Genomic DNA, 72089 nt, shown 5'->3' with positions numbered 1-72089 from the left:
ACTCCCGAAGCCAACGAGAGCGTCGTGTTCATCCCCCACTTCCTCCAAGGACTAGGCCTCGCTCTGGACTCCTTTGTTAGGGGTCTTATGTTCTATTATGGGCTGGATTTTTATGATCTGGCCCCGGATTCCCTTCTTCACATCTCATCATTTATTGTCGTATGTGAGGTCGTCCTCCGCATTACCCCTCACTTCGGCCTGTGGCTCAAGACCTTCGATGTGAGGCCGAAGATGATCGAGGGGCGGCACGCAGCGTGCGGAAGTGCTTTAATAAGCAAAATCGCTGACGCTCCATGGCCAGAGTGTTCCTTCCTAGAGGTGTCCGGATTATGGCAGCGGGAGTGGTTTTACATCACAGCTCTCCGAAGTGCCAAGTGGGTAGCTGCCCCCACCTTTCGCTCGGGCCCCCCACCACAACTGATGTCATGGGTCAGCCGGGGGCTGAGCTGGGGTCCAGCAAAGGATGTGCAAATACTGAAGAGCCGTATCCGAGATCTCTTTGAGAGAGATTTCAATCTAGTTATGGTAATGCAAGTTATGCTAGTTCATCGAGTCCATCCTTGCAAACGCCGGCCCCTCCGCATGTGGGAATTCAACTCGGAAGGACCGCGAGCTATTCAGCATGTCCTCAGCATAACACTCGAAGAGATGTACAAATCGTTCTTCGGACCCCAAATAGAGTGTCCGTACACCACCGAGGACGTGGGTCTGAGCTGCAACCGCCCCGCTGCCCAAGTAAGTAATCCCATGTCGAACCTACTGTCCTTTTATTTATCATGGCATCATTCTAAAGAGACGCGCTTTGACCAGGACTGGATAACAAAGGTGATGATGATCAGGTGTTCGGCCCCCTTTCCCGAGGGCTTGGACAATCCGGTACTGGACAAGATGCTCGAGCCGGCGCCTTATCTAGTGCCCTCAAAGGAAGATGATGGGGGGAATAGAGAGGGCGAAAGCAGGCCTCACTCGCTACTTATTCCAGCCGGGGGAATGAGCGCCTCCGCGAGGGAGGACAACCAAAGGGAAGAATCTAACATTGTCTCTCCCTGGGGAAGGAAGAGGACTACCTCTGAAGATCGGGAAACTAAGGTTTCCAAACGGGAGAAGAAATCTTCATCAGAGGGTCTTGCCATGGAGGGTATTCTTGCCGCACAATGTCCGCACAGGGATCAGCCCTCTACCAAGCTGTAAGTAGTCGAAAAGTACTTAATAGTGGAAACATCCTACCTTACTTCCGAAGACAATAACCGATGCTTGTAAATTGTAGTCCAGATCGTAGCCCTTCTCGACAGAGTTCGTCTTCGAGGGATCTTCTTCCGGAGATGATGGAGAGCGAAACACCTCCCCCTGACACCCCGCCTCATGAAGCAGGTGACCTTGAAGTGTCGTCACGAAGGGTATCTCCGGATCCACTAAAGCCAGAGGATAACCCTTTGGCTACCCGGAATCCCCAGTATCCGGCTCCTAAGGAGAGCGACAGCAAGGGTCGGTACAGTGTGCGGTCGGACGGGCTGAAGGATCTTCTGGCGCAAGTGGCCGTCTGGGAAGCGCACCATACGCTAATGGGTACGGTAATTGAAAGGATTTCATCTGCTGAAAGCGGTTTGCATGAAGCCTTTATGAGTCTGCTGAAAGGCTTTGAGGTACGTGAAATAGTGTATGTTTTTATAGTACCGCATATGTTAGGTGTGCCCTATGCAGATAGTAGCCCCTGAGACTTTGGTTGTCGTCGAGAACAGCGGCAACCCAAGGATCATATACCCAGGTAATAATTTGACTGCCTTTATGTGCAGGTGGCTGAGGCTACGGTGGCTAGTCGAACTGATGGATTTACCGAGCTAAAGTGGCAACTTGATGCGGCCGATGCCGATATTGTGCTTGTCAACCAGCGGCTTGATGAGGCACAGGGTGAGTGATTTCTCTGGTGATCGTCACATAATAAGAGTAGCATGATGCCAGTATCTTTAATATGTTGTGACTGCAGATGGAGCTGCCACCGTGGAGACCCTTCGGGCGGAGGTTGCCCGAGCCAAGGAGCAAGCAAGGAGTAGCAATGCGGCCGCTCTAAAGGCGGCCGAAGAGTTAAGGGCCGAACATGCCGCGCATTGTGAGAGCAAGGAAAAAATAGCTAAGATGGTTGTAGAGTTAAAAGATGTCGCTGACCGTTACCAGCTTCTTGAAGAAGAAAACCGGGCGATGGCGACAGACCTGGAGAAGGCCTTGGTGGCTGCCAAGGAAGCCCGCTCCAAAATTAGAGCGATGAAGGAGGAGCTAAATCAAGCTGCAGATATCGTGTCTGGGAAGCCCTTCTTGTTGTGGACCTAGTTCGGAGATCCAAGGTATGCTCCTCTGGACCGGCTATGGAGTTCTGCGGACGCCTACATGGATTTGGCTGCAAGTGTTGCTGATGCGGCCGAGTACTTCAAGGATCAGAAAGGTCCGGAAGTGGAAAAGATGTTCTGGTCACAGTTTCACGCTCCAGTCCGTCCGCTGCTGTTGAATGAGTGAATGGCCGAGTGGGCCGAGCTCCATAGGTTGTTCGGACTTCCCATGAGGTCCGTTGTGGATCACCTGTGGCCGGGAGGGCTAAGGCCGAATTGCTACTTTAGTTTAGTGCAACAATTCCTTGGTGCTGTGCCATGCATCGATGCTGTAAAGAGATTGGCGTGCATAGAGGGTGCGCGGATGGCCTTTGCCCATGTCAAGACATACTGGGTGGAGATGGAGGCCACCACTATTGCGACACAGGGTTCGGCCGTAGGCCGAGTGGCTGCCGAGAACTACTTTGAAGAAGTTCTTGAAGGCGCTCGTTCGATGGAGGCTCAGTGCTCGAAGAATATTATGTTCTAGTGACATGTATTCCCATTGTAAAAACAATGTTTTATTGAATTATCAAGGCTGTATTTATACTTTTGCACGAAAGTACTATGATGCCTCATGTGTGGCCGTTTATGTATATATGTATATAACCTGAAAGTTTGCAGTCGTCGGCTTCCGCCCCCATGCATAAAATGCGGGGTGTTCGCAGAAAATGCATATCCACACTTGATCCAACATCTTGGTCCGTTAAGGAGGTGATAGCACAGTGAACGAGGCAATCGGACTATATTGCTTTAACACTTTCACTTAGCCATAGGAGTTTGACGGTGGGGCTACTATATATCCCCTGGTACTTCTGCGCTCGTGCGAATATAGGGCGCGTACATACATGACCGGGAAACGGCCCTTCCTTAATACGGAGGAATCCCGAAGATTCCGATGAGTCATCGAGTGGTTGACTAGTATCTCGCTATATCATGACAGTCAGTTTTCGGCTTTCTCTACTGAGGTGCTCATCCGGATGAACCAGGGCACAATCGCAGTAGTTCTCCCAGTGCTACCTTAGCCGATATAACGGAACATAAGGTAACAAAAGGTGGGAGCCGGGCAAACCCAACATGTGACCGAAGACATGATTCAGAGATGATGCATATAGGGCCAAACTCGCGATGCCGAACACTCCCTAAGGTGTTCGGTCTTTATAACATATACCGGGCTAAAAATGCCATGAATAAGAAACCCCATGTGTCCAGGTACATGCAAAATCCTGACGTGGCCACATGCCAATAACGCCAGCATCCTTCTCGGTTGTGTGGAGTATCGGAGGATGTGAGCAACAAGAGACAGTAAAAAAGGTTTACGCAGGGTCTTAATCTAAAAAGAAACCTTTGGGCGGGTCCCTGCTGCACGTCTGCGCCTGTGTCTCCGTTGTGCCATGTCCTGGATGGTTGTAGCATGATTGTCATCTGTAAAAGAAAGAACTTAGGTGAGAGTTACGTGCCAAAAAGAAGAATTGGTTATTATCAATGAACTATCAAGATTCAAGAGAAGCCAAGTTGAGCCGGGCTGGCCTTGATTACACGCGGGAAGCCCCTGGTATCGTTTATGAGGGTTTGATTATCAAACCAATCTCATGTATATATGATGGAACGCCGGATTCGTTTAACCTTGTCCGTGGTCTTGACAACCTGCCATTTTTTCTGGTTGGTGAGGCCGTCTAGTTTGCGGCTGTTAGAGCCGCCGCATCCTCTTCCATATGTAAGAAACGTTTGGTATTTCTGCTAACTGAGATGATGCCACATGGACCAGGCATCTTAAGCTTGAGAAAAGCATAATGCAGTATTGCATTAAAACGAGCGAAAGCCGTTCTTCCGGGTAGTGCTTGATAACCACTTCAGAATGGGGCAATGTGAAAAGTTAACCTTTCGCTTTGGAAGTTAGCGGGAGAACCGAATACCACCTCTAGTAGTAGAGAGCCCGTACAGTGGGCCTCTTGGCCTGGTATTACTCCCTTGAAGGTAGTATTACTATGGCTTATTTGTGTCGGGTCTATCCCTATTTTGCGGACTGTGTCCTGATATATCAGATTTAGATCACTGCCGCCGTCCATGAGGACTCATGTGAAATGGTACCCATTTATTATTGGGTCTAACACCAAGGCTGTCAGTCCTTTGTGCCGGATATTTGTCTCGTGATCCCTACGATCAGAAGTGATCGGGCAGGCCAAGCAGGAGTTGAACCTAGGGTGACAGGCTCTATGGAGCGTGTGCCTCGGAGTGCATGCTTGCTTCTCCTCTTTGTCACATGGATCATGTTTACTGTTTTAACCTCTGGTGGGAACTTTTTCTGTCCTCCGGCGCTTTGCTGGCGAGGTTCATCCTCGTATTCGCTTGGTGTCTCTTCCCCTTTGTGTTCAGCGTTTAGCTTACCAGCCTGCTTGAAGACCCAACATTCTCTGTGGGTATGATTTGCAGGTTTGTCTGGGGTGCCGTGAATCTGATAGAGTTTGTCAAGAATTTTGTTTAGGCCAGATTGTCCTTCTCTGCTGCCTTTGAAAGGCTTTTTCTGCCGACCTGGTCGGGAGCCCCTGAATCTGGTGTTTACCGTCGTGTTATCTAGGCTACCTTCTTTATTTCGACACTTGTTTTTGTTGCGTCGTGGTTTACCATTGCCATCCCTGACTTCGGATGTGCTTGGGTCGCTGGTGCTGCTACGGGCCAACAGCGGGTCATGAGGCTTGTTATGGCTTCAATTGTTCTCGGTTTTTCTTGATCGAGGTGTCTGGCGAGCCATTCGTCTGAGACGCTTTGTTTACAAGTTGCTTAGGCTTCAGCATCTGGACAGTCGACGACTTGGTTCTTCTTGGTGAGGAACTTGTTCCAAAGCTTTCAGGCAGACTCTCTGGACTGTTGGATTATATGACTTAAATTGTCCGCATCCGGAGGTCGGACATAAGTCCCTTGAAAATTGGCCCGAAAAGCGTCTTCGAGCTCCTCCCAACTTCCAATTGAGTTTTCGGGGAGGCTTTTCAACCAGTGTCAAGCTGGCCCTTTAAGCTTGAGGGGAAAGTTTTTAATGGCATGGAGATAGTCTCCACGAGCCATATGAATATGGAGGATAAAGTCGTCTATCCAGACTCCAGGGTCTGTGGTCCCGTCGTACGCCTCTATGTTCGCTGGTTTGAATCCCTCTGGGAATTCGTGATCCAGCACCTCATCAGTGAATCATAAGGGGTGTGCGGCACCCCTGTATTGGGATGTGCCATGGTGTTCAGACGGTTGTAGTATTCGGTGTTGGCTTTGTACCATAGCGCGCTTCCTAGATCCATAGATGGATCTGGTCGTGCCGGATTTTTGACGCAAGTTCTCACATAGGTCGTGTGTTGACTTATGCGTGACTTTGTTAGCTGCTCTATCGCGTTCACAAGGTGGTGGATCCGGCCGGTTGGTCGTATCATTCTTCATTGTATGGGCTCTAAGGCCTCATCGTCGAATTCTGGTAATAGCTTGTGCTTTGGATAGCTATTTTTGTGGTAACTTTCACCATACTTTGTTACTTTGTTCCACCTTCTGTTGAACGTATCTTGTGCGACCTTGAGCCTTTGCTTCTGTTTCTTCAGGCTCCTCGTTGTGGAAATAAGCCTTCTGCGAAGGTTCTCTTGCTCCAAGTGCGTTTCCGGGATGATGTGTACATCTTCGTCCGGACTGTTTTCTTCCCTAGACGGGGTTTGATGAGGCTTATCCTTGGCATCGTCGTGTTCGGACGTCAGATCCGTACTATGTTTGCAGTTTTCATCTTGATCATGCTCTGCCACCAGGGTGGTGCAGTCGTCGTTTCTTTTAGAGTCGACTGGACTGTTATTTCCTCTTGCGCTGTTATCGCTGTTTTTGCTATGGAGGGACTTAGAGCGGCGCCGCTGACGTCGGCGCTTGGGTTGCTTGGAGGGGGCATCCTCCACTATCTCTTGGTCATTGCCCTCTCTGGGTGTATCCACCATGTATACGTCATGTGATGAAGTGGCGGTCCAGCGCCTTGTGGGCGGTGGTTCCTGTTCGTCTCCTGCATCGTCGTCCATACCGTCGATGTCTTCGAAGTCGAAGTCGAGCATGTTGGTTAAGTCGTCGACAGTGGCTACTAAGTGGGTGGTGGGTGGGCAGTGAATTTCTTCGTCGTCCGCATCCCATTCTAGCCGGACATAGTTCGGCCAAGGTTCTCCTGACAGGGAGAGAGACCTTAGTGAATTTAGCACATCTCCGAAAGGTGAGTGCTGAAATATATCCGCGGAGGTGAACTCCGTGATCGGCGCCCCGTCGAATTCGACGAGCATGGGTGAAGGAGGCTCGAAGTCCGTGGCCGGAGGTAAATCCCGTGGTTCGGCGACGCGGCTCACGAAAGTGGTGAAGTCAGTATCTGAATCTATCGCCACTGAGAGTGCGGCCTACATGGCGGGGTCTATCCCTCCGCTCTCGGATGGCGTGATTTGCTCCGAATTAACGGCCGGAGTAGTTGCGGATGTGATCTCCCGAACACTGTCCGACGGCAGAGTTACGTCATGCTCATCGCGATTGTGCGGCGCGTCCGACATGGGCTCGAATCCGTCGAAGATCAAGTCTCCGCGGATGTCGGCCGTATAGTTCAAGTTTCCAAATCTAACCTGATGGCCAGGGGCATAGCTCTTGATCTGCTTCAGATGGCCAAGCGAATTGGCCCACAGTGCGAAGCCTTCGAATATGAAGATTTGTCCGGGGAGGAAAGCCTCGCCCTGGACCACATCGCTAGCGATGATCGAAGGATCCATCAAGCCTGATGGTGACGAAACAGTGGAACTCTCAATGAAAGCGCCAATGTCGGTGTCAAAACCGGCGGATCTCGGTAGGGGGTCCCGAACTGTGCGTCTAAGGCGGATGGTAAGAGGAGGCAGGGGACATGATGTTTACCCAGGTTTGAGCCCTCTTGATGGAGGTAATACCCTACGTCCTTCTTGATTGTTCTTGATGATATGAGTATTACAAGAGTTGATCTACCACGAGATCAAAGAGGCTAAACACTAGAAGCTAGCCTATGGTATGATTGTATGTTGTCCTACGGACTAAACCCTCCGGTTTATATAGACACCGGAGGGGGCTAGGGTTACACATGGTCGGTTACAAAGGAGGAGATATACATATCCGTATTGCCTAGCTTTCCTTCCACACCAAGTAGAGTCCCATCCGGACACAGGATGAATTATTGAATCTCGTATCTTCATAGTCCAACAGTCCGGCCAAAGGATATTGTCCGGCTGTCCGAAGACCCCCTAATCCAGGACTCCCTCAGTCCCATTTATGATGATGCGCCGATCCTCGACGATTTTGTCCATCCTATGGACAAGATGATGGCCATGGTGGAACACAATGCACCCCCCACATGGTTCCATCATGACGAAGATGACCACGACTCGATCTTCAACACCTCACCTACACCACATGAGCGATGCTCCAAAGGTAACATAGGTGATGGTGCTTCTCTTATTCCACTAGTGTACTATCTTTCAAATGATTGCTTGCATGATGATGATCACCTTATGGATTCATCGCATACTATATTATGTTTCGGTATGTCACCCATTTATGATGAATATGATGATGAGCATGTTGAATTGCCTAGTTGTGATGCTATGCTCCATAGGATATCATGTGAAAATTCTTTTGGTCACATCATGTTTGACAAACCATTGAACTTGTCATATGCTATGCATGAGATCAATCATATGTCATATTTGGAATCTCTTCATAGTGACTATGCATATGCTATTAAAATAAATCCTATTTGCACATATGCCATAGATGACGAGATGATGGTCATTGGCTTTTGTTTCTCTTGTGATGACATTGCCTTGCTTCCTTTACATGATTTGCACAATTCCTCCACTATGCCATGCCATGATCACATTATTGCGCATATGCATTGTCTTGGATGTTGTTAATATTCTCCATGTGATGTTTCCACTAATGATCATGAGGAGACCCCAATAGTTTCCTCATACATATTAGGAGATTTTGATGCATTCCGTACCTTGCATGATTCCCATGATTGTGTGCACAATATGCATTCCATGAATAATAATGCTCTACATATTGCTCGCATTGCATTACATCCGTTGAGTCTACATTATGCTATACATAGCAACAAACCTCTCATGATGGATGACATGTTTCTATATCATGCAACTCATCTATTTGAGCATTGGATATTTTGAGCTAACTAACACAAGCACGTGCACACCATGATGGATGATGTGTACATCTACCACGCACACACAATTTTTCCTTTGCCTTTGCTTTCTGTAGGTACTCACATATATTCGTCAACCTCTCAATCCCAAGAGTTGACGAAACGATCTCTTGAGAGAATCAATGACATGGGATCACGTGGACTATCCTTACCATCGTTCCCATCGCACAATGACTACGCGCATCTCTTCTACTTGGCTCTCACACGGCTTTGGGTTATATATCACTTGTTACGTTATGCCCATTTTTCTCGTGTTCACTTTGCATGCTATGCCTCTTTCCATGCCTTTGCCATGCAATTGTGACCCTTGCTTGCATCTACCCATGATTCATCTTTATACTACTTCTATGTGTATTTGCATGCTTGGTGGAGATCCTAGTAGCTATTGCCATGATTTCTTTGTGCCCAATGCTTTTCATGCTTGTTGTGTTGGGAGAGTCATTATGCCCCATTGCCATTTACATATGCCCTCTCGACAATACATTGATGATGTTTTGCCCATATCTTGCTTTCATGCTTGTGCTATGTCATGTGAATTATTCATGCCTACTATTTGTACACATGACGTGCTAGCCATGATTCCTGCTAGTATGTTGCATCTTCACACTACTAGCTTGAACTACTTGATCACTATGATTGCCTCGCACATGATGAACAATTGCTCTTTCTATTCTGTTGAGTGCCACTCTATATTCACTACACCCCGTGCACATTATGCTTGGATTGTCTTGCACTTGCCCCATGTGTTTAGACATGTCATTATATTTGGTGTTGTGAATGCTTCATATGCATACCATAGACCATTTGTTGAGCGCCTTATGCATTCTTTCTATGAGTTTGAGGTAGATGCTAATTCTCTTGACACACATATTTGCATCGCTACCTCACATTTACATGCTTGTTTCCATGATGTCCTTGATTTCGCTCAATTTATGTGCTTTCATGCCATGTCACAATCCTTTGTTACACCATATGCTATGCGTGATGACAACACTTGTTGGGTGAATCACCTCTCCAATGCTTGGTTTTGCTCTAATGCCAACCACATTTGTTTTTCCAAGTGCTTGTTATCTTTGCTCCTTTTGAAGGAATTTCAAGACGGTGCAACATTGGAGAGTTCCCATTTCAAGCTACAAGAGGACGAATGCTTGGCGATCATCAACTTATACACGGCGACATCATCTCTTTCCCATGGTGATATGGTTTATGATCCGAGGTCAGATCTTTCCCAAGGTGGAGGGGATGATGCGGAGCATCCTATGGACATCACCATGTTCACCTTCATTGCACCTCAAGCCCCAAGTGAACCTAACGAACCTAAGGTGAGCCCGCTCCTCTTCAAGATTTACATGAATATCTTTTGGACTTGGTCACTACCTCACCATGGAACATTGTGCATCATTAGGTACAAGGATGACCGCCACCCAGCAGCTATAGAGCATCCCGGAGGCCAAGGAGAAGGACCCCAAGACCACGAGGGGGAAGGAGAAGCACAACCGCAGATGGACATGAAGTCCTGGGCGACCCCATGCGCACGGGCCCTCGAGACCCCGTGTCCACGGGCTACACGGGGAGCTGCCACTAGAGCACCCCGTGCGCACGGGCTTGTACCGTGCCATAGGGCCCGCGTGTGCACGGGGCCGACTTACCCCGTGCGCACGGGCCCTACTAGATGGACGGATGTGATTGCTGTTTGGGCCTCCTCTTCATCCACCTTGTCCCTCACCTCCAGCCACCTATATATTCTGTACCTAGACCATTTGTTAGGGATAGCAAAGTATATGAGATGATTATGTGAGCTTTGCTCCTTGTACCCACTCCTCTAGGAGATCATGTCCTCCTAAGGGAGAAGATCCACTTGTGGATATAAGGACCCCCACATGTGGGAAGGATCTCCATCATAGGATCATCAAGACCTCTCTCCTCATAGGATTGGGATGAACTAGTATCTTGTATCTTTCCTTTGTTGTTCTTGAATCATTGTGGCCTCTTGTATGTTCCTGGATCTAGCATATTTGTGATTGGATCTAGTCAGTTGAGTGTTTCCTCTTGTTTTCCCTCTTGTGTTCATCTTGTTCTTAGGGATTCCCCCTCCAATTCGTGAAAGATACCAACTTAGGGTTCCACCCTACAACAGCAGGGCCGGCGGATGGCAAACCAGAGCTCCCCCCGGCAGGGCCTGGTGCCGGTAAGGCAAGGCCCCGGCAGAGTCTGACGCTAGCGAAGCAGAAGTAATGCAACCAAATGAAATAGTGCAGAAGAAGAAGATGATGCAACACCCGGTTTACTTTGTCAGCTCCCTCTTGCAGGGGGCTAGGTCAAGGTACTCCAGTGTGCAAAAATTGCTCTTCGGCCTCCTTATGGCCTCGAGGAAGGTACATCATTACTTCCAAGCACACAAAATCGCTGTCGTCACCCGCTTCCGTAGCAAAGGATATTGCATAACCCAGATGCAACTGGGAGGATTGTCGAATGGGCTATGGAACTGTCGAGCTTTGGTTGGAAGTTTGAAAGCACTTCAACAATTCAGAGTAGATTCTTCGCGTTGTTCATTGAGGAATGGACCTCAACGCCCGACGAAGAGATTCAGGAGACCGCTCTCCCCGGCAAGGAAACAAGTCGCGACTGGATTATGTACATTCACGGGGCTTTCTTGCTGCAAGGCGCCGGTGCTGGTGTGCTGCTCGTCGCACCCACCGGAGAGCACCTCAAGTATGTAGTCCAGATGCACTTTCCCAGGGAGATGTCGTCAACAAACAACACAACTAAATACGAGGGGTTGCTTGCCGGTCTCAGGATCGCGGCAGACCTCAGGATCAAGATGATGATCGTCAGGGGTGATTCACAGCTTGTCGTTAAGCAAGTTAACAAAGATTATCAAAGCCCATTGATGGATGCCTACGTAGATGAAGTGAGCAAGCTGGAAGAGTGTTTTGATGTTATACAAGCAGAGCATGTTCCCCGAGTGGAGAACGACATCGCTGACTAGTCGAAACGCGCAGCCTTTAAATTGCATGTGGAACGAGGTACTTTTGTGCTTTGATTAACTCAACCATGCATTGAACCATCGATAGGGCAGAACAAGCGGAGGAAATCGGGACCCGACAAGTACTTTCCCGCCGAGCTCCCAGGAGCCGTCGACAAAGATGTTGCCATGGACACTAGGCCTAGCATGGGGCAACAGACTCCGGCAGGGTGTTAAGCCCTGGCCGTAGAGACAGTCGCTCCCATGGCAGAGGAAACAGCTTTAGCCCTTGTCGTTGAGCCTCAGGCTCCGGCATGGGCACAACATACCATCCGATTCCTCCAAACAGGGGAACTTCCTGAGGAGCAGGAAGAGGCGGAGAAAGTAGCCCGTCGATCTTCCATGTATCACTTCGTCGACGACGTTTTGTACAGAAAAAGGCTGAATGGTGTGAAATTGCAGTGCTTTCCCCGGGAGGAAGGACTGGAGCTGTTGGCAGAGATCCATGGAGGCATATGTGGCTCCCAAATAGGGTCAAGGGCCCTTGCCGGCAAGGCATTCCGGCAAGGTTTCTTCTGGCCCACTGCCCTCCAGGATGCAACGACCTTAGTAACCAAGTGTGAAGCGTGCCAATTCCATTAAAAGAAGCATCGTTAACGAACTCAAGCTCTCCAGACAATCCCTATTTCCTGGCCATTCTCGGTCTGGGGGCTCGACATACTGGGCCCCTTTCCCCGTGTTGTAGGGGGCTTTGAGCACTTGTACATCGCAATCAACAAGTTCACAAAGTGGACAGAGGTGGAGGTAGTGAGAAAGGTGACATCACAGTCGGCCGTCAAATTCTTCAAGGGACTAGTCTGCCATTTTGGTGTGCCAAATAGAGTCATCATCGACAACGGCACACAGTTCACGAACCGCACCTTCATGCAGTACATCCAGGACCTCGGCAGCAAGGTCCGTTTTGCTTCTGTTGCACACCCACAAAGCAATGGCTAGGCTGAGAGGGCGAATCCTGAAGTATTGCGAGGCCTCCGGATAAGAACTTTTGATAGGCTACACAAGTGCGGACGGTGCCGGATTGATGGATTGCCAGCAGTTCTTTGGTCAATCAGAACAACACCAAATCGAGCCATCGTCCACACCCCTTTCTCCCTCGTTTATGGGGCAGAAGCAGTTCTCCGCACGGAACTCACGCACGGGTCACCTTGAGTGCTCGCTTATGATGAGCTTGAGCAAGAGCAGTTGCAGCAAGATGACACAACACTCCTTGAGGAAGATCGTCTTCGGGCGGCTATGCGAGCAGCACGCTACCAGCAAGCCTTGCGCCACTACCATAGCTGCAAGGTTCATGCCCGAAGCTTTGAGGAAGGCGACCTTGTCCTTTGGCACGTTCAGTCGGCCAAGAATTCCAACAAGTTGATGCCAAAGTGGGAAGGCCCTTATCGGGTAATATGAGTCACCAGGCCCGGCGCAGTCCGCCTGGAGACCGAAGATGGTATTCCAGTGAGCATCTCCTGGAACATCAAACATCTTGGCAAGTTTTACCCATAAGGCGTGGTTGTCGGGCTCCCCAGGAAACCACCTTTTGTGCAAGCCTTGCCGGCAAGGCACGTAACCCTTTGTACAAAGCCAGGTGCAGACCCTTAGCATAAATAAATGAAGCGCTAGCGCCCTAAGTTTTAGCATGCATGCTAGGTTGAGTCTCTATGTGTGTGGTTGATAGTGCTTGGCGGCGATTAACCCTTAGCATAGAGGTCGAGTATGCATCTCTCTGTTCCTTCTCGTCCTTTTTGGTTCGCAGTGTGTGTGGACATTTCTGCTGAGCTATTTTGTAAGAAAGAGAACAGGCCGACGCCCCAACCCCGACAAGCCAAGGTTGCCGGGGGCTGCAGGTCTAAGGATCCGATCACGGCAAGCCAAGGTTGCCGAGGGTTGCGACATCAGATAAGTTTTTTCCCCACTCCGTGCCTCCGTATGAAACTTGAACGTACGAGACTTCACTTGCTCTCATACCATCTTGCTCCCTCTGTCCCGTGTCCGAAAACCTTACTTTGGGCTGGAACTTGGTTGTAGTGCGATGGGAAGGGGACGAGCGAAGGGCCTAATCCTACTCGGCCCCTACTGATACGTCTCCAACATATCTATAATTTTTTATTGTTATGTGCTATTATATTATCAACCTTGGATGTTTTATATGCATTTATATGCTATTTTACATGATTTTTGGGACTAACCTATTAACCTAGAGCCAAGTGCCAGTTTCTGTTTTTCCTTGTTTTTGAGTATCATAGAAAAGGAAAACCAAACGGAGTCCAATTTACCTGAAATTTCACGGGGATCGTTTTTTGACCAGAAAAAGCCCACGGAGTACCGAAGATGGGCCAGAAGAGTACCGAGACCACCACGAGGGTGGGGGCGCGCCCTGTCCCCTGGGCGCGCCCCCTATCTCGTGGCCGCCTTGGGGACCCCCTTGAATTATTCCCGACTCCAACACCTCTTATATATACCCAAACTTCCATAAAGAAGCCTAGATCGGGAGTTCCGCCGCCGCAAGCCTCTCTAGCCTGAAAAAACCAATCTAGACCCGTTCCGGCACCCAGCCGAAGGGGGGAATCCCTCTTTGGTGGCCATCTTCATCATCCCGGCGCTCTCCATGATGAGGAGGGAGTAGTTCACCCTCGGGGCTGACGGTATGTACCAGTAGCTATGTGTTTGATCTCTCTCTCTCTCTCTCTCTCTCTCTCTCTCTCTCTCTCGTGTTCTTGATTTGGCACGATCTTGATGTATCACGAGCTTTGCTATTATACTTGGATCTTATGATTTTTCTCCCCCTCTACTCTCTTGTAATGGATTGCGTTTTCCCTTTGAAGTTATCTTATCAGATTGAGTCTTTAAAGATTTGAGAACACTTGATGTATGTCTTGCGTAGGATACCCGTGGTGACAATGGGGTATTCCATTGGTTCACTTCATGTATGTTTTGGTGATCAACTTGTGGGTTCGTGACCTTGGGAATCTATGTATAGGGGTTGGCACACGTTTTCGTCTTGACTCTCCGGTAGAAACTTTGGGGCACTCTTTGAAGTTCTTTGTGTTGGTTGAATAGATGGATCCGAGATTGTGTGATGCATATTGTATAATCTTACCCACGGATACTTGAGTTGACATTGGAGTATCGAGGTAACATTAGGGTTTTGGTTGATTTGTGTCTTAAGGTGTTATTCTAGTACGGACTCTAGGATAGATCGAATGGAAAGAATATCTTCATGTTATTTTACTACGGACTGTTGAATAGATCGATCAGAAAGGATAACTTTGAGGTGGTTTCATACCCTACCATAATCTCTTCGTTTGTTCTCCGCTATTAGTGACTTTGGAGTGACTCTTTGTTGCATGTTGAGGGATAGTTATATGATCCAGTTATGTTATTATTGTTGGGAGAACTTGCACTAGTGAAAGTATGAACCCTAGGCCTTGTTTCAACACATTGCAATACCGTTTTCGCTCACTTTTATCGCTTGCTACCTTGCTGTTTTTATATTTTCAGATTACAAATACCCATATCTACCATCCATATTGCACTTGTATCACCCTCTATTCGCTGAACTAGTGCACCTATACAATTTACCATTGTATTGGGTGTGTTGGGGACACAAGAGACTCTTTGTTATTTGGTTGCAGGGTTGTTTGAGAGAGACAATCTTAATCCTACGCCTCCGACGGATTGATAAACCTTAGGTCATCCACTTGAGGGAAGTTCTCTACTGTCCTACAAACCTCTGCACTTGGAGGACCAACAACGTCTACAATAAGAAGCATGTGTAGTAGACATCAAGCTCTTTTCTGGCGCCATTGCCGGGGAGGTGAGTGCTTGAAGGTATATCTTTAGATCTTGCAATTGAATCTTTTAGTTTGTTGTTTTATCACTAGTTTATTTTATAAAAGAAAATTACAAAAAAATGGAACTAAGGTTGCCTCATATGCTTCATATTTTTAATGTCTTTCGTGAAAATGATGGGAAGGAATAATGTCTTTCTGCATTCTAGGAATGGGGGTCCCCAGACTTGCCTGCCTGCGGCCCACGGTGTGGCTCCACCAGCGGCCCTGTACGGCCCATCAACACCAGCAAACACTCAAGACCCTCACGAGGGGCCAAGCGTCGTGAGGCGGACGATGCAAGACCTCCTCAGGCGCGGCCTCACCAGGCTGGCTCATGAGCGGCGGAGAGATCAAGGCAAGGGACACGTCGCGAGGTTTCTGTGATGCAAGCCATGACGATTGCAGCCAGGCAGACGCCAGGCAGGCACCGGTGCGTAGTGTCCTCGTTTCCTCTTTGGTGCTAAAGGGGCAAGCGCAGGCGAGGAGTCCCGAGGCATCAGGCAAAGGTCTCCATATCGGTGCAACAAGACCAAGACCAGCAGGACGGCAAGATGGAGATCACTGTGGAGCCCAAGACGGCATCACCGCCAGAGCCTTTGGCAGGCGAAGACTACTTTTGTCAGGATAGCTTGTACTAGTTGTCTCCCTTTGAATTTGGCCGTTGTGGGATCCCTTCCCACTCAATATTTGGGAAGAGGACCAGGGCCTCTATATATAGGACTACCCACCACCATAGGGAGGCATCCAATTCTGATCCTCAACCACACAAGCACACCAAGCACAAGAACACCTCATCTCGCGAGGCTGTTCTTCCCTTGTAACTATTCATCCTCAGCCCAAGAGGCAATCCACCACACCACACTAGAGTAGGGTATTACACCACAACGGTGGCCTGAACTAGTATAAATCTTGTGTCTCGTGTTCTTTGGGTTCATCGAGCTAGGCCGTGAAATCATACAAAGTGCGAGCTAGAGAGGGGGGAGATCTTAGGCGCACCCCAGTATTAGAACCGCAAGGGTTTTGCCGGAACCTGAAATCTGACATATGGCGCGCCAGGTAGGGGTGCGCCGAAGCCTTTCTCCCCTCGACGACCCCGTCTCTCCGACCAACTCTCATGGATGCCGCCTCTTCTCCGACTGGATCGACGGGCGCCTTCCGCAACGCTGGGGGGCTCTGGGCCTTCACCCCCGCCTTGCGGTGGGTGCAGTGGCCACACAAGTTCAAGCTGGAGATGTCGCCCCGTTACGATGGTGCAGCAGACCCAGCGGCCTTTCTGCTGGCATATGAGGAGGCCGTCTTGGAGGCCGGGGGTGACGTTACAGTCATGGCCAACTAGCTCCCAATGGCCCTGGCTGGTGTGCCGCGTGCCTGGCTCCTCCATCTGCTGGAATCTTAAGTGGCCTCCTCGGAGGAGCTGCGCGACCTCTTCATCGCGTGCTTCGGAGGACCAGCACCCCCATCGTCGCGGTTCTCCTTGTTGGCTCACAGGCACCGCCCTTGGATCGTCACACCAAGCCGTTCTTTCGCCACATCAGTGCTGTCTCCACGCGGCAGTGGGCTCCCCCAGGTTGGGCGGCGCCCAAGGCCGACCTGACCTTCAACTCGGGGGATCACCCAGTCACCACCGTCGGCTCAGGCGTGCTTCCGATGCTTTTCATGCCCACCATCTGCGGCGTAGCCGTCACCAAGACCCTCATCGACGGCGGCGCCGACCTCAATGTGCTCTCCGTGGAGGCTTTCAACCTCCTTAACGTACCACTTGAGCGGCTCCGCCCCAGCAAGACTTTCTCCGGGGTTGGCAGCGGCTCCTCCGACCCCCTAGGGCAGATCCGTCCCCCCGTGACTTTCGGCACACACGACAAGTACCGCACTGAGCTGATCGACTTCGACATCGCCCGCATTGACTTGCCGTACAACACCATCCTAGGGTACCCGGCTCTGGCCCAGTTCATGGCAGCCACTCATCCTGCCTACAACCTCATGAAGATGCCCGGAAGCAAGGACGTCCTGACTGTGGCCGGAGACACCAAGGAAGCCGTGGCGGCCCTCAAGCTCGCCTTCAGGGCCACGGCGGTAGCTTGCCCGGCCAACAAGGCAGTGTCCAGAACCAAGGGGGCTGCGCTGCCCAAGAAGAAGCAGCTATTCACTCAAGGACAAACCAAGAAGAAGCTAATACCGGTCGACACGGATGGGGCCTTCGACGCCACCTTTACTATAGGTGCTTACCTCGCCCCGAATCAAGAAGTGAGTTGGTGGACTTCTTGCGGGCGAACAAGGAAGTGTTCACCTGGGAACCCAAGCAGCTGGTTGGGGTCCCGCGAAGAGTGATCGAGCATCATCTGAGGGTATGTCCCAATGTGCTCCCCGTGAAGCAGAAAGCGAGGCGACAATCCATAGAGAAGCAATCCTTCATCGTTCAGGAAACCCACAAGCTGGAGGCAGCGGGTGTCATTCGCGAGGTCCGGTATCCAGAGTGGCTGGAGAACCCGGTCAACGTGCCGAAGAAAGGAGGGAAGTAGTGCATGTGCGTCGACTTCACCAACCTCAACAAGGCTTGCCCTCAAGACCCATGCCCGCTGCCGCGCATCGACCAGATTGTCGACTCCACCGCCGAGTGCGATATGCTATGCTTTCTGGATGCATTCTCAGGCTACCACCAGATCAAGATGTCGGTGGAAGATGTGGATAAAACGACTTTCTTGATCCCGTGCGGGGTATACTGCTACACTTGCATGCCATTTGGACTGCACAACGTAGGAGCGACCTTCCAGCGACTGATGCACATCGCCTTGGGGCAGCAGCACGGGAGAAACGCTAAGGCCTATGTCGGTGACATTGGGGTGAACTCTCGGGAGGCAAGAACTCTGAATCAGGACCTGGAGGAAACCTTCGCGAGCCTAAGCCAGGTGGACCTGCAGCTCAACCCAGAGACGTGCGTGTTTGGTGTCCCTTCGTGCAAGATGTTGGGCTTCCTCGTGTTCCACAGGGGGGTCGAGGCCAACCCGGAGAAGGTCAAGGCAATCGAAGACATGAGCCCACCGCAAAACCTCAAGGAGATGTAGAAGCTCGCAGGCTACATGACTTCATTAGGGCGCTTCATCTCCAAGTTAGGGGAGCGCGCCTTGCCGTTCTTCAAGCTGATGAAGAAGAAGGGTATGTTCGAGTGGACCCCCGAGGCTGACCTAGCATTTCAAGACCTCAAGAGATACTTGACCAGCCCGCCAGTGATGGTGGCACCTCGTCCTCGCGAGCCCTTGGTACTCTACTTGTCTGCCACACCCCACTCCGCCAGCGCGGCGCGCGTGGCCCTCATGGAGGGGCCCGAGGTCAAGGGCCTGCCAAGTGGAGTCGCCAAGCCGAATGAGGAAGCTCAGCACCAAGGCGATGCTACTGAGACAGCGGCTGCCTTAGCCAGTCATCTAGCCCCGGGAGTTGGAGACCCACAGGAAGCACCTCAGTCCCCGGGAGCCAAAAACTCCGTTAGATCTCCCACCCTTGTCGAGCACCCAATGTACTTCGTCAGCACGGTCCAGCGAGATGCGAGGGCGCGATACCCCATGCCTCAAAAGCTCTTGCTCGCGCTCCTGGTGGCCTTGTGCAAGCTACGCCACTACTTCCAAGGTCACCCAATCAAGGTCGTTTCAGCTTACCCATTGGAGAGAGTGCTCATAAGCCCTAATGCTGCGGGAAGGGTCGCCAAATGGAACATTGAGCTACAAGCATTTGACCTGGAGTTCAATGCAACCAAAGTCATCAAGGGGGCTCCACTCACCGACTTTGTAGCAGAATGGACTGACACCCCGGAGCATGAAGCAGGCGAGAACCGATCCCTCTCACCGGGAAGTGAAGTGCCAGATGGTTGGGCCATGTACTTCGATGGCGCGTTTGCATGTCAGGGCGCGGGGGCTGAGGACAAGCTCTACTACGTTGTGCAGCTCTGCTTCCAGCGGGGCCAGAAGGTCTCCAACAATATCGCAGAGTACGAGGGTCTATTCCCGGCCTCAAAGCGGCGGTGCCCCTGGGGGTGAAACGCCTCACCATCAAGGGAGACTCACAGCTCCTCGTCAACTTCTCCAACAAGGTGTACGAGCCAAAGGATGAGCACATGGAGGCATACCTCGTGGAGGTACGCAAGATGGAGAAGAAGTTCCTGGGACTGTAGCTACATCATGTGCCCCGTGGCACCAACAAAGAGGCCGACGACATCGGCAAAAGAGCATCCAAGCAGCAACCCCAAGAGCCTGGCGTCTTCAAGGAGGATCTCTTCAAGCCTTTGGCAGCACTCCCGCCTGCGCAGCTGACGCCGTCTCAGGAGGAGCTCCCCCAGTCGCCAGCCTCAGGAGCTCCCGCCTGCGGCCCAACTTCAGGAGCACGCCTCCTCTTAGCGCTCGAGCCTCAGGAAGGGTGCTGGATCAAAGAGTTCAGGACGTACCTGACACGAGGCACGCTGCCAGAGAAGGAGGAAGATGCAGAGCGTGTGGCCCGGTAGGCAACGACGTACTGCATTCAGGACGGTGAGCATTTCCAGGGAACAGGGGAAAGAGTTGCTGACTGACATACATGGCAGAGACTGCGGGCACCACTTGTCGTCATGCACCCTCGACGGCAAAGCTTTCCGCAGCGGGTTCTACTGGCCCACGACACTCAACGACGCGACCGAGCTGGTGAAATCCTGCAAGGCCTGCCAATTCCATGCCAAGCCGATCCACCAGCCGGCTCAGGGCCTCCAGACTATCCCGCTCTCATGGACGTTTGCGTTCTGGAGGCTGGATATCCTGGGCCCATTCCCTCGAGCGCCTGGAGGTTACCACTACCTCTACACCGCCATCGAAAAATTCACCAAGTGGGCAGAAGTGGAAGCCGTCTGCACCATCCCAGCTGGATCAGCAGTCAAGTTCATCAAGGGCCTCGTAAGCCGATTTGGGGTACCTAATCACATCATCACCAACAACGGCTCACAGTTCACTAGCAATCTCTTGAAAACATATTGTGCTAACCTTAGGACACAGATCTACTACGCCTCCGTGGTGCACCCCAGGAGCAACGGCCAGGCCGAACGCGCCAACGCGGAGGTCCTGAGGGGTCTCCAGACTAGGACCTTCAAGAAGAAGCTCGAGGCCTGCGGCAGGGGTTGGCACGACTAGCTCCAGTCCGTGGTGTGGTCCATCCGCACCACCGCTATCAAGCCGACAGGCAAGACCCCGTTCTTCCTCGTCTACGGAGCAGAAGTGGTTCTCCCACACTAGGTCAGGCATCGCTCCACGCGGGTCCTAGCATTTGATGAAACACAGCAGGACGCCATGAGGGGGATGGATCTCGTGCTGGGGGAGGAACGCCACCGGGAAGCCTCGCTCCGAGCTACGAGGTACCAGCAGGCGCTGCGGTGGTACCACTGCCGCAGCGTCTGCTCTAGCACGCTCGAGGTGGGTGATCTTGTCCTGAGGCAGGTGCTCTCCAGGGAAGGGCTGCACAAGCTCTCGCCCATGTGGGAGGGCCCGTTTCGGGTCGCCCACGTCTCCAGGCCTGGCGCCGCATGCCTGGAGATGTAGGACGGGATCCCCATCCAGAATGCCTAGAACATCCAGCACCTTTGGAGGTTCTACCCATGAAGCAAAGCCCGGTGCCCATGAAGCAAGGCCCAGTGCTTGTGAAGAATCTCCACTCGTGACACTCTCACGTTATAATGAGTGGGGTTGTACACTCGCCGGTGTCTCAGGAGTGCCGCCCTCGGGCCTCGGGAGCTCCCTCCCATGCCTAGTGGCAGCACTTAGCTCCGCGCTGGTGAGAAGACAAGAAGACTAGACTAGGTGCCATACGCGGCTTTTCATTTGCTTTCCGCAGTTGGTTTGCCCCCTCTTTTAAGTGAGAATTTTCTTTATGGTGTTCCTTGCTGGCCTGGTTCTGTTGTCCTTGTTGCCTCCTTTTCCGCCTTCGGTTCCTCGTTTTTGACCTATTCTCTCCCTCGCGTGCCTCGCGAGGGGTCTGGACAGGCGCCCTCGTGAGCGTTTTTTGTTTTCTCTTGTCTTTCGCAAGGCACCCTCGCTCGAGCTCGTAAACCAGCTCACCCCTCTAAATCCGTTCCCCCCGGGGTACCGCGATGTGAAGCACTGGGTCATGGCCGGTAGTGCCTACGACCAGGATCCGGAAGAATAAGGATTCCCTAACAAATTTTTGTAGTTCTCAGGCGCCTTCCGAGCACAGGAGGCCTTGCCAGGCATTGGGGAACGCACGTCTCGTGAGGTGGAAAATACTTCAAGCGCATCAAGCTAAGTTGTTCCTACGCGCATACATAAAACATGACGCTGCAACACAACACAGGAACTATAAACATAGCACAGCCACTTAGAAATCATAATTGTTGCACACCCCGACGGGGCCCCATAGTTGTCTCTCTCTTAAATGCAGGAAGGAAAGGAGGAATGAAACAAAAGTGGAACATGCTCCCACGGCAGGTCATGAGGACGGGCCCGGGGCGCTCTCCAGAGCTCAGCCAGACCCCTCCTCACGCTCCACTGGAGCGCGGTGACGAGACGACCCACTGCCACCTTCGAAGCGGCCGCGGCGGCTGGTCATAGCCGCCGCTGCTAGAGCTATCACCGGAAGAAGAGTCGCCATAGCTGGACGAGACATGGCCGGCGCCGAAGGCAGGCCCGCCTTCACTCCCGTCGCGCCCACCTCGTCGCCGTCGTTGTCCTTAGGGCAGCACCTGACGCGGCAACCATCTTCCCCAAATACCCTCAGGAAGAGGGTCGTGTTGCCGTTGTACTTGAATTAGAGGGCACACTAACGTCCTAGCCCGCGCGCGCGGGTGAACGTCTGCCAACCGCGAGCTAGGACCACGTTGCCTGCGGCGGAGATCTCGACTGCGACCCAAGAAGCCTTGCTACAGCAGCCGTCCGCCTGCAGTCAAAGACTGCCTGCACCAGTGGCTGGCAGCTCGCCGACAAAGAAGCATGGGAGCTGAAGCCAAGTGCCGGCCGGGTTCTCCGACCACACGATGAACTCCAACAACACTTCCGACGAGTGGAAGCGCGGCCTGGGCGGCCGCGCGACCATAGTGCGCCTCCCTTCATCGACAGGGCTACCGCGACTTGGGCGGCCACCACCGCGCGAAGAGGCGCCATCGCGGCCGCGAGGAGCCGCGGCGGGGGTTGCAGGGTGTTTGCGGGGACAGCCGCGCCCCCTCTTGGGCAGTAGAGAGCCGGGGCCCTCCCGACGAGCCTTCCCCTTCTCCGCCACCGAGAGCCTCTTCGTAGGCGCCACGGGTGTCACTGCTGGCAGTGAAGCAAGGAAGAAGAAGGAGCAAGAGAAGCAAAGGAAGAGATGGGCGACAAGGGCCTCCGCCCCCACTTCCCATTTATAGCCAAGGGGAGGCCAACTGCCATCCTCCACGATCTAAAGTAATAATGATCTTTTTCTACATGCAGCAGGGACTCGTCAAGTCGGGCGGTTGCCGAGGTGTCATGGGGAAGTGGAGGCGCCCACGTCCAATCAATCGCCATGCGTCACGCAGGGCTGCAGGCTATTGGGGCCCGGCGCTCCACACTTGCCCTTTGGCTTCGCCTTGAAGCCAAGCCCGAGCGCACCTTGGGCCCGGGGGCTACTGTCGGCGTTTTGGGAACGGGGGTCCCCAGACTTGCATGCCTGCGGCCCGCAGCGTGGCTCCACCAGCGGCCCTGTATGACCCATCTTCACCAGCAAACACTCAAGACTCTCGCGAGGGGCCAAGCCTCATAAGGCGGACGACGCAAGGCCTCCTTAGGGGCGGCCTCACCACGCTGGCTCGCGAGGGGCGGAGAGATGAAGGCAAGAGACACCTCACGAGGTTTCTGTGATGCAAGCCATGACGACTGGAGCCAGGCGGGTGCCAGCGCGTGCAGTGTCCTTATTTCCTCTTTGGTGCTAAAGGGGTAAGCGCAGGCGAGGAGTACCGAGGCATCAAGCAAAGGTTTCCATATCGGTGCAACAAGACCAAGACCAACAGGACGACAGGACGGAGGGTACCATGGAGCCCAAGACGGCGTCATCGCCAGTTCCTTTGGCATGCGAAGACTACTTTTGTCAGGATATCTTGGTGCGCACCCCAGTGTTTGAACCTCAAGGGTTACGCCGAAACCCGAAATCCGACACTAAGTGGTGATTTATTTTCTTATACTAACGGAGCTGACGAGTTTTCTGTTAGTTTTGTGTTGTGAAGTTTTCAAGTTTTCGGTAAAGATTCGATGGACTATGGAATAAGGAGTGGCAAGAGCATAAGCTTGGGGATGCCAAAGGTACCCAAGGTAATATTCAAGGAAAACCAAGAGCCTAAGCTTGGGGATGCCCAGAAGGCATCCCAACTTTCGTCTCCGTCCATCGGTAACTTTACTTGGAGCTATATTTTTATTCACCACATGATATGTGTTTTGCTTGGAGCATCATTTTACTTTATTTTGTTTTGCTTGCTATTTGAATAATATCCCAAGATCTAAAATTCTTAAATATTAGAGAATCTTCACATAGTTGCATAATTATTTGATACTCATTGATCTTCACTTATATCTTTCGGATTAGTTTGTCATTTTCTCTAGTGCTTCACTTATATCCTTTTAGAGCACGACAGTGGTTTTATTTTGAAGAAATAGATGAACTCTCGTCCTTCACTTATATTATTTTGAGAGTCTTTTAGAACAGCATGGTAGTTCACTTTGTTTATGAAACTAGTGCTAATATGATGGGCATCCAAGAGGGATATAATAGAAACTTTCATATAAAGTGCATTGAATACTATGAGAAGTTTGATGCTTGATGATTGTTTTGAGACATGAGGATGGTGATATTAGAGTCATGCTAGTTAAGTAATTGTGAAATTTAGAAATACTTGTGTTGAGGTTTGCAAGTCTCGTAGCATGCATGTATGGTAAACGTTGTGTGACAAATTTGAAGCATGAGGTGTTCTTTGATTGCCTTCCTAATGAGTTGCGTTCGGGGACGAGCGATGGTCTTTTCCTACCAATCTATCCCCCTCGGAGCATGCGCGTAGTGCTTGGTTTTTGATGACTTGTAGATTTTTGCAATAAGTATGTGAGTTCTTTATGACTAATGTTGATTCCATGGATTATACGCACTCTCACCCTTCCATCATTGCTAGCCTCTTCGGTACCGTGCATTGCCCTTTCTCACCTCGAGAGTGGGTGCAAACTTCACCAGTGCATCCAACCCCTGGGATATGATATGCTTTATCACACATAAACCTCCTTATATATTCCTCAAAACAGCCACCATACCTACCTATTATGGCATTTCCATAGCCATTCCGAAATATATTTCCATGCAACTTTCCACCATCTCGTTTATTATGACATGCTTCATCATTCTCATATTGCCTTGCATGATCATGTAGTTGACATCGTATTCGTGGCAAAGCCACCATTCATAATATTTTCATGCATGTCACTCTTGATTCATTGCACATCCCGGTACACCACCGGAGGCATTCATATAGAGTCATATTTTGTTCTAAGTATCGAGTTGTAATCCTTGAGTTGTAAATAAATTGAAGTGTGATGATCATCATTATTAGAGAATTGTCTCGTGTTGGAAAAAATATATAAAAAAGAGAAAGGCCAAAAACAAAAAAATGAGAGAAAAAGAGATAAGGGGCAATGCTACTATCCTTTTACCACACTTGTGATTCAAAGTAGCACCATGATCTTCATTATAGAGAGTCTTTTATATAGTCACTTTCATATACTAGTGGGGATTTTTCATTATAGAACTTGGCTTGTATATTCCAACAATGGGCTTCCTCAAATGCCCCAGGTCTTCGCGAGCAAGCAAGTTGGATGCACACCCACTTAGTTTCTTTTGTTGAGCTTTCATACATTTATAGCTCTAGTGCATCTTTTGCATGACAATCCCTACTCCTCGCATTGACATCAATTGATGGGCATCTTCATAGCCCGTTGATTAGCCACATCAATGTGAAACTTTCTCCCTTGTTGTCTTCTCCACACAACCTCCATCATCATATTCTATTACACCCATAGTGCTATGTCCATGGATCACGCTTGTCTATTGCATGAAAGTTGAAAAAGTTTGAGATTACTGAAGTATGAAACAATTGCCTGGCTTGTCATCGGGGTTGTGCATGATGGGAGCATTTTTTTGTGACGAATATGAAGCATAGCCAAACTATATGATTTTTTAGGGATGAGCTTTCTTTGGCTATGTTATTTTGATAAGACATAATTTCTTGGTTAGTATGCTTGCAGTATTATTGTTTTTATGTCAATATGAAACTTTTGTCTTGAATCTTTCGGATTTGAACATTCATGACACAATAAAGAAAATTACATTGATAAATATGTTAGGGAGCATTCCACATCAAAACTTCTATTTTTATCATTTACCTCCTCGAGGACGAGCAGGAATTAAGCTTGGGGATGCTTGATACGTCTCCAACGTATCTATAATTTTTTATTGTTCCATGCTATTATATTATCAACCTTGGATGGTTTATATGTATTTATATGCTATTTTATATGATTTTTGGGACTAACATATTAACCTAGAGCCCAATGCCAGTTTCTATTTTTCCATGTTTTTGAGTATCGCAGAAAAGGAAAACCAAATGGAGTCCAATTGACCTAAAATTTCACGGAGATCATTTTCGGACCAGAAGAAGCCCACAGAGTACCGGAGATGGGCCAGAAGAGTCCTGAGGCCACCACGAGGGTGGGGCGTTCCCCCTACCTCGTGGCCGCCTCGGGGACCCCCTGACTTGTTCCTCGCTCCAACACCTCTTATATATACTCAAACTTCCAGAAAGAAACCTAGATCGGGAGTTCTGTCGCCGCAAGCCTCTGTAGCCACCGAAAACCAATCTAGACCCGTTCCGGCACCCTGCCGGAGGGGGGAATCCCTCTCCGGTGGCCATCTTCATCATCCCGGCGCTCTCCATGACGACGAGGGAGTAGTTCACCCTCGGGGCTGAGGGTATGTACCAGTAGCTATGTGTTTGATCTCTCTCTCTCTCTCTCTCTCTCGTGTTCTTGATTTGGCATGATCTTGATGTATTGCGTGATTTGCTATTATAGTTGGATCTTATGATGTTTCTCCCCCTCTACTCTCTTGTAATGGATTGAGTTTTCCCTTTGAAGTTATCTTATCGGATTGAGTCTTTAAAGATTTGAGAACACTTGATGTATGTCTTGCGTGGGATACCCATGGTGACAATGGGGTATTCTATTGGTTCACTTGATATATGTTTTGGTGATCAACTTGCGGGTTCCGTGACCTCGGGAATCTATGCATAGGGGTTGGCACACGTTTTTGTCTTGACTCTTCGGTAGAAACTTTGGGACACTCTTTGAAGTTCTTTGTGTTGGCTGAATAGATGAATCCAAGACTGTGTGATGCATATCGTTTAATCATCCCCACGGATACTTGAGGTGACATTGGAGTATCTAGGTGACATTAGGGTTTTGGTTGATTTGTGTCTTAAGTTGTTATTCTAGTACGAACTCTAGAATAGATCGAACGGAAAGAATAGCTTCATGTTATTTTACTATGGACTCTTGAATAGATCGATCAGAAAGGATAACTTTGAGGTGGTTTCGTACCCTACCATAATCTCTTTGTTTGTTCTCCGCTATTAGTGACTTTGAAGTGACTCTTTTTTTGCATGTTGAGGGATAGTTATATGATCCAGTCATGTTATTATTGCTCAGAGAACTTGCACTAGTGAAAGTATGAACCCTAGGCCTTGTTTCAACACATCGCAATACCATTTACGCTCACTTGTATCGCTTGCTACCTTGCTGTCTTTATATTTTAGATTAGAAATACCCATATCTACCATCCATATTGCACTTTTATCACCATCTCTTCACCGAACTAGTGCACCTATACAATTTACCATTGTATTGGGTGTGTTGGGGACACAAGAGACTCTTTGTTATTTGGTTGCAGGGTTGTTTGAGAGAGACCATCTTCATCCTATGCCTCCCATAGATTCATAAACCTTAGGTCATCCACTTGAGGGAAATTTTCTACTGTCCTACAAACCTCTGCACTTGGAGGCCCAACAACATCTACAATAAGAAGGTTGTGTAGTAGACATCACCTACCTCCGCCAAGGGCGTGAGTGTAGCCAAGCTATAGAGCAGAAAGACGGCAAGGCATGTTGCCGGGGTACATTGTTTATCTTAAGATAACAAGGACTCGTTCCTTGGTGTGGCCCTCACCCATGCGCAAACAAAACCCATCAAACACCCTTCTCCTCGTTAATACGTTGCTAACACGTACAATTTGTACGGAATGCATACATGAGCAAGGGGTTACGAGATTTAAATCTTACAAAGGCCCATAGGCTTAAAAACTAAAAAGAGATCAGATGCCCGTAACCCCTTTCTTGTCCCTCTCCTCAGGAAACGGAACAAGATGGCGGAAGGGCAAAAGGAGTGCCTAGGCGGCGTACGAGCAGCAGAAGGCACCAAGAGAACATATTGGCGATCGTCCGGAAGGAGGCCGGTGATGATGGTGTCGGAGGAAGAGCCGAAAGACGAGGCAGTGGCCCGACAATACGTGACAAAGGCGTCAAGGCCATCATACTCCCACTTGACGGCCCGCCACCTGCCTTCTTCATCTTCCCCATCCCTCCAATGCTAGCCGCCCAAGGCGACGACCCTAAGAAGTTCAAGGAGCTGGCGATGCAGATGATGGTGCTGCTGGTGTCGCCCAGGAATGGTGTGCCCGACGCCTAGTCAGACCCGTCATCCTCCCGCCCACTACCCTCATCGTCGTTATCGCTGTCCTCCTCATCACTCTCGCCCGAAGAGGAGCTTTCGCCATCAGTCGAGCTCCTCGCACAACACCCTAGCCTGTGTCCCGAGTGCCCGAAGACCTTGATGGAGAGCAAATCGCTCTCCGCTAGCTTGAAGCAGAGGACGTGCCCATTCATCAAGCAATGGGCGCGTGCAAAGGTTTTCCAGCCCCGGCGAAGGAGCATCACTTGAGGGGTAGGGAACCCTATGTTCACCCACATGTCGCCATGGCAACACCCCTTCATGTGAAGCCTCAGCCGCGGTGGCTGGTCGATCTCCAGCACCCCCACGAACACCCGGGGAAGACGAAGGCGTGGCGCAGCGGCCCATGTAGCTACAGGATAAACTCGAGCGCCAAGTCCCCAATGTGGCCACTCAGCGAAGCAGGACGAGTTGGCGGGGGAGATGGCGACGAAGACGGAGACGATGCAGGCATCCCCCTTCCACACCCACCTCTGCCTCGGCCGCCCAATCGAAGGCACATGAGTATCGTCCCCACACGCCTTCCCATATTCCATGCATCTGTCACCTACCCCGTGCCGTGCATGTGGCGTACGTGGTGTAAGGATCAGGCATAGTGGGAGACGTGGAACGGCGGTTCCAAGGGGAAGAGAGTAAATGAGCGGTGGCTCTGCCGTTTCGATAGAACACGCAAGTCGCCTCTTTACTGTTCACCACGGATGATCCAAGCATGCTGTGGTCATTCCGCCCACGACCCCCACGTCATGCATTCAACACGGGTCGTGGGGAAGCGCGACGGGCGAGGGAATTACCACAGTAAAACTCCGCCCCGCATGCCCGCGCACCGTTCGGCGCCTGGCCCAATAACGCTTTGCGCTTATGTGTGGCCCAGGCCCGACGGCTCTTGTCGGTGTACAAAAGTAGGGGCTCTCCTTTTTACCCCTCTACTTGTGCATTGGCAGTCAGAGCCGCACCTACGGCCACACTTAGCGGGGCAAAGGGAGGAAGCAGAAGCACAAGAATACCAGAGCAGCGCTCTTGCCAAGGGCGCAGAAGACGGAGCAGCAAAACGGGTTTTCCCCCGGCAAGATCCTTGCCGGGGCGGCCTATGCAGCCCCGACAAGAGCCTTGCCGGGGTAGCTCACCCAACACCAACATCGCGACCACCCTTGATCCTAAGAGTACCGACACCATTGACAGCATTGGAACCAAGGCTCGAGAAGCACCTGCATAGTTGGCATGCAGATCTTTGTGAAGACAAAGAGCCCACAAGACTAGACAATGACCAGAAAACAAGACAATTGCAAGCCCCCTTGCCGAGGATGCCCCCGAGGCCCCGACAAGGCTCCTTGCCAAAAACGCTCGCAAGGCACCGACAAGACTCTTGCCGAGGGCGCTCACAAGACCCCGGCAAGACCCTTGTCAAGAATATATGCGGGACCGCGACAAGACCTTGCCGCCCCAGCTCAGCGGCCAACCCACCAACTAAGGCTAGTACCCACATGGCAGTACGTGGATGCTAATCCAACTAGCCAAACACCAGCGTGGCGGCATGCAGATCTTCAGGAAGACCTTACCACCACGCCGACTCAGCAGCCTACCAGCCTACGTGGCGCTGCATGCCTCGTTGGCCTGGACGTGTGTCGGGGTAAGGTGGAGCAGCAACGGACGGGACGGGCCTCGTTACCGCCTTGATAAAGCAAGTGGACACGTAAGTAGTGCATTTAATGCACTTTGTCCTGTGATGACAGGCGATAAGATTGTGCACTGTGTTCCTTTCCACCTCCTATGTTCCACTATGGCAACCCCTTTTGGCTATAAAAGGAGGCCCGTGGTGTACTGAGAGAGGATTCGGATCTTTTGGACTACGCACCCACCGCAGCTAGTTCGAAAGCTCAAGAACACTCAAATATACACCAAAGCAGGATTAGGGTATTACGCATCCTTGCGGCCCGAACCTCGGTAACGATCTTTGTGCTGGTTACCAGACCCGCTCTTTGCACAACCCCATGCCCGTCAACCGTAGAAGGGATCCCAGTGATGCCATAGGTTTCGGTTCCACCGACAGGTTAACCGTGTGCCCTTCATTGCACACGCAACTAAAATCTGAACCATATTTGATGCATCCTCCATTGCAAACGTTTTGCACCTTTTTTGACAGTTTTTTACACCACCGTTTGGGATTATTGCATCGCACACAGTTTCGTCAAAGGGTCTTTGATCATAGTGTCGCATTAGCAGCATCCTGCAGTAGTGATACCCATCTCTACTTAAGTCATCAGTGAGGGTGAAAAACATAATGATAGCCACCGCGAGCCTCAACGCTCATTGGACCGCATACATCGGTATGTATTATTTCCAACAAGTTGGTTGCTCACTCCATTGTTCCGGAGAATGGAGTCTTGGTCATTTTGCCCATGAGGCATGGTTTGCACATGTCAAATGATAAATAATCAAGAGACTCCGAAGGTCCATTTGCATGGAGTTTCTTCATGCGTTTGACACTAATGTGACCAAGGCGGCAGTGCCACAAGTTTGTGGGACTACCATTATCAACCTTACAACTTTTGGCATTCAACTATGAATATATGTAACATCACATTCGAGATTCAATAAAAATAAACCATTGACCAGCGGGGCATGACCATAAAACATATCTCTCATATAAATAGAACAACCATTATTCTCAGATTGAAATGAGTAGCCATCTCACATTAAACGAGATCTAGATACAATGTTCATTCTCAAAGCTGGCACTAAATAACAATTATTGAGGTTTAAAACTAATCCCGAAGGTAGATGTAGAGGTAGCGTGCCGACGGCGATCACATCGACCTTGGAACCATTCCCGACGCGCATCGTCACCTCGTCCTTTGCCAGTCTCCGCTTATTCCGCAACTCCAATTTTGAGTTACAAATATGAGCAACCGCACCGGTATCAAATACCCAGGAGTTACTACGAGCGCTAGTAAGGTACGCATCAATAACATGTATATCATATATACCTTTGGCGTTGCCGGCCTTCTTATCTGCTAAGTACTTGGGGCAGTTCCGCTTCCAGTGACCATATCCCTTGCAATAAAAGTACTCGGTCTTAGGCTTGGGTCCACTCTTTGGCTTCTTCCCAACAACTGACTTACCGGGCGCGGTAACTCCCTTGCCGTCCTTCTTGAAGTTCTTCTTACCCTTGCCTTTCTTGAAACTAGTGGTTTTATTCACCGTCAACACTTGATGTTTGATACGTCTCCAACGTATCTACTTTTTCTCACACTTTTCTCTCTTGTTTTGGACCCTAATTTGCATGATTGAAAGAACCTAACCCCGGACTGACGCTGTTTTCAGTAGAACTACCATGGTGTTGTTTTTGTGCAGAAATAAAAGTTCTCGGAATGGAACGAAAATTGCAAGGATTTTTTATACCAATAATAAGAATTTCTGGAGCCAAGACCAACCAAAGAGGGGGCCCTGAGTGGGCACAACCCACCAGGGCGCGCCCCCTCTCTTGGCGCGCCCAGGTGGGTTGTACCCACCTGGTGGCCCCGCTGATGACCCCCTGATACTATAAAATCACATTATTCTAGAAAAAATTAGGGAGAAAGAATTATCGCGATCCACGAGACGGAGCCGCCGCCAAGCCCTGTTGTTCCTTAGGAGGGCAGATCTGGAGTCCGTTTGGGGCTCTAGAGAGGGGGATCTTCGTTCTTCGTCATCACCAACCCTTCTCCATCGCCAATTCCATGATGCTCCCCACCGGGAGTGAGTAATTCCTTCGTAGGCTCAGTGGTCGGTGAGGGGTTGGATGAGATTCATCATTTAATCGAGTTAGTTTTGTTAGGGCTTGATCCCTAGTATCCACTATGTTCTTAGATTGATGTTGCTATGACATTGCTATGCTTAATGCTTGTCACTTTGGGCCCGGGTGCCATGATTTCAGATCTGAACCGTTTATGAATTCATCATTATATCCATGTTTTAGATCCGACCTTGCAAGTTATAGTCACCTACTACGGTTATGATCCAACAACCCCAGAGTGACAACAACCGGGCCCACTCCTGGTGATGACCGTAGTTTGAGGAGTTCATGTATTGACTACGTGTTAATGCTTTGTTCCGGTTCTCTATTAAAAGGATGCCTTAATATCCCTTAGTTTCCAATATGGACCCCGCTACCATGGGTGGTAGGACAAAAGATGTCATGCAAGTTCTTTTAATAAAGCACGTATGACTATTTACGGAATACATGCCTAAATTATATCGATGAACTGGAGCTAGTGTCGTATCGCCCTAGGTTATAACTGTCACATGATGAATATCATCCAACAAGTCACCGATCCAATGCCTACGAATTTATCCTTATTGTTTGTGCTAAGTTACTATTGCTATCATCACTGTTACACTTGGTACAAATTACTGCTATCACTGTTACTATTACTATTGCTGCTGTCACTACTATCAAAACTATCAAACTACTTCGCTACTGATCACTTTGATGTTGATAATTAATCTCCAGGTGTGGTTGAATTGAGAACTCAGCTGCTAATTGTCGGTGTTCTAGGAACGGGGGTCCCGAGAGTTGCCTGCATGCGGCCTGCGACGTGGCTCAAAAGGGGGCCCAGCGCGGCCCATCTTCATCAACACAGACCCAAGACCCTCGCGAGGGGCCAAGCCTCGCGGGGCGGACGACACGGAGCTTCCTCAGGCACGGCCTCATCAGGCTGGCTCGCGAGGAGGCAGAGAGATCAAGGCGGGGTACCTCACGAGGTGCCCGTGACGCAAGCCATGACGACCAAGGGCGCCGGGCGGGCGTCAGCCGCGCAGTGTCCTCCTTTCCTCTTTGGTGCAAAGGGAGCATGCGCAGGCGAGAGCATCAAGCAAAGGCACCCGTTTTGGTGCAATGAGACCAAGACCAGTCCAACGGCAGGGAGGACGTCATTGTGGAGCCCAAGCCAGCGTCACCACCAGAGTCTTTGGCAGGCGGGGACAAACTTTAGTCAGGATAAGTGTACCAGATGTTCCCCTTCAAAATGGCCAATTGTTGGCGCCCTTCCCGCTCAATATTTGGGAAGATGCCCAGGGCCTTTGCCTATAAATAGGACTAGCCACCCATAGGGTAGAGGGATTGAAAATCGGAGAGAGAATCAAGAAGAGAGAGAGAGAAGGGTGATTGAACTCCTCCCATCAGTTCATCCCCCCACCAAGAACAGACCCTCGCGAGGCTGTTCTTCCTTTTATTGCTCATCATCATCAGCCCAAGAGGCAATCCACCACACCACACACTCGAGTAGGGTATTACACCACAACGGTGGCCCGAACCAGTATAAACCCTGTGTCTTTTGTGTTGTTCTTTCCATAGCTTAGATCTTAGTGAGGCGGAGGGGTGCAGGTAGGTAGAGGGCGAAATCTCCGCGCGCACCCCAGTGTTCGAACCTCAAGGGTCTGCCGGAACCCGAAATCCGACACTAACACCTTCAAATATTCCTTGGCTGCCCTTGTGTCGAATCTATAAATTTGGCTTGAATACTCTACCCTCGAAAACTGTAGCGATCCCCTATAGTTGTGGGTTATCAAGACCTTTTTTGGCACCGTTGCTGGGGAGCATAGCTATATTTGTTGAGTCACTTGGGATTATTATCATATTATCACTATGAAGAATCTGAAGGATCCACAGACTAAGATTTATCCCTCTAAGATGAGGGGAGCTAAGGAACTGCCATCCAGTTCTGCTTTAGATTCACCTTCTGTTATGGGTAAACTTGCAACACCACCACATGCTATCAATTCTGATATGTCGCAAGTTATTGATGATGCTACTTCTACTATGAATGATGCTAGTACCTTTCTTGATAATGATGATGTGCCACTTGGTGAATTTCTTGTTAAATAAATTGCTAGTGTTATACAACATGATGTTGTTGAATCTGATAATGAGCTTGAAACTGAAACTCCTGAAACACCTGCTAGAACTAGCCTTGCTAGATATGAATAGCCTAAGGTACCGGAAGGTTATGTTATGAGTGAAGAAGCAACTAGAGATATTCTTCCTTGTAATGATAGAGATGATCTAGAGAAATTACTATGCAAGTATAATGAAAAATCTCTGAATGCTAGAATGAAATATGATCCTAAGTTTGCTACTTCACCTATCTGTATTGATGATAAGGATTATGAATTCTCTGTCAACCCAGAGTCAATTACTTTGGTTGAATCTGATTCTTTCCATGGTTATGAAACTGAAACTGTTGTGGCACATCTTACTAAGTTGAATGATATAGCCACCCTTTTTACCCATGATGAGAAAACTCTCTACTACTTTATTCTCAAATTATTTCCTTTCTTATTAAAGGGTGATGCTAAAGCTTGGTACAACACTCTTGCTCCTCATAGTGTGCGTAGTCCCCAGGATATGATTTATTACTTCTCTGAAAAATATTTTCCTGCTCATATGAAACAAGCTGCCTTACAGGAAATATTTAACTTTGCGGAAACTAAAGAAGAGAGTCTCCCACAAGCTTGGGGAAGGATTTTCCAGCTACTTAATGCTTTGCCTGATCATCCTCTTAAGAAAAATGAAATCCTTGATATCTTCTATAATGGACTAACCCATACTTCTAGGGACTTCCTAGATAGTTGTGTTGGTTGTGTTTTCAGGGAACAAACTATTGCTCAAGCTGAAGAAATATTGAATAAGATACTAAAAAATTATGATGATTGGACTATTCTCGAACCACCGCCTAAACCCACTGTGAAGAAGAGGGGTATGCTATATCTCAATCCCAAAGATATGCAAGAGGCAAAGAAATCTATGAAGGGAAAAGGTATTAAAGCCGAGGATGTTAAAAATTTACCTCCTATTGAAGAAATACATGGGCTTAATACACCACCAATGCCTAAGGTGGTAGAGGTAAATTCTCATATGAAGTTCAATGAAAATGATAATCCTCACAATATATATCCTAGTCAATGCCGTTATGAGTTTGAAAACTACATTAGAAAACAAGAGCACTTCAATGCAAATGTTATGAAACAATGGAAATATAATTCTGATATGATTGCTCGCTTGAGTGACTTGTTATTTAGAATATCAAATGATGTTAGAGGTGTTGGAAAACATGCTTCTATGGTTCAAATTCAGTTAGAACAAGTTGCTAAATCTCAAAGAGAATTGCTTGATGAAATGAGTCACAATATGAATGGCTTTGCTGTTAGAGTTGCAACTAGAGGAGGTAAAATGACTCAGGAACCACTTTATCCTGAGGGACACCCTAAAAGAATTGAACAAGATTCACAAAGAAACAACACTAGCGCACCTATACATTCAAGAAAGAAAAAGAAAAAGAAAAATGATAGGACTTTGCACACTTCTAGTGAGCCTGAAATAGAAAAACCTCCTGATAATGAAAATGAAGTTTCTATCTCATATGCTGAAACTCAATCTGGTAATGAACACTCACCTAATGATAATGAAAAAGATAATGATGAGGTTAGTGAAGACTCTCAACCAAGCAATGATAAAGAACCATATAATGATGTTGATCTTGATAACCCACAAGCTAAAAATAAAAGGTATGATAAAAGAGACATCATTGCTAGAAAACACGGTAAAGAAAGAGAACCATTGGTTAAAAAAACCTATGCCTTTTCCACCCAAGTCAACTAAAAAGAATGATGATGAAGAATTTGAATGCTTCGCTGAAATGCTGAGGCCAGTCTTTTTGCGTACTCGCTTGACTGATATCTTGAAAATGCCTCCTTATGCAATGTATATGAAAGACATCATCACAAATAAGGGAAAAATACCGGAAGCTGAAATCTCCACTATGCTTGCTAATTATACTTTCAAAGATGGATTAACTAAAAATTGGAGATCTAGGTATACCAACTATACCTTGCTCCATCAAAAATAATTATGTGAAAACTGCTTTGTGTGATTTAGGAGTTGGTGTTAGTGTTATGCCTTTCTCTTTATATAAAAGACTTGACTTGAATAAACTCACACCTACTGAAATATCTTTGCAAATGCCTAACAAATCAACTGCCATACCTATCAATATCTATGAGGATGTGCCCGTTGTTGTTGCTAATGTTACTATTTTGACTGACTTTGTTATACTTGAGATGCCCGAGGACGACAACATGTTGATTATCCTTGGTAGACCCTTCTTGAACACTGCAGGGGCTGTTATTGATTGTAATAAAAGCAAGGTCACTTTTCATATCAATGGTAATGAGCATACGGTGCACTTTCCGAAGAAACAGTTCCAAGTGAATGGTATTAATGTTATTGAAAAATCTCCAACAATCACTATTGGAAGTTTTCAAATACCTCTACCTACTGTCAAAAATAAATATGAAATGCTTATTAATGGGGAAATTCAAATCTCCATTAAGGTAACTTAGTGATTTTAGAAAGTTCTTCGGTTTCATGCTAATCGAAAGTGGTTGTCAATAAGGCTTGATCAACCTTACTAATGGAACATTTTTGAACAATATGAAGTTGATGAATTTAGTAAGCACTACTTTTTGTCACCACTTTTTATTCTCTAATTTTTATTAGTTAAATAAAACAAAATAAAATGCCATGTTTTGTCTATTTTCTGAATTTCCCGTGCAATAAAAAATTACCCAAAATAAAAGTTCTCAGAATGCCCTGAAAATTTAATATGATTTTTTCCGAATATTTGAGAATTTTTGGTGCAATAAACATCAGAGGTAGGTGCACCAGGTGGGCACAACCCACCTGGGCGCGCCAGCACCCCCAGGCGCGCCCTAGGGGGTTGTAGTCCCCATGTGGGCCCCTCACTTACCTCTTCATACCACATCATCACTTACATCCAGAAAAAAAATCCCCATTGCTCTCTCTCCCCTGTTGTTGAGCTCAAACCCGCGGATTTCGATCCCTTTTCTAGAAGCTCCGTTTCCGAAACTGTTTCGGGGGATTGTTGCTTGCTATGTGACTCCATCATTTGTCCAATTAGTTTTTGTTTTAGTGGTTTATACTTTGAATAAATAGCTACTCTTGGTGCGGTTGTAGATGTGCTTGCATGTTCAATTCTTAGTGTTCTAAGTAGCTTGAATGCTTGCTATGGCCTCTACGTATCCATATGAGTAGTTGCTATCAGTTCTGTGATGTTTTGTTAACAAATTTTTACCACCCCAAATTATATTATTTTTAGAAAATTATACGCTGACTTGATGAACCTATTTGGAAGGAGTTCTTCGAGGAGATGATCCTCGGGGCCATGCTCTAGTGACAGTTCTGCCTGCCGGTCTTACGTTGAACCAAGTGAAAGTTCCACACGAGATGCCACCACCAAAACATTCTTATGGCCTTGATAAAACATCCGATGATGATCTCATCGGATGAACCACGATATCGGGGATTCAATCAATCCCGTATACAATTCCCTTTGTCTATCGGTATGTTACTTGCCCAAGGTTCGATCGTTGGTATCCCCATAACTCGTTCAATCTCGTTACCGGCAAGTCTCTTTACTCGTTCCGTAACGCATGATCCCGTGGCTAACTCCTTAGTCACATTGAGCTCATTATGATGATGCATTACCGAGTGGGCCTAGAGATACCTCTCCGTCATACGGAGTGCCAAATCCCAGTCTCGATTTGTGCCAACCCTACAGACACTTTCAGAGATACCTGTAATGCACCTTTATAGTCACCTAGTTACGTTGTGACATTTGATACACCCAAAGCACTCCTACAGTGTCCGGGAGATGCACAATATCATGGTCTAAGGAAATGATACTTGACATTAGAAAAGCTCTATTAAACGAACTACACTATCTTGTGCTATGCTTAGGATTGGGTCTTGTCCATCACATCATTCTCCTAATGATGTGATCCTGTTACCAACGACATCCAATGTCCATGGTTAGGAAACCATAACCAACTATTGATCAACGAGCTAGTCAACTAGAGGCTTACTAGGGACACATTGTGGTCTATGTATTCACACATATATTATGGTTTCCGGTTAATACAATTATAGCATGAACAATAGACAATTATCATGAATAAGGAAATATAGTAATAACCATTTTATTATTGCCTGTAGGGCATATTTCCAACAGCCTTGCCTCATCCCCCTCCTGCGTGAGTCGGCCCAGCCGCTCCCCTGTGTCGCGCAAGGCCTAGTGCCCCCAAGCTGGCCTACTCTGCCAAGCCGGGCCTTGGCCCATGGTGAGGCCACCCCCAGCGCCTCCTTTTTCACTATTGAGCATGCTCTAGTTTTTAGGCATGTGTAGGTTTTTTCTCAGATCTGCAAATTTAGGATTATTCAGAGAATGCCAGTTTTACAGAAATGTCCTTGAAGTTCATGCATATAATATCTCCACAATCATGCATCGGAATTAAACAAACTTTATATGTAAAATGCTTAGAATTTCATATAGTTTCACAATAACCAACTTTCATCCATGTTTAAAATGTTTAAACTTGCTATTTGCATTATTTGCAAAAATGACATGTTAAAATGGTTTATTTCATAACTAAATAACCGTAGCTCCAAATCAAATAAGCTTTATATGTAAATGATCTAGAAAAATGCATAGTTTAACATGGTGACATTACTTTGCATGTTTAACAACACTAAAATTTTTTTAAGGGCAGAACGATACCAAATTCTAAATATGCATATGAAGATTTTCCGTAATTGTTGTTTGTTATTTCCGGCCTCATTTGAACTTGACTAGATAGGTAGTTTTATTATGCTTCACCTCTTGCCATGTTAACCAACATTTAACATTGATGGGTACATAAACGAAAGTGAACTAAATAATTGTTGTGATGTTTCGTCAATATGCGACTCGTTGCATATTGAGCTCCACTTAGTTTGTAGTATTGTTTGTTGCACTTTGCCATGCCATGACTTATTAAAATGGACATGCATCATATTTGATTGTGCATCATGCCATGTTTATGCTAGTGTGTTTACCATGTTGTTTGCTTCTTTCTGGTGTTACTTCTTCTCGACAGTTTCGGTTATGTTGCGATTGCGAGGATCCCTTGAACTATGTTAGATCGTCCACTTCACGGATTAGGTCTTCTTCCTAGAGGGATTTCAGGCAAGATGACCGTTACCCTCGATACCACTACCATCTTTGCTTTGCTAGTTGTCTCGATGCTATGGCTATGTCATGCTACCCACGACTTGTTTATCAAGCCTCCCATATGCCATGATAGACCTCTAACCTTTTTCCACCACCCTAGCAAACCGTTGTTTGGCTATGTTATCGCTTTGCTCAACCCCTCTTATAGCATTGCTAGTTGCAGGTGCAGTGCAGGTTGTTCCATGTTGGGACATGGATATCACAATATCTCTTATTTAATTAATGCACCTATATACTTGGTAAAGGGTGGAAGGCTCGGCCTTTTGCCTGATGTTTTGTTCCACTCTTGCCGCCCTAGTTTTCATCATACCGGTGTTATGTTCCTTGATTTTGCGTTCCTAACATAGTCGGGGTTTATGCCCCCCCCCCCTCGACAGTTCTCTTTGAATAAAACTCTTCCAGCAAGGCCCAACTTTGGTTCTAAAATTTGCCTAATAACAACTAAAACTTGCATAAGGACTTTCCGGACCCCGAGGATAATTAATTAACAACCCCGGGCCAGTGCTCCTCATGAGTGTTGCTCCAAAACGGGCAGCCTGCGGGGCCACAAAGGGGCAACTTGAGGATTGGTTTTACTCGTCGGATGTCCCATATGATCAGGGTGTTGACACGTCAGGAGGTCTCACTGGTTTTGTTTTACCATTGTCAAAATGACTTGTGAACTGGGATTCCGAGCTTGATCGGGTTGTTCCGGGAGGAGGATTTTCCTCCGTTGATCGTGAGAGTTTGTGATGGACTAATTTGGGACACCCCTGCAGTGTTTAAGATTTCAAGAGTCGTGCCTGCGGTTATGTGGCAGATGGGAATTTTTAATATTTGGTTGTAGAGAACTTGACACCAGATCCGAAATCAAATACACCAACCTCGTGTGTAACCCTGACCGTCTCTTTTCGACTGAGTTCGGGAAGGGAACACGGTGGGTTTAGGTTTGAGCGTAAGTAGTTCAGGATCACTTATTGATCATTACTAGTTGCAACCGTTATGCGTAGTTTCTCTCCTTACTCTTGTACTCATTAGTTAGCCACCATACAAATGCTTAGATGCTTGATGCAACTTCACCACTTATCCTTTCCATATCCATTAAGCTTTGCTAGTCTTGATACCCATGTTAATGGGATTGCTGAGTCCTCGTGGCTCATAGATTACTACAACAACAGTTGCAGGTGCAGGTAAAGCGATGCTTTGACATGACAGAGATGCTTGATTGCTTTTGGAGTTCTTCTTTTGCTTCTTCTTCTTCGATCAAGGGATAGGTTCTGGGTCGGGAGCCCGGGATTAGCAGGGTGGATGTCGTTCTTATTTTTCGTTTGATTTCACCCATAGTCGAATCCTACTCTTTTGTATGATGATTGCTATGTATTGATGTATTGATGTATTCATATTGTAGCTTGTGGTGAGTGTAAGCCTTTATCTTGTATTCTCATATATTTAGTACATGGTATGTTGTAATGATATCCACCTTGCTATGTGCTCGAAATGCGGTTGTGCCCCAATCATGAGTTCATCATGTGATTGTGATAGAATCGTATCTTGGGCGCTACAACGTGACACGCCGACCACTCCTCTACCGGCCAGCACCCACATCTCTCTCCTCTGGTCTCCCTCATTTGATCTCTCTCTCTTCCACGGCCAGCTCAAGAGACGGTAGGGGATTTAGATATAGATCGGCGTTGGGCCGTTTGGAAATAAAAACAAGGATTCAGAAATAAGATCAGAAGAGAACCTATCACATGAGGAAACGTAGGGGCAAGGGCTGGCGAACAGAGGAGGTGAAACCATGCGGGGAGGCGAGCGACGAGGGATTGAGGGTGGAGCGGCAGGACAGCAGGTGGGGCTGGTCGACGAGCTCCCATGCGGCGGCGGTGGTGGCACAAGGAACCCTACGGCATGGGAGTGTGTCGGGGCTAGTAGTGGCTCACGCTAGGAGAGAAAGGGGAGGGGGTAAAACTGCATGGTCTTTCGGTTTTTAGCGAGACAGATAAAACACCCAATTTTGGAGGGTGGTGGGAGGTGAGAGGGAATAAAACTAGATGAAAATAAAATTGGATTACCAGGCCACTAATTGCTCAATTAGGAGTAGAGATAACTGATTTTTTATCACTCACATCTCTATTATTAAATCCTCAGCTCTTACTTCCAACTATAAAGTTAATCAAAGATAACAAACCTTAGTCAAGACCCTACATATGGTGTTGTTGTTATTAGTCACAAAAGGTAAGTAACAGTCATGCTTATTAGACATGATCTGTAAATCCATCAGTACACGTCAATTCTGTTCGACAGCTGGAATGTTTTAGTGTTGAGCAGCGACAAACATCTAACAAAATTCAGAACAATAAGGAGCACACAATGCTACGCATATTTTCATAGTCAATTCTATTCAGAACAATAAGCAGCACACAATGCTACTCATATTTTCATAGTCAAATCTACTAACCTAGTCAGGGTGTTAAAGTTGGACAATACAATTGTTCTTACATATGCCCTCCGCAATGCTTCAAAAACATACATATATAGCATCAGGGTTAATGAGCTGCCAATCCTAGCAAACAACAAACATTGTAAAGGGAGGAAATATATTAGTTGTACCTCCAAGGAATGAAATCTTTTAAGATGGCTTCCAACGTCATAACACCAAAGTTGCAAATTATCTATATTGGACTATAATGTAGAAAGTGTCATAATGCCAAGTTATAAATATGTAAGGGAAATTATATTAGTGCTATCGAATACATCAGTATTCAGGAAAACACCATTGCAAATGGACAATCTCTGTCATCGCCATCCTGCACACAACAAAGAATGCTAGATTTCCATCAATGCGCTGAGTTACCTGAGTAAAATACACATCCGTCGGCAGTTCGCTTGGTAAATAGGTGGGTCATGAAATGGCATTGTCCCTGTAATCAAGGTTGTAATGTTACTGATAGTTAGGTAAAACTTAACCACATAAAAATCAAGCTTGTACAGTTACTGATAGTTAGGTAAATCTCAACCACTTAAAAATCAAGCTTGTACTGTTACTGATAGGTAGCTAAAATGAACTACAAAAAACTTAAATGTAACCTTGTTTAATAGGGCTTATATCCTTGAACCTTGAGTAGCTTCGCATGAGTGTCTCCGCTGCTTTGTCTTGAAAGATAAAATGCCACTAAAGTAGGACCAATGTGTATTACAACATATTGTTCTAATCTTATATATATTCAGCTATAAGAAGTTAACACATATTTATAAGCCTATTATATAGATCCAACAGATAAATTATTACATAAGTAAATGTCATAATTTGATTAGATCAGATTATGCATACTCTGATTTTTCCTAACTTTTTTCGAGGCTGGCGCATACTCTAGTATGTCATCTCATATTAAATCTGCGACAACACCTGGCAAGCTTTCTGCAATGTTACATTGATGTTTTTTCATAAAAAAGAAAGCCATGAAATAATAAAATATGCAACAACTTCTTCAAAGCTTTCTCCACAACTGACCTATTTGATATGCTTCAAATCCATTTCCAGGCACAGGAGACTGGTACTGGACGTATAATTAGATTAAACTTCCTTGGAGATAGTATATTAAAGTAGAATATATTTGCATGCAGATATATGTAGTACCAAAGGAAACTTTTCTTGAGCACATAAACTTCAGGTACTCAAGTATATATCATTCTTCGGGTCGGCACAAATAGTAGACTAGCAGAACTCCCATGTGTTTCTATGGGCTATGTATATATAAATATTAATTAAACAAATGATAATTAAGGTCGTCTATAAGGTCAAACCTCATTTTTTTCTTATATGTCCAGATGTGTTCTAGTATCAAACAGACACTTAGTAGGCTCTCTAAAATTCATCCGTCTGGACAGACCAGGCTCCCCCAAATTTACACCATATATGAAGGGAATAGTTTGGTTGTTCAGACTATCCACCGTATTATCTCCAACACGCGGGCCAGACACAAAAACCCCACCCCACAATGCATCGCCCCCTTTTTTTGTCAGATCCTCCCTTTCTCGCTCAGTTTCCTGCCGTAGCGAGACATTTCTCGATGGAGCCTCCTTTAAAATCAAATGACACCCACCTCACCTTCGCCGTGCATTGCAAAAGAGATGAAAATTTTCATATTTACAATGCAATAAAGTTGATTAGACTAACACATACTTTTGACACAAAATAATAAATAACTATAGAGATTAGTCTCAAAGGTCCATTCAACTTTGCCAATGCACACTGACATGTATGGTAAGTGACAACCTGCATATATTCCTAGTCACCAATAAGCTCCACCTCCAGCCCAGATATCATTCACTACTAGAAGGGATAATTGATGTTCTTCTCTTCCTCGTCCTTCCCTACATCTTCTACTTTTAGTCTCTTTGCAAACCTGTTTCGTTGGCGCCAACCAGCACCACATCAACATCAACGCGTTTGTCAGCGACGCCTCATCTTCTTCTTCTTGTTCCACCTTCCTCGCCAGTTTTAATTCTCATTACTACTTATTTTCTATAATACTCCTTCCTTCTTTAGCTTTAATTTACTTGGAACACTCTTTCCTTCTCCAACACCATGGAACACTTGGTTGCTTCAGTTCTTTTTTCCTTCTTATTCTTGGAGCACTCTCCCTTTCAAGTATAGCATGACCACCTGGCCAATGTAGTGTCATGTTGTCCTCATCCGTGAACGTTTCGGCAATCGTCAATGTGTGGACATCCTGCAGAGCATGGTCGTCATTCACCTTGGTGAACGCTAGGTCGTTCATGTCATGGGCCCATGGTGACCATTGTCCATGTTGGCATGTGGCGCTCGGCCATGTCGTTGAGAGCCTATCGATCGTCCTTGTCGACGAGCGCTTTCGAAATAATTCAACATGATGAAATTCTTGCTGAATTTATTAATTACACAAATAATTAACAGCCTACCTAATTCTCCGCATGCCTAATTAACTGCCAACCAAAGCAACTAATTACCTGCCTGATTGAAAAAAAATTCTCTACTTCTAATTGTACGTAGGCATAATTAAGTGTCTACCTAAACCATTACTTGCATTAATGACTTGGTTTCAAAATTGATTCGGTGCAAACAATACCTTTTATTTAAATGGACCTAATTAATTACATACACAATTAATCTTCTAGGTAATTAATTAACGGTTTTATTTTCAAATTGATTCATTGCTCGATTTCCAAAAAAATCACATGAATGACTGCTAAGAATGATGACGACTATTGAGTATTGTAGGACACATTTTCTTAAAGAATTATTTGACATTTGAATGGACACACTTGATTTGAGAATGTAGCATGTTTGGATCTGTGTATTAATGACAAGAAATATAATATGATCGTGTCCACAAACAAATGTACGTGGTGGTCTGACGACCTGCCTCCTGCCACGGCCGTCCTCAACGCTTGATGCACGCCATGGAATTCTCGAGTATCACACCGATGTTAGGCCTGGCCATGACGTCCACCATGGTGTCGCACACGGCGTCCTCCATAGGAGCACGCGGATGCGTACGCCTACAAGTAAAAGATACGTTATTTTGTTGTTTACAAAACTTGTGATAGTCAATTAATAGTGGAGATAATAATAATAATAATAATAATAATAATAATAATAATAATAATAATAATATGACATAGCACACATGATTAATGATTTGTTATTGAGCAATATCTCATTTTGTTTTGGAAGGTTATCGAGGAAAATATTACATCTATATTTCAGTAAGGTGATCTCACATATATGGTGTGAGTTATGAATTCTTAATTACCTACTATTTACGTGATTGAAATGAATCAGAACCTGCTGAAGTAAGCACGAAACACGATCTCCTCTTTAATAGGATTTGGTTTTTTAATGGGAAGTAGAAAAACCAGTTGGTGGGGGTGGTTGGAGGTGATACGAAGAAAAATCGGATGAAAATAAACCGTACAAGGCTACCAACTCCTCCATTAGGAGTAGAGATTTGGAAGGTTATCAAGGAAAATATTACGTCTATATTTTAGTAAGGTGATCTCACATATATGGTGTGAGTTATGAATTCTTAATTACCTACTATTTACGCGATTGAAATGAATCAGAACCTGCTAAAGTAAGCACGAAACAAGATCTCCTCTTTAATAGGATTTGGTTTTTTAATGGGAAGTAGAAAAACCAGTTGGTGGGGGTGGTGGGAGGTGAGACGAAGAAAAACCGAACGAAAATAAACCATACCAGGCTACCAACTCCTCCATTAGGAGTAGAGATTGGAAAAGTATATCATCTGAACCAAGGAGGCATAAATATATCACCTGCACCGAGGATGCATGAGTTCTATAAAAAATATAGCTCCTTCAAACACATCAAATCCCGAGAAGAGGATGATGATTGACGTTGCAGAAAAGCAGAAGTGGTGATGTCCTACATAGGTGCCCGCGGGCCAACTTCGACGGGTTCCAGGCATTCAGCGGAAGGGTGAATCATATTGCTCCATCGGTTCCCCTTCACCTGACACACCGGCCGCACCTCTGTCGGCCATCACCCCCACCGCTCTCCTCTGGTCTCCCTCATTCGATCTCTCTCTTCCACGACCAGCTCAAGAGGCTGGAGGTAATTTAGATCTAGATCGGGTGTCGGGCCGGTTTCGAAATAAAAATAAGGATTCGGAAATGAGATCGGAAGAGGACCTATCACATGAGGAAATGCAGGGGCAAGGGCTAGCGAACAGTGGAGGTGAAGCCATGCGGGGAGGTGAGCGACGAGGGATTGAGAGTGGAGCGGCAGGACATGAGGTGGGGCTAGTCGACGAGCTCCCATGCGGCAGCGGCAGCGCATGGAACCCTACGGTGTAGGAGGTTCTCGGGGCTAGTAGCGGCTCACACTAGGAGAGAAAAGGGAGGGGGTAAAACCGCATGCTCGTTCAGTTTTTAGTGAGACGGAGACAACTCTCGATTGTGGAGGGTGGTGGGAGGTGAGAGGAAATAAACTAGACGAAAATAAAACAGGAGTACCAGGCTACCAACTACTCAACTAGGATTATGTATATATATAGGGTGGGTCTATTATGATAAGACCCCTTAAGACCATATTCTCATAACACTTTCTCTTATTCTAATAACACCCCGAACGAAAAAACATAATAAGAACCCACGCCTCCTCCCACGACCACCCACCAACCCCCACGACCGACCACTTTCCCCAAGCTCCACAACATGCCTCCCCTGCCGCCGCGCCCTGCCCCACCACCACCTGCACCAAGCCCCGCCACACACCACCACTTACCCGGCAACCGGCGACCAGGGGGACGCACCCAACCACCGCGCCCACAACCACCATCTCCCTCGCGCCACCAACCTCCCCTGCCCCGCCTTCATATCTCGACCGCCGCCGCCGCCACCGCACAGGGCTCCCCAACCAGCCAACTACCTCCGGCAGCAAAGGCCTGCCCAGCAACCAACGGATGTGGTGGGATCCGACTCCACCTCCCCTCGTCTCCCCCTCCCCAACCGCCCAGTCGCCGGCCAAGGTGCCCCGAGGCAGCGCCCTCCCTCCAGGCTAGCCACGTCGCTGAGCCCCCTCTCGCGACGCCTCCCCTCCCTGCACGCAAGGTCCTGTGCTCGGAACGGAGGCGTGGACACCCGCAGTGGCACCGTGTGTCTACCACGCAAGGCCCCCTCCCCCACTCCAAGGCAGCAATCAGCCCCACAACACTGGTCCTCCCCTCTTCTCCTCTGCCTCGGTGACATTGAGGGCTGACAGCTGCATCTAGGCCCGCTGCTCGCCGGCATCTACAACCCGTGCAGTGACAAGTTGAAAAAAGGAAGGAGGAGCACCTCCTTAGGCCGTGAAGTGCGGATGGTGAGCACTTGCAGTAGGTGAGAGCGCGCTGTCCACGAGCGCATCGTGTGCAGTGCTGGCATGCTGACAACTACCTTAGTTCGCCGGTGCATGTGCATGCCGTTCAATTTATGGTGTTTCGGTTCCCGTCGAAGCCTTCTCATTCCCTTAGCTATTTCTTCTCCATTCAGGTGACCACTACTTCATGGCAAAAAAGAGGTCATTATCAGGGTGGGCTGCACTGGGTGTGTTCATTGGGTGCTGGCATAACATTGCAGTACAACAGATGCTCATGTGCAGTTTACCTTTGTTAAATGCTCTTTTTCTTTGAAGTGGTCCGCTATACTATTCAATGCTCTTTTTGTAGTTGAGATCATGGTATGTTCGGATCGATCACCCCACGAAAAAGCTTGCCCTACCTTAGATCTGATCGCCCCGCTAGAAGTCGCTGCGGCCACTCCAGTAAAAAAATCATGATCAACATCATACTGTTCACTTTACTTACCCCTGTATGTGGAGAAAACAACCAGATACAGCTCATCGGCGGCTCACACGTGGTGTCGTGGAATTGTCACGGCAGATGTCCTAGTGAAAGGACTTAGTCATGGAGCCATCGCGACGGGTTAGTTTGAAGGGGTTAAAGCGGCCACAAGGACGCAAGAGAGTTTATACCAGTTCGGCCCCTTCGATGAAGGTCAAAGCCTATGTCTAGTTGTGATGGAATTGATGGGGTTTCGATGACTAGGGAGCAAACAAGCTTCGCCTATGTCTCGAGTTGTTGCCTGTTGTCCTTAAACCGCCGCCGGGTCGTCCCCTTATATACACGGGTGACTCCCGTCGGTTTACAGAGTCCCAATACCGGCTCATAGATGTGTCCGGTTTGGTCTCTACTTATTCCTAACTTACAATACAAGTTAACTACTAACGCCGGTTTACGGCTACAGGCCTTGAACCGACCATGGGCCTTGAGCCCTCATCTGCCTTCTTGGGCTTTAACATACTTAACTACTAACGAAGTTAACCCGGCCTAGATAGGCCGGTTTACGCCTAGTAGTAATATCCCCAACATTAGGCCCCAGATTGATTTGAATGGGTTCATGTCAATCCTTTAACAAAAATTTCATCTTCAACATCTTCTCATAAATTGGTAAACCGCCATGATGTCATCTTCTCTGATTACTGTAAACCGGAGTGACATCACCTGTCATACCGAAGCTATCCATTATGCTTCTTTGTTTAATAGATCTGCAGAAATCGAGGCGACAACTCCATTTCGTGGCCCCTTGATTGTCGCGCCTGACACCTGTTCTTTCGCCTTATTAATAGGGCCGAAGGGTCATTTCTTTTCTCCCCTTCGTGCCTTTGTTCTTCGTCTTCCTTGCGTCGCCAGCCTCGGAACTCCGCCACCATCGTTGACCTCTGCTTCAACCTTGGCCGCTGCATCAACCTAGGCGCACCAGAGCATCGCGGCAACCTTCCACGTCTTCCTCAGCTCCGGTAAATCTTCTATCCTTTCCCCCGCAGATCTGACCTAGGGTTTCACAGTTCTTTAGTGTTCATCGACTGCCTCTTGCTCATACGATAGATCTTTAGATGACTCCGCAAATCTTTATTCTGTGCAATGGTAGTTGTTTACCCTTCGCCTTTACTTACACATCTCAAAACCATAGATCTATATGTACGTCTTGCTCATTGATTCGGTACTGCTCCTTTTGTACCTCTGAATACTTATCTTTTTTCTGAACTTGCTTCAGATCCATCGTTGTAGAGAAATCTTACGAAATCTATTTCTATAAACTTACTCATCAGCTTCAATGTTTCAACCAGGCGATTTAACCTTGTAGAAAAAAATTGCCAAACTGGTATATACCATTAGTCCCCTTGTTGAACTGCCAGATGTTGTTGCTTCATAAAACTCCGGTTCAGATAGTTCTCTCTCTGGTTTAACATTGCACATACCAATGTACCTTGATCAAATGCATTTTTGAACCGGGATCTTCTACCTTGTAGATTCCATCATGGCCAAGCAAGTATATGAGTGCAATTGTGTTCCTTCTCGTGTCACAGAGGATCAGCTGGATGATCTAATCCTGATCGGCGCTTTAGGCAGCAAAGATACCATCCATTGGAGGGCTCCTGGCAAAGAATGCCCTCCCACTCCTCAAGAAGGAGAGGTTGTTGTTTTCGTAGATCACTTAGCTCGGGCTTTAAGCCGCCCGGTTCTAAATTTTACCGGGATGTTTTGGCTGATTTCCAACTCCATCCACAAGACACTGGCCCCAATTCTGTTACAAATATGTGTCACTTCCAAGTGCTCTGTGAGGCGTTCTTTCAAGAGGAGCCCACAGTGGATTTGTTCAGAGACCTTTTCCATCTAAACCGCCGTACTGGGTTTACTGACGGCTCCAATACGGAGTTGGGTGGTGTGGCGATCCAGAAAAGGAAAGAGGTCACATACCCTCACACCAAACTGCACAGCCACCCCAAAGAGTGGAATCAGACATGTTTCTATTGCAAAGACACCTCCCCTGCTGGTGAGAATCCCTTGCCTGGCTTTCGTCCGGAGCGGCTCAGCAATACACACCCTTTTCCGCAAAGATTGACTGCCCAGGAGAGAAGAAAATATGCTCCTCAACTGTCGAAGCTCAGAGCCTTTATGGCCAACGGTTTAACAGGGGTTGATCTCGCTCGCTGTTGGATATCATGGAGCATACTGCCCCTTAGTCAGCGCTCCGGTTTGATGTGCGAGTATACCGGCAGTGTTGATGACCCACTGCGACATTCCAAAATCCAGCTCACCGATGAAGAAATCGCAGAGGCTGTGAATAAGATGCTGAATGAACCGGAACATATATGTGCTAAAAACGGCCTGCTTCCCTTCTGTGCCACCAACAAACCGCCAGCTGTAAGACCTTGATTTTTCCTTTTGCTGAATCTGTTATTGACATATCTGGTCATTGTTTAATATCAGTGTCTGTGTAATCAGGGCAATGATCCGTTTTGGAGCAAGAAATTGCCGCAGGAGAAACCAGAAAAACCAGACAAACCGGAAAGAGCAACCCGGCAAAAGACTAAAGCTGTAAAGAAGACTGCCCACAGGAAAAGAACTACTACATCTTCTAATCCGGCCCCTGATGATGATGTGGATAATCCGGACCTGGAGGTAGAGCTTGACTCACTTGGCTTATTTTTCATGCATCTTATTGATGATGATATTTGTCAGGATGATGCCGAAGCCAGCCACGCTGATGCTGCAGAGGTAATTATTCTCTCTTTCGATTCAGAACCTTTGCCTTCGCTAAAAACCCGTCAGGCAAATCGAAAAGTTAAATTTTCTCATCCTCTTGCTTATTTGGATCCCAAATTTCTTATGAAGACCCAACACCACGAAGCTCGTCACACAACCCGGCACAGCGGCCAGGTAGTTACCTCCGCCGGTTTACCGAACAGTCTGGTTTGGAAACGCCGTTCAGAGGTCTCTAATTTGCTTGTCAGTGATTGTCCTAAAGCGGGCTGCTTTTGTCAACCTCTTAATCCATCTGACTCCGATTACCAGGTTACTTCCCACTCATCTTCTGGTGAGTCATCGGCTACTCAGCTGCCACCGCTCAAAATGGTGCTTGGGTAAGCTATACTTATTATGATATTTGCAGCACATCGCCTTAGAACATAAGCTGTATTTGATTTTGTTATTCTTTTCAGGGCCAAACCTATGCCAAGAAAGAAGGCCCGCCTGGACAAAGCGGCCGAAGAAGATGCCGTTCTTGAGCCAGGCAAGACACCCGATCTTGAAGCGGCTATTCCTGAGGATATACCCAATGATCCACCGCAGCAAGACGACGATCTTATTGCTGAAGAGAGACCTACTGATGCCTCAGGTCCTGTCAATCAGCCCACAGGCTCCATCCAGATTGAAAGATCCACCGGCCCAGCAAAACCTACTGACAAGCCAACAGCCCAAGTGCAAACCGGCGATACTCAGGAGGATGAGGTTGTCATTACTGGCACTAGCCATACCGAGCCAAGCGATCCTATTGCTTTGTCCAAACATTCTGCCAAGGAAGAATTTGCTGCCTTTGGTAAAGGCAAGTGGAATGCTGATCTGGCAACTTACGCTGCTCTGAACGCCCAAGATATCCATTCCGGCTACCTAAACCGTCTGTATACCAGCCGTCACTATGAAGCCAGTCTGGTTAATATGATGAAGGATAAATACGAGGTAACTTCCATATGCTCTTTCCTGCTTGTATGCTTCAATACTTGCTGACTCTCCTAGCCCCCAAGGGCCTGTTTGTAATCTTCTTTCAAACCGGGACTTACTAATATAAATCTTAATACTTTGAAATTCGCCGATGTAGCCCCCAAGGGCCGGTTCAACTTAGCGTAGTTAAACCGGTACTTTAAGTAATCGAGATTGCCGCATCAGAATATATATACGAGCAAATAACCATTAGCCCCCAACTGCCAAGTTGAATACTTGTATTGATCTTGGGACTTTGTAAGCAATTGAAAGATGAAGATCGAATATGCATTAGCCCCCAAGTGCTAAGTGCATAACTTGTTATGTGGTTGGTACTTCAATCCTTGTACCATTTTGTTGAAGCATATAACTGTCTGCATGCAGGCGGAGCTGAAGACGAAAGAAAGACAAGTTGCCGATCTCCAAGAAAACCTAAAAACCCAACAAGCTGAAACCTCCAAAGCAAAAGAGGAATTAGCCGACGCTTTAAGCGCCATGGAACAGCTTAAGGAGAGCTTCAAGAAGAAGCGGGCGGATTGGTCCACTGAAAAGTCCGCTTTAATCAAACAATCAGAGGATGCCGAGGCTGCACTAAAACCAGTGGCGGATGAACTGACCAGCATAAAGCGGCACATGCATGCCATGACTACAGCTATCTTTGGTAAGTCAGTTTGACTTCTGAATTGGCTCTGCCTTCTTACAGAGTTGCCGGTTTATTAACCCTTTATGGTATTTCAGGGACACGCATAGGTCACTTGGGGTCAGATGTGCGGAAGAAACTGAAAGCCGCCTATACATTGGTTGAACAATTGTATACTGGTGCCTAGCGGATCATCTATACCGCATCCCATAACAAACCGGCGCCCACTTTGATTCAAGACACTCTGATGAAACTGTCGGTGCTTCCTGCCCGGGTTGAAGAGCTGAAGAAATCTGCTGCTTGAACCGGTGCGATCAATGCCTTAATCCGGGTAAAAGCCTGGGCGCCAGATTTTGATCCTATTGAAGCGGCTCAGGGCTATCCCAGCTTGAAGGAAGACAGGTCAGAGTTTGGTGAAGCGGATCTGCGAGCAATAAACCGGGAGGTACGTCCGCTAGCTTGTCAATTGGCTGAAGAAGCAGACTTGTCTCATTATCAAGCCCAATATGACAATCAGAACAAGCGAATAGCTGCACCAATCCATGAATCGGATAATCTGATCCCTCCAATCCGTAAGCATACTTACGCTCCCGATATTGACCTGTCATTGCTGATCCATGATGAAGCTATTTTTCAAGCATTAATGGGAATCGACTGGACAACTATTGATTTCCAGCCACTGGGTAGAGAAACGTAGGCTGAAGCGGCGCAGGATGACCCACAACCATCAGGCCAGGCTAGTGAACAAGCTTGAACCGGAAGCCGGTTTTAAAACTGCCTCTCCTTTGCGAAAAACAATGATATTATTATGGGCACCGTGTTGCCTTGTAATAGGCTAGCTGATACTTTTGATGATGATATGCCTTCGTGCATAATTTGTTCTTCCTGTGGTGATGAACTTTCCAAAGCACTTTTTGCAATAAGAAACTCTTCAAGTGCCACCGCGGTTGTTACCGTCAGGCGGAATATGATGTCTGCATATATGAAGTCAAAACATCCAAGAATTCTTAAGTATATGACCAAATTTTTGAGATAGATAATACCTGCCATCGTTGAGCGTGAAGTTGGCTTGGCCAATCTTGAAGCGAAGTTTTGCAAACCCACACTGTTGGAGGAGATAACAACTCCTGTATATATGTGACGCTGGTTTACCATGTAAAACCATGCCGGGTTATAATAAACACCGTGTTACTCCATAAGAGGATGTTAACAACAAGGATCAAACCGGGAAAATAGTCTCCGTATTGACGTGAACTGTGTTCCGTCAATTGATTGGTTGAAAACTTTGTCGGTTTAAAAAACGCAATAAAAAAGAAAAAAGTATCTTGCAAAGAAAAGTGCGAAGCAAAAGCAATGACAAAACCGTTTGCAAAAAAGGTTTATTTGAGCTGATCAAATGGCGTTACCATGGCCGAACACGACCAAGCTCCCGTTAGGTGTAACTATGGTTATAGTCAGCCAGGTCCCCAAATGAAACCGTGGCATTTATGCCGACCAAGTGGCATGGAAATGGTTCGGGTTTGACCAAGCCCCCAAGTGATTCTGTGGCCTTAGGCCGATCAAGAGGCATGACTGGTTCAGACGTGACCAAGTCCCCAATTGATCTGGTGGCTCTCGCCTATCAAGAGGTATGGTATTGGTTCGGACACGACCAAACCTCCAAGTGATATAACATGATGCTTTTTAAAAAAGCGAACTCAAGGGGTAAACCGGAGGCCGCTTTAGGACAACTCCGTGTAACCACACCTGATGTAAAAGAACAGATACCCCGCTTTAGCTGAGGTTTCTGTTTATTATATTTAACCATAATATATACATCATTGTAATATGTACATAAGTAGAACCAATGGCTCAGGTATAATAAGGCCGCAGATGAGCTATGTTCCACGGCCTGTTGGTCTCCTCCTCTGATGTACGTGAGTCCTTATGCTCTCGAATATCGATCAGATAGTATGACCCGTTGTGCAGATTCTTGCTGACCACGAAAGGCCCCTCCCAAGGTGGGGATAACTTATGCGTATCAGTCTGATCTTGGATGAGCCGAAGCACCAAATCTCCTTCCTGGAAGGTTCTGGTTCTAACTCGGCGACTGTGATAACGACGAAGATCCTGTTGGTAAATCGCTGATCGGGCGGCTGCTATGTCACGCTCTTCATCCAACCGGTCCAAAGCATCTTGCCGTGCTATCTCATTGTCCGCTTCAATATAAGCTGTCACACGAGGTGAATCATGACGGACATCACTAGGGAGAACCGCCTCCGCTCCATAAACCACGAAGAACGGTGTGTATCCTGTTGACCTGTTGGGTGTTGTATTGATGCTCCATAACACAGATGGTAATTCTTCTACCCAACAACCCGGTGTTCTCTGCAAAGGAACCATGAGCCGGGCTTGATGCCTCTCAAGATCTCTTGATTAGCTCTTTCTGCTTGACCATTGGACTATGGGTGTGCCACTGATGAAACGTCGAGCCGGATGTGCTACCGTTCGCAGAACTCCTTCATGGCACCTTTGGACAAATTGGTACCATTATCTGTGATGATACTGTGTGGAAAGCCAAACCAGAAAATCACTTATTTAATAAACTAAACCGCCGTGGCCGCATCACACTTGCTAACTGGTTCTGCCTCCACCCACTTTGTAAACTTGTCAACCGCCACCAGGAGGTGGGTCTTCTTATCTTTGGACCTTTTGAAAGTCCCAACCATATCCAGCCCCCAAGTCGCAAACAGCCAAGTAATTGGAATCATTCTCAATTCTTGAGCTGGTACATGAGCACGTCTTGAGAACTTTTGGCAACCATCACATCGTTTGACCAGATCCTCTGCATCAGCATGAGCGGTTAACCAATAGAAGCCATGGCGAAACGCTTTAGCCACCAGAGATTTTGAACCGGCGTGGTGACTACAATCTCCTGCGTGGATCTCACACAAAATTTCACGGCCTTCTTCAGGAGACACACAGCGTTGAAATGCTCCTGACACACTGCAATGATGCACCTCGCCGTTGATAATAGTCATGGACTTGGATCGTCGGATTATCTGTCTGGCCAGAGTCTCATCCTCTGGTAACTTGCCCCGGTTCTTGTACGCCAGGTAGGGAAGCGTCCAATCCAGAATAACATGAAGAGCCGCCACCAATTGAGCCTCCGGATCAGGAATAGCCAATTCTGCTTCACCAGGGATCTTAACCGACGGGTTGTGCAGCACATCTAGAAAAACATTGGGCGGAACCGGTTTGCACTGAGAGCCCAGCCGGCTTAAAGCGTCCGCCGCTTCATTTTTCCGCCGGTCCACGTGGTCCACCTGATAGCCTTTGAAATGACCTGCAACAATATCCACCTCACGACGATATGCCACCATGAGTGGATCCTTAGAGTCCCAAGTGCCAGACACTTGCTGTGCCACGAGGTCCGAGTCACCGAAGCACTTAACTCGACCTAGATTCATCTCCTTAGCCATCCAGAGACCATGGAGCAAGGCTTCATACTCAGCTGCATTGTTAGTACAAGGGAACATTAAGTGGAGAACATAACAAAACTTATCACCTCGTGGGGAAGTTAACACGACTCCAGCCCCCAAACCTTCCAATTACCTAGATCCGTCAAAATGGATGGTCCAATATGTGTGATCCGGCTTTTCTTCTGGTGCTTGCATTTCCGTCCAATCATTGACAAAATCAACCAGTGCTTGAGACTTAATCGCCGTCCGAGGCACATACTTCAAATCGTGCGTCCCAAGCTCTATAGCCCATTTGGCAATCCGACCAGTTGCTTCCCGGTTCTGGATGATATCCCCCAAAGGAGCAGAACTGACCACCGTAATTGGATGCCCTTGGAAGTATTGTTTAAGCTTCCAGCTTGCCATAAAAACTCCATACACCAGCTTCTGCCAATGAGGATACCTTTGCTTGGACTCAATGAGCACCTCACTTATATAATAGACCGGACGTTGAACCTGATGCTCCTTACCTGCCTCCTTTCGCTCCACCACAATAGCCACGCTGACCGCCCGAGCATTAGCAGCAACATATAGCAGTAACGGCTCCTTGTCAATGGGAGCGGCGAGCATAGGCGGATTGCCCAATTGCCGCTTTAAGTCCTCAAATGCTTCATCATCAGCAGAACTCCATACAAACTGATCCGTCTTCTTCAACATCTGATACAAAGGGATTGCCTTCTCAGCAAGACGACTGATAAACCGGCTTAACGCTGCATTCCGGCCTGCCAGGCGTTGAACATCATTGGTACACTTCGGTTTAGCCAGGGAGGTGATGGCTGTGATCTTCTCCACATTAGCCTCAATTCCCCTATTGGACACCAGGAAGCCTAATAACTTGCCCGCCGGTACACCAAAGACGCATTTGTCCGGATTAAGCATCATCTTGTATGTCCTCAGGTTATCAAAAGTTTCCTTTAAATCACCAATCAGAGTCTCCTTCTCCCTGGATTTAACCATGATATCATCCACGTAGGCGTGTACATTACGGCCAATCTATTTGTGTAGACAATTTTGCACACAATGTTGATAAGTTGCCTGGGCACTCTTGAGCCCAAAGGGCATAGACACATAGCAGAAGGCTCCAAAGGGAGTTATGAATGCCGTTTTCTCCTGGTCCTTAACTGCCATTTTGATTTGATGATAGCCAGAATATGCATCCAAAAATCTTAAACGCTCACAACCCGCCGTAGCATCAATAATTTGATCAATACGGGGGAGGGCAAAAGGATCTGCTAGACAAGCTTTATTAAGATCTGTGTAATCCGCACACATGCGCTAGGTGCCGTTTTTCTTAAGGACCAGCACCGGATTGGCAAGCCACTCAGGGTGAAAAACTTCAACAATAAAACCAGCTGCTAAGAGCCTGGCTACCTCTTCTCCAATTGCCTTGCATCTTTCTTCGTTAAACCGGCAGAGGAACTGTTTCACTGGTTTGTATTTAGGATCCACATTAAGGGTCTTCTCAGCGAGTTGCCTCGGTACACCTGGCATGTCAAAGGGCTTCCATGCAAAAATGTCCCGATTCTCACGGATGAACTCAATGAGCGCGCTCCTATTTTGGATCCAAATTAGCACTAATGCCAAACTGCTTGGACGAATCGCTAGGTACAAAGTCAACAACCTTAGTTTCTGCTGCCGATTTGAACTTCAGGGCCGGATCATGCTCCGTAGTTGGCTTCTTTAATGGAGTCATGTCCGCCAGATCAACATTGTCCTTATAATACTTGAGCTCCTCGGTAGCACAAACCGACTCTGCATAGGCCGCATCACCTTCCTCGCACTCCAAATCGATTTTGCGGCTTCCGTGAACCATTATTGTCCCCTTGTGACCTGGCATCTTGAGCTGCAAATACACATAACAGGGTCGTGCCATAAACTTGGCATAGGCCGGACGCCCAAATAGGGCGTGATATGGACTTTGGATTTTCACCACTTCAAACATCAATGTCTCCGACCTGGAATCATGATCATCCCCAAAGGCCACTTCCAGAGCTATCTTACCAACAGGATATGCTGATCTGCCAGGTACTACACCGTGGAACACCGTATTAGACGGTTTAAGATTTTTATCTGTCAGTCCCATACGACGGAAGGTCTCATAGTACAAGATATTAATGCTGCTACCTCCATCCATGAGCACCTTGGTGAACTTTTAACCTCCCACCTGAGGCTCCACCACCAGAGCCAACTGACCCGGATTATCGACCTGGGGAGGGTGATGCTCTCTCCTCCATATGATTGGCTGTTCAGACCAACGTAGATAACGGGGTATGGCCGGTTCAACAGAGTTGACCGCCCGCCTCTGAACCTTCCGGTCTCGCTTGTCCAAGCTAGTGGTGAAGACATGGTACTGCCCACTACTCAACTGCTTTGGGTTGCTCTGGTAACCTGACAGTTGCTGCTGTTGGTTGTAACCACCCTGATTGTTCTGACTATTTTGACCATTATGTCCGCCCAGATTACCATTAAATCCTGAACCGGAACTTCCTCCACCGTAACCCGGCCCGGATCCTGAGCCACCGCCAGATTCGTGATCATACTGGAAATTATTAGAATTCTTGAACTCCTGCATAATAAAGCAATCCTTCCAAAGGTGGTTTGCTGGCGCCTCCTTCGTCCCATGTCTTGGACAGGGCTGGCTTAGCAGATAGTTTAGGCGGTCTGGGTTAGGGTTGGGTGCCCCATTACGATTTTTCGGTTTACCCTTGCGTCGCTGGCCATTGTCTTGTGCGTTGGTATTAGCCACAAAGTCCATGTTACCATCCGCTTTACGCTTGCCTCCACCACCATTGCCTGCGCAGTGATGCTGTTGACCTTTGGAGTTGCTGTTCCTCTTTCCCTTCCCTGTCTTGTCATCATCAGATTCGGGATCCTTGGTACTATCAGAATCAGCATATTTCACCAAAGCGGCCATGAGGGTCCCCATGTCAGTGCAATGACGCTTCATCCGTCCCAACTTCAGCTTCAGGGGCCCAAACCGGCAGTTGCCTTCTAGGGCTAATACTGCGGTGTCAGCGTTGATGCGGTCTGATGAGTGCAACACTTGTGAAACCCGGCGCACCCAATGAATCGTTGATTCTCCTTCCTCCTGGATGCATGCAGCTAAGTCCACTATCGACATAGGCTATTTACACGTATCCTTGAAATTGCTGATAAACCGGGCTCGTAATTGGGCCCATGAACTGATAGAATTAGCCGGCAAGCTTTTTAACCAAGTACGGGCCATTCCTTCAAGCATCATGGTGAAGTATTTCGCACACGCCGCGTCATCCACATCAAGGATCTCCATGGCCATCTCATAGCTCTCCACCCATGTCTTTGGAGGCTGATCCGCCGTGTAATTTGGTACCTTGCGCGGGCCCTTGAAATCCTTGGGCAGGCGCACATTGCGTAAAGCGGGGATAAGGCAAGGCACCCCCAAAGAACTAGAAGTAACACCAGGTTCGATCGAGATGGTTGGACGAACCGGCATGAGCTGCCGAGCCTGATGCTGTGTGGCTAACTCGGCCTCCCTGCGCGCTCGGGCCTGGTTCACCACTTCCTGAGCGTTATCAGCACCACCCATCGGGTTGTTGCCACGGGGTGCTCCACGTCGTTCGTTACTCGACACTGTCGGTTCATCCATATGTCTGCTATAGCTCCGGCTTGGACGGGGGGTCAAGTGGATCCGGTCGCGGCTGTACGAGTATGCTTCCTGTTGGACCAAAGCTATCCTCAGAAGCTCCTTGACCCGTCGCGTCTCTACTGCCTGCGGCGAATCACCTTCAATTGGAATTCCCTCCAGCCGTGCAGCAGCGGCAACGAGATTGTCCATCGGGTTGGAGTAGTGACCCGGAGGTGTTAAAACAGCCTGAGGTATAACGGTGTTTTGATGAGGCGGGTCCATCTGATGAGGCTGAACCGGTGCACCGGTCCCGGGAGCTTCCGCCCGGTTTCCCTCCAGCGGATTGCCGGTTCCTACTCCTGGAGTGTTGAAAAGGTCTCTGGCCTCAAAAACCGGAGGCAAACGGGATCGGTACTTCCTCCTCATGACTTCCTGCGACGCACTCTGGTCCAACATGAGCCTGTAGGCTTGTGCGTCTAAAGCAGCCCGCTCCGTGGCCATCCTGGTGTCCTCAGCTGCCAGATCTGCCTTGGCCTGGGTGATCTGTTCCTTCACTTTTGCAATCTCGGCGTTGTGAACGCCCTGATCCGCCGGATTAGCCTCCGCCATAAGCACAGCCAATGCATCAAATAGCTCTGATAGAACTTGAGCCGGCGGGCGCACGGGGCCTCCTGCCCCGGCAGTCGTCACCGCTGCTGAACCAGAGGCTGTTGCCGCAGCGGTCGAAGAATGAAGCGCTGCTTGTGTGCCAGTCATGAATATTCCAACCCGGTTGGGCAGATCAGAGGGGTCCGGAATACTATCTCCATCGGAACGGCCCCCAATCCGACCGTCTTGTAGCTGATAAAGAGATTCGGTTTCTCCGATCGATGACTCGTCATCGGAACCAACGACGGTATCGCCGCGAGATTCCGATCCATCCTCATAACTTCCTCCATGAATGACTCCCACGAAGGCACGCTTCATGGCCGGTTTAACCTGGGTGGATCGCGCACGCTGAGCCGTCTCAACGAGGTCGGTGCAAATGTCCGGCTCAGGGCCCGGTTCACCGATCTTGCCAATGAAAACATGAATGCCACCAAAGGGGACCCGGTACCCATACTCAATTGAGCCGGCCTCGGGGGCCCAGCCTGCGTCGTCGATGTATAACTTGCCGCGACGACTCTTAGTCATCCGCCTACAGCGTAGCCCTCGAGTCCTTCAAAGTGGCCCTCCAAGAACCGGAAACCATCGTGCGATAGCCCCACGGTGGGCGCCAACTGTCGTGGAATTGTCACGGCAGATGTCCTAGTGAAAGGACTTAGTCGTGGAGCCATCGCGATGGGTTAGTTTGAAGGGGTTAAAGCGGACACAGGGACGCAAGAGAGTTTATACTAGTTCGTCCCCTTCGATGAAGGTAAAAGCCTACGTCTAGTTGTGATGGAATTGATGGGGTTTCGATGACTAGGGAGCAAACAAGCTTCGCCTATGTCTCGAGTTGTTGTCTGTTGTCCTTGACCCGCCACCGGGTCGTCCCCTTATATACACGGGTGGCTCCCATCGGTTTATAGAGTCCCAATATCGGCTCATAGATGTGTCTGGTTTGGTTTCTACTTATTCCTAACTTACAATACAAGTTAACTACTAACGCCGGTTTACGGCTACAGGCCTTGAACCGACCATGGGCCTTGAGCCCTCATCTGCCTTCTTGGGCTTTAACATACTTAACTACTGACGAAGTTAACCCGGCCCAGATAGGCCGGTTTACGCCCAGTAGTAATATCCCCAACACGTGGTTCGCAAGCTTGCAGCGTGCAGTGCACAACGCGCCTGCCCCTCGCCACGAGGTCGTTGGCCGGCCCCCGACGACCTGGGCACCTGGTACAGCTAGCCAGAGCTCTCGCCTCCTTCGTGCGGCTTTAGTTCCTTGCGTCAGCTTTTTCATGTAGAGAAGAAAAGTGTCATGCGAATCTGTTCTAGGATAGATACGGTTCAGGTTGATGTGGTGGAGAGCATCGATGTTCCTTCAAAAAGAATTTTATTTTGTTGTTTGAGAAAATGCAGAGAGGTAATGAGAGTAAAAATGGATGTGGATGAATGCTTGAGTGTAATGTGTAGTGTGCAAACAAAAAATGTAGTCCACTCGCATCGTCCCCGTAGTGCATATTTCATTAACCATTAACCAAAAAATGTATGCAGTGCACTAGGGGGAAACTAAACTCTAGAGAAAAAATAAGAGAAAACTACAATGCACTCCAATCTTAAAAGAAGTCCACTCCGATCTTAAAAGAAGTCCACTCTGAAGGACTTTGAAGTACACTTCACTTGGAAAAATGTATTTGAAAAAATTTATGTTGTGTTTGTTGAAAGATATTTAAACTAGTAAAAGAAAGTAATGCGGTTCACTCTCAAGAGTGTTGTGGATCACTTTCAAGATTGTTGGGGTTCACTTGTCGTCGTCTATGTGGTCCATTCTTGGTCATATTTTTTTATAAAAAAGATAAAAGAACACATGCAGTTCGCTTGACCCTTGTATGCAGTGCGGTTTTTCATCTGAAGTAGTGTGATTTTATGTTGGGTGAAGTTCACTCATCAATTTGAGTATCGCAAAAATGTTTTCATGTGTCTCAAAATTCAGTCGACTACATCAACACTTGGAGTGTGTTCGGTCTTCGAATGTCGTTCACTTTTGAGAGTGATACTGTTCACTTGTGCCCAACATGAGAAGTGTGAAAATTTTAGTGAAACAACAAGATAGTAATGTGGTTCACTTCGTTATATGTCACAGTCACTTGCCCTCATCTATGCGGTACGCTCTCGTTCATCAAAAAAATACAACAAAAACTCACAAAAACTCATCTGAGAAAATTTATGTTTGACACAAAGAAATCATGAAGTTCACCTGCCCGTCTAATGCAGTGTGGTTTTCAGTCCGAAGCGGTGCCGTTTCCTGTCCGATGCGGTTTACTCATCGATTTTAGTGCCGCGAAAAAATAGAGCGTCCATGTTTCGGTAAAATAAAAATTACACTTAAACCATAAGGAATTAGAGAGAGTGACCTACATGAAAAAGTTGCCTCTCGTCGATATCTTTCCAACGGAGTATCATTTGAATAATTCTGATCAGCGGTTTGTGAAAATTTCACGAAAAACGGCCCTCATCGTAAGTCACACCATTTTCAAAATTAACTAAAAACTGTAAGGAATCTCAAAAACCATTCAACATATGAAAGTTGCACCTCGTCAGTAGCTTTCCAACGGCGTATGACACGCCTCGTTTTGACAAACGTTTCAAAAGCTAGAGGGAAAACAGTACTGAAAATTGCAAACAAACTAAAAAAACTCAATTCAACGATTTACTAAATTTAAAACTGCTCTTAAACCGTAACAAATTAGAGAAAATAATAGGTATGAAAAAGATTCGTCTCGATGATATATTTCCAATGGTGTAGCATTTGTTTCATTCCGACGAGTGGTTTAGAAAAAAATGCGAAAAAACGATTGCTGCCAGTCGTTGTGCGCCGCACCATTTTCAAAACTTCTCTTAAACCGCGAGGAATCTCGAAAAGGGTTCATCATGACGAAATTGCGCCTAATCCATAGCTTCTCAATGTATATTACACGCGTCATTCCGATAAATGGTTAAAAAAACTAGAGCGAAGATAATACCTGTAACATCCCAAATTTTCAATTTGGAATGTTATACATTAGATCATCATTGCATATCATGTTTTATTGCATTTTGGTTGATCCTAGAAATTCCACGCAACTCAACGACCTACAGAGAGAGTTGGGGATTTCGTTATTTTCATATTTGGGTTTTTCTCGAATTATGAAAAGAGGATCGTTTGATTTTAATTATTTTTCTCTAAAATATTTCTTTTATAAAAATAAAAGATAGAGGATAACATGACTTCCTCAAAATAAAGAAATATCAGAGATTTAATATTAAAATCAAATAAGATTTTTATTCGGAGTTTTGTCGCTATATTATTTTAATTAGGAAAAAAGTGTGTTTTTCAAAATTGCATTTTAGGACCAAATAAATGTTCACCTTGTCCGTCTTATTTTTAGAGGATGGGGAAAATTTATTTTGGGATTTTTGGAGTCCGTTTAGTATTTCGTTTATTTCTTTTTCTGCACGTCGAAATTATTTAAAAGAAAGTCAACCGACTTAGGGCCGTATTCGGCCAGGACTCTCCCGGGCCACCCCCTTTAAAGCCTGAGACCCCGAGCCCCGATCCGCTGCCAGCCTCGCCCCAAAACCCTAGCCACCGCCGCCGCCCTTCGCGCCACCGCCCCGAGCCGCCGCCGCCCGCGCCGCCCCGAGCCGCCGCCCATAGAGTTTTCTTTCGATGCACCAACCTGGAGTCACTGAGCCCATAGAGTTTTATTTCGATGCACTAACCTGGAGTCTACGAAAGAGTATGGCAGCTCACATCACCATGGGACGCATTGGAGAAGTTTATCACAAGGATCTCAAGGATACTATCTATCAGATTTGTGGGCGTCGAGATGGGCAATGGGAGATAATCAGCACCAGGAAGGATAGATCCATTGGAGCTTTCATCCTGGAGTTAAACCAGCACATTCGTTGCCAGGAGAACCAGATGTGCGCAGGCATGATAGATCTGAAGAAGGCGATGACCAGGATCACGGAGCTTGAAGAAGAACTCAAGGCTACTCCTGAAGATTATGAGGAGGAAATCGTCGTACTAGTGGAGAGGAATGACGATCTGGAAATGAAGCTAGGAGTATTCATGGGAGACCCCGTGCCAGGAGGAGAAGACGAAGAACCCAAGGAGATTCGTCCGGAGGACTACATCATCATCGACGACACCGACTCGGACCCCGACGATAGCGATGATGACTATGTTGATGAAGCTGGAGCAGATGTCAGGGAGTCTTCGACCGATCAATATTTCTAGTTGACCACCAAAACAGTAGTAGTCTACCATGTAAATAGTATATTCCAAGCACCTTGTAACGATAGTTCTAGACCGATTGTATGCTTTTGCTTGATCTATTGAGTGATATGATTGTCTTTGTCTCATGTGCATATGGGTAGTGTTTCCTCACTAGACCTCACTCTATTCTATTCTCTTCTCTCTAAACCCTCAGATGCCTTCAAGATGTGACCCCAGATTTACCTTTCCACCGGAGCTCACTCAGTTGATCCAGCAGCACCATACCCTGATGCAGTTGTTAGTTCAGAACCAAGGAAACAACAACAACAACAACAACAACAACCCACCACCATCACCCCCCAGTTGACAATTTAGCCCATTTTCTGAGGTTGCAGCCGCCGGTGTTTTCCAGTAGCACCGAGCCAATAGTAGCAGATGATTGGCTCCACAGGATTGGAAGGGAGTTAACCACTACAAGATGCACAGATGCTGAGAAGGTGCGTTTTGCCGCACACCAATTGGATGGACCAGCAGCCACATGGTGGGAGAATTACACTGTCACCTATCCTATAGCCACTGTCATATGGGATCAGTTCCAGCAAGCTTTCCGTACTGCCCATGTATCAGCAGGAGCTATGGCCATGAAGAAGCGTGAGTTTCGCAACTTACGCCAAGGAGGGCGCACTGTTTAGTAAGTTAGCACGTTATGCCCCAGATGACGTTGCTACAGATGCAACTAAGAAGGAGAAGTTTCTGGAGGGACTGAATGATGAGCTGAGCATGCAGTTGATGGTAGCAAATTTGAGTAACTACCAGGAGTTGGTGGATAGAGCTCTCATGCTCGACGGGAAGCAGCAGCAGATTGGCAGCCGCAAGAGGAAGTATGCACAAGGGAAGTATAATCCTGGAACCCAGCAGAGCCCCCATTTCACCCCGAACTCGGGAGGACTTGTTCATAACCATGGAGGCCACACTCATCATGGAGGAAGTTCGCACAACCATAGTATCCCCAAGAATGACAATGGTAATGGAGGAAGTAGCGGACAGAACCGTTCCAACCCGGTAACACCCACCAAGAAGGATCTAAGCCACGTTACTTGATACAAGTGTCAGAAGACCGGACATTATGCTAATGAATGTCGTGAAGCTAAGAATGGAAATGGAAATGTAAGCTCTGGGAAGAAGCCCATCCTTTTCAACAGGGGACAAGTGAACCACGTTAATGTGAAGGAGATTGAAGCCCAGCCAGATGCAGTAATAGGTAAGTTTTTGGTTAAGTCTTTTACCGTAGTAGTTCTTTTTGATACTGGTGCATCTCATTCATACATATCGAGGTGATTTTTGGGTAAGTATTACCTGCCCACTAGAGTACTTAAGACACCCATGCTAGTAACCTCACCCGGAGCAGAGTATATGGCAAGCCATGGATGTTTTCAGATGCCATTGGCCATAGGTAGGCATGTTTTCCCTTCTGGCTTGATAATTTTGGAGTCACAAGGTTTGGATGTGATTCTGGGTATGGATTGGCTATCGTTGTATGGAGGAAACATCAATTGCGCAAGTAAGACGATTTTACTCACCACCCGAGAAGGAAGAAGGATCAAGTATGTATCCCGGCATGTGCCGAATAGGACTTAAGTAAATTGCTTATCGGGAGTAGTACAGGAGGAAATACCAGTGGTGAAGGAATTTCTGGATGTATTCCCAGAAGAGTTGCCAGGCATGCCACCGGATAGAGACATTGAGTTTTTAATTGAGCTTTTGCCAGGCACATGGCAAATATCTAATAGACCATACATGATGCCCGCACAGGATTTGGAGGAAATTAAGAAGCAGATTAAGGAGTTACTGGATAAAGGTTATTTTCATCCAAGTTTGTCACCTTGGGGATCACCAGTACTTCTAGTGGAGAAGAAGGGTGGATCGTTAAGGATGGTTGTTGATTATCGTGGATTGAATGAAGTAACGATCAAGAACAAGTACCCATTGCCGATGCTCAATGATTTGTTTGACCAGCTGCAAAGCCCATGATCAATCTGCGATCAGGATACCACCAGTTGAAGATTCGAGAGCAGGATATACCTAACATAGCTTTTACCACGAGGTACGGGCTATATGAGTATACCGTTATGTCATTTGGCCTGACTGACGCACCTGCCTATTTCATGAACATGATGAACAAGGTGTTTATGGAGTTTTTGGATAAGTTCGTCGTGGTGTTCATTGATGATATTTTGGTCTACTCAAAGAATGAATAAGAACATAAGGAGCACTTGTGTTTAGTACTTGGGAAGCTCAGGGAACATCAGTTATACGCCAAGTTCAGCAAGTGTGAGTTTTGGCTGAAGGAAGTTGGATTTCTTGGACATGTTATATCCGGAGAAGGAATAGCAGTGGACCCCAACAAAGTTGTCACCGTGACAAATTGGGAAGCTCCCACGACAGTTGGAGAGATCCGGAGTTTTCTTGGACTCGCAGGATACTACCGGAGGTTCATCGAGAATTTCTCAAAGATTGCAAAGCCCATGACGGAGTTGTTAAAGAAGGACACCAAGTTCAATTGGACTGAGGAATGTGAGGCCAGTTTTCAGGAGTTGAAGAGACACTTCGTTACATCACCGGTGTTGATTCTACCAGATCAACTCAAGGATTATGAAGTGTATTGTGATGCTTCTCGTCGAGGACTTGGAGCCGTGCTTATGCAGGAAGGAAGAGTTGTTTCATATGCCTCACGACAGCTTAAACCCCATGAGTTAAACTATGCTATGCATGATTTGGAGTTAGCAGCTGTAGTGCATGCGTTGAAGACTTGGAGACATTTTCTCATCGGAAACCATTGTGAGGTATACACGGATCACAAGAGTTTGAAGTATATCTTCACGCAGAAGGAGTTGAATCTTAGGCAGAGGAGATGGTTGGAACTCATTAAGGATTTTGATATGAAGTTGCACTATCATCCCGGAAAGGCTAACGTAGTAGCTGATGCGTTGAGCCGCAAGAGTCATGTCAATACACTCATGACCGGAGAGTTACCCAAGGAGTTAGCAGAATACCTTCGTGAGCTATGTTTGGAGATAGTTCCGAGAGGTTATGTAGTAGCTTTGGAGATTCAGTCTACTTTGATGGATAAGATCAGAGAAGCTCAGAAGACGGACAAGGAGATTGCCGAGATAAAGGAAAGGATGAGCAAAGGAAAAGCCAAGGGATTTCGTGAGGATGAGCATGATACTTTATGGTTTGAGGACCGCATCTATGTGCCAAATGATCAGGAGATCAGGAAGTTGATTCTGCAAGAGGCCCATGATTCTCCATATTCGATTCACCCAGGAAATACCAAGATGTATCTAGATTTGAAGGACAGTTTCTGGTGGACCGGTATGAAGAAGGATATTGCGGAGTATGTAGCAGTTTGTGATGTATGTCAGAGAGTGAAGGCAGAACATCAGAAGCCAGCAGAATTGCTACAACCATTGCCTATACCTGAATGGAAGTGGGATAAACTAGGCATGGATTTTATCACGGGATTGCCCAGGACTCGTTCAGGCTATGACTCGATATGGGTTGTAGTCGATCGATTGACAAAAGTAGCTCATTTCATCCCAGTAAAGACCACTTACACCAGTGCTAAGTTGGCAAAGATCTATATGACCAGGATCGTATGTCTGCATGGAGTTATGAGGACCATTGTATCAGATAGAGGAACCCAGTTTACTTCAAAGTTTTGGAATCAGTTGCATGAAACTTTGGGAACCAGACTAGTGTTCAGTACAGCTTTTCACCCGCAAACAGATGGACAGACTCAAAGAGTAAATCAGATTCTGGAGGACATGTTGAGAGCTTGTGTGCTAGACTACGGATCTACTTGGGATGATAATTTGCCTTATGCAGAGTTCTCTTATAACAACAATTATCAAGCCAGTTTGAAGATGGCCCCTTTCGAAGCACTATACGGAAGGAGGTGCAGAACACTGTTGTTGTGGGACGAAGTTGGAGACCGACAGTTGATTGGATCAGATTTGATTAAAGAGTCTGAAGAGAAGGTTAAGCTGATTCGCGATAGACTCAAGGTAGTCCAATCCAGGCAAAAGAGTTATGCGGATTCAAAACACAAGGATACAATCTACGAAGTCGGAGACAGAGCGTATCTTCGAGTATCACCACTCCGAGGAGTGAAGTGTTTTGGAGTTAAGGGAAAGTTAGCACCACGTTTTGTGGGACCATACAGAGTTTTGGAATGTATGGGAGAAGTTGCTTACAAGTTGGAATTACCCGAAGGATTGTCCGGAGTTCACTATGTGTTCCATGTTTCTCAGTTGAAGAAGTGCCACGCGGAGATGGCTGAAATTCCTGTGAGAGATACAGTGCCGCTAGAAGCGATACAGTTTGATAGTGATTTGACTTATGAGGAGAAACCAGTCAAGATACTCAAGTTTGCCAGCCGAGTTACACGCAATAAGGTCAAATTTTTCAAGGTTCAGTGGAGTCACCATACCAAGGATGAAGCCACTTGGGAACGAGAAGAAGACTTACGAAAGGATCACCCTCACCTATTTTCTAGCCAACCCGAATCTCGAGGGCGAGATTCATCTTAAGGGGGGTAGGTTCGTAACATCCCAAATTTTCAATTTGGAATGTTATACATTAGATCATCATTGCATATCATGTTTTATTGCATTTTGGTTCATCCTAGAAATTCCACGCAAATCAAGGACCTACGGAGAGAGTTGGGGATTTCGTCATTTTCATATTTGGGTTTTTCTCGAATTATGAAAGAGGATCGTTTGATTTTAATTATTTTTCTCGGAAATATTTCTTTTGTAGAAATAAAAGAGAGAGGATAAAATGACTTCTTAAAAATAAAGAAATATCAGAGACTTAATATTAAAATCAAATAAGATTTTTATTCGGAGTTTTGTCGCTATTTTATTTGAATTAGGAAAAAAGTGTGTTTTTCAGAATTGCATTTTAGGCCCAAATAAATGTTCACCTTGTCCGGCTTATTTTTAGAGGACAGGGAAAATTTATTTTGGAATTTTTTGTGTCCGTTTAGTATTTATTTTCTTTCTTTTTCAGCACGTAGAAATTATTAAAAAATTCAACCGACTTTGGGCCGTAATCGGCGACGACTCTCCCGGGCTAGCCCCTTTAAATCCCAAGAACCCGAGCCCCGATCCCCCGCCAGCCCCGCCCCCAAAAGCTAGCCGCCACCGCCCTTTGCGCCGCCGCCGCGAGCCGCCGCCGCCCGCGCCGCCCCTTGCCGCCCCACGCCACCTCTCGCCGGAGCCCGCCGCCGCCTCGCCGGAGCCCGCCGGCACCGCCGGACCCCGCCAGACCCGAGGTAGCCGCCTCGGTTTTTCATGAGAAAAACCATCTTTTAAACCCTAGATCCGTTTTTTATTAGATCCGGTTCGGTTTAGTTATTTAGCGAATGCCCGTTTTTACGTTCGGTTTTACGAATGGTTTTTCACCATTTAGCCGCAGACAGCGAACGTTCGTTCGTTAGCCTGTTCGTCAGTTTTTCTTTTTCTCGGATTTTCCGCGATTATTTTCGATCGCGATTCCTGATCTGATTTTTGTTCTAGTATAACTTTTCGCTCATTTATTGGAATCAGGTGATTCAAGCGCCTAGAGTTTCGTCTCGAAACCCCATTTCCGTTTAACCAACTTAAACAAGTTTTTGCTACTGTAAAATTTGACCTAGGTCCAGATTAGTAAACGAAGCTTGTTTCTTTTGCAGTTTGAGTTTTGTTGCTTCGTTTGATTTGATTATTTTTGCAAACCGAAGTTCTTAAGTTGAACTTTCTGGTTAGATCTCTTAATTGAGTTTTACCCGTGGTTTTGCTTGATTGCTTATTGTATGCTTGTTTGATTGCGATAGAGTACCTGGAGTGCGAAGCGTGCTACATCGAGTCTCTAGGTTTCGCGGATCATCAACAATACAAGTAACACTTTGATCATACCTCTTACTACCCAGTTTTCATTGCATTAGATCAACCCTCAAACATTGCATGGTTAGGATCTGAATTAAATTGTGGGTATTGGGAAGTAGATGAGGTAGTACCTATTGACCTATTTGTTATCAAACCCTGGGAGTTACTTCTACGTGGCTTATATTGCTATGCTATGCTAGTAGATGTGGATTGGGTTTGAGTGTATTTCATGACAGATGTTAGATTGTTTAATGAGGCACCTGGGTTACTTAAGGTGGCAATTTTAATACACATCTGGGTGGATTGAGGCACCTGGGGAACCTAGTGATTGCCTGTATTTTTGGAAATCCCGGGGTACCGCGTGATTCTCCTATGGACCGCCACCCAGGCTCAAAGGGATCATAAATTATTCATACTGGAAACTTCCGTGTGCAGCCACATGCCATTATGGGCTCTGGCATAGGTGAGTAAGTTGTGGGAAAACTTTCCATGATGGGCTAGCAGATGTAGTGGATTGTAGGTGTACCGGCCTATCTATCGGTTAAGGTGACCTATTCGGAAACACAATGTCTTGGTCATCCGTTTCTCAAACACCATGTAGTGTGAGAACTCCAACGGAGGAGATCGAGTGTTGTGGGGAAAAGTGCACAAACCTCTGTAGAGTGTATAAACTAAGCATAGTTAGCCGTGTCCCTTGTTATCGACATCTTGAGTACCTAGTTCTTAGATTATCATGTGGATCTCATCACTCTTAATATAATTTGATTGGGTTTAATGATGATTATTTTTTAATTGGGATTGAGTTGGGTGAACCTTCTCAATGTTTAACAACTACCATGATAGTTAAATAAAATTTATTCCTTTGTAGTAGGGAAAAATTGGCTTTACGCAAAACCATATCAACCTTACAGCCTCCAGCAGCCATATATGCATATAGTGATAGCTTTACATTGTTCATTACTCTCTTGTGTTACCTTGCCAGCATATTCTATGTGCTGACCCGTTTTCGGGCTGCAACGTATCATGTTGCAGACTTTTCAGACGACGAGTAAGGAACCTTAGGTCGTGGTCTTTCACTCAGTGATGCCGTTGGAGTTGATGGACTCACTTTATCTTCCAAGCCTTTAGATGTTATCGTATTTAGATGGCCTTAAGCCATATTTATTGTAATAAGTTCTCTTTTGAGACTTTTGATGTAATAAGTGTGTGGTTGCCACTCTGCTATAAATCCTTCAAGTACTGTGTGTGTCAGCATTACCGATCCAGGGATGACACTTATACACAGAGATCATACTATTCGAGGTCTGGTCGCTACAGTACCGGAAAAAAACAGCGTGCAGTTTTTTGGGACGGAAAGTTCACTCGCCTGAGTACTGCAGCACACTTGGTTTAAACAACGACATGCACTTGCGTTGAGAGTGCAGTGCGGAAGTGTTATCAGAATAGTTATTCTGCTAATATTAGCAGAATATATATAGGAGTAGAATTTTCTACAAGTGCTTGCCACATAACTAGTTAAGGATTTCAACGATCCAAAATTTATCAAAAATTCTGAAAAAAATACTAAACCAACACACCTATAATATAACATGACCCAACGGAGGGATTAAAAAAATACGACTGTATGTGTCCTGGACAAAAAAACAAATAGTTCAGTATATATTTATGTCGGAGTGAGCTGAAATGCTTATTATTTTTGCCGAGGACACATAGATGCATATTTTGACAATCCCTCCGTTGGATCATCTTATTGCATTAGAGAGATGCACCCATATTTATTCCATATTTTGGATAACTTTTAAACCGTTAAAAGTTTAGCGACCCTTAACTAGTTCTGTGGCAAGCTATGGTAGACACAGTTTTACCTATATATATAGGAGTAGGATTTTCTACAAGTGCTTGCCACAAAACTAGTTAAGGATTTCAACGGTGCAAAAGTTGTAAAAAATTCTAAAAAAATACTGAACCAACACACCTATAATATAACATGATCCAACGGAGGGATTAAAAAATACGATTGTATGTGTCCTGGACAAAAAAAAATAGTTCCGTATATATTTATGTCGTAGTGAGCTGAAATGCTTATTATTTTTGCCGAGGACACATAGATGCATATTTTGACAATCCCTCCGTTTGATCATCTTAT

Source organism: Triticum dicoccoides, chromosome 4A (genome assembly GCF_002162155.2).
Source record: "Triticum dicoccoides isolate Atlit2015 ecotype Zavitan chromosome 4A, WEW_v2.0, whole genome shotgun sequence".
NCBI lineage: Eukaryota > Viridiplantae > Streptophyta > Magnoliopsida > Poales > Poaceae > Triticum > Triticum dicoccoides.
This window is presented reverse-complemented; position numbering follows the sequence as displayed.